Genomic DNA, 71,896 nt, shown 5'->3' with positions numbered 1-71,896 from the left:
TAAGTATATGTGTCTAGGGGGGATGTGCACATGGTTTCAGGTGTTTAAGGAAGCCAGTGGCATCAGATTCCCTGAAGCTGGAGTTACAGATGGTTGTGAGCCACCTGACATGGATGCTGGGAATCAACTCAGCTCCTCTGCAAGAGCAGCGCATGCTCTTAACCACTGAGCATGTCTCCAGCCCCTCATGCATGGTTTCTTTAGCAATAATGTTTTACCATTAAGTTCTGGTGGACACCCCATAGCGATAGCAATAGTCTGTTTTGCTTTTTGAGTGAAAGCGGTCTCTGGAATACCTCTAATCAACAACTCAAGGGGAAGCATCCCACATCTGGCACTGGGCTTTTAATCTGGCAACCACTGGTTCTAGGAGGAGCATAATCCCCTATGTAGGGTAACTCTAGCTGGAAAAAAAAGGTTTTTATATATGTTTAATCTTTTTGTCCCTCATTCTTCCTGCCGTTCTCTCCACATAAATGCCTCTGCATCATTTCCATTCTCTGCTTCATGCCACCTTTGTCCTGTAAGATCTCACTTTCTGTTCCCACCAACTGTCCCTTTCTAGATTCTGGATTCTACGGGTACTTCAGGGTCAACACAAAGATATAAATATCTTAAATGTTAGTCTTTTGGGGTAGTGGTTACCTCACTCAGTATAATGCTTTAGTTGTAACTTTAATTTGATTTCATTTTTCTTTACAGCTGAATGAAATTCCATTGTCTATAGGTATCACATTTTCATTATTCATGTCCAGTTGGTGGACATATGGGCTGTTTCCAAGTCCCAGTGTCTTAATCTGTGCTCTATTGCTGTGAAACGACACCATGACCATGGCAACTCTTACAAAACGAAAGCATTTAACTGGGCCTTGCTTACAGTTTCAGAGGTTTAGCCCATTATCTTCCTGGCAGGTAGACATGGTAGCTGAGGGTTGGATGTACATTTGGATCTGCAGGCAGCAGAAAGAGAGAACCACACTGTGTCTGGCTTGGCTTTTGAAATCTCAATGTCTACTTCAGTGGCACATTATTCAAACTAGGCCACACCTCCTTATCCTTTCAAGTAGTGCCATTCCCAAAGTATTTAAATACATAAACCTATGAGTGGTCATTCTTATTCAGACACCTCACCCAGCTACAGTAAATAGAGCAGCTATGAGGATGAATGAGCTTATGTCTCTGTAGTAGGCAATGGAACCCTTTGGGTATAGGTGGGTCATATTGTAGATATGTTTCTAGTTTTCTGAGGAACTCCCACAGATTTCCATGGTGGCTAAACAATTTTTTACTTTCACCTACAGTGCATTTATTGTCTTTTGCTTTCTTAATCTTAGCTAGTTTGGATGGGTAAAATGAAATCTCAAAGTAGTCTTAATTTGCCTTTCCCTTATGGCTTAGAATGGTGAACAGTTTTAAAGACATTTCTTAGCTATCTGTATTTCTTCCTCTGAGAATTCTGTTTAGTTCCACAACCAAGTTTTTAACTAGGCTGCTTGTATTTAAGGTGTTCCACTTTCCAGTTCCTTGTATATTTTGGAAACTGATCCCCTGTCAGATGTGTATCTAGCAATGCTTTCCCCCTCGTCCTGTAGGCTGCCTCTTCAGTCTGTAACAATTCCTATGCAGTTCAGGAGAGGTCTCTTTCACAAAGTCCCACTTGTTGCTTGTTGGTCGTATTTCCTGGGCACCGGGAGTTCTACTCAGAAAGTCTTCACCTGAGCCTGCATCCTAAAATATACGCCCTACTTTTTCTTCTGGAATTTCATGTCTATCATTCAGTTCTTAGATTCATTTGGAATTGATTTGTGTTCAGGGTGAGAGAAAACAATCAAGCTTAACTTTTCTATGTGTAGATATCCAGTTTTCTAGTGCCATATTTACGATAGATTGTTTTATGTTAACCTGACCAACAAGCTAAAGTAGTCTGAGGTGAGGGAATCTCAATTAAGAAAATTCCTTGGGGCTGGAGAGATGATTCAGTGGTTAACAGCATTGGCTGCTCTTCCAGAGAAGCAGGATTCAATTCCCAGAACCCATATGGCAGCTCACTGATGTTTACAACTCCAGTTCCAGGAAATCTGAAACCTTCACACTAGTGTATATAAAATTAAATTAAGTTAAATAAAAAAGTATACACAAAAGAAAGAAAATGCCTCAATAAGACAGGACTGTATGCAAACCTGTGGGGCATTTTTTTAAAATTAGTGATTGATGGAGGAGGGCCCAGCCCATTGCAGGTGGTGCCATCCCTGGGCTCTATAAGAAAGCAGGCTGAGCAAGCCATGAGGAGCAAGCCAGTAAGCAACACTCATCCATGATCTCTGCATCAGCTGCTGCCTCCAGGTTCCTGCCCAGTTTCAGTTCCTGCCCTGACTTCCTTCAAAGATGAACTGTGATATGGAAGTGTAAGCCAAGCAAATCTTCTCTCCCCAAGCTTCTTTGGTCATGGTGTTTCATGACAATATTAAAGATGCTATCTTTGCTTTAATGTGTATTTTTGTCATCCTAAGTATACAACTATTCCTTATCTAACTTAGCTTGTGTTGGGATGGTTCCTATGATGATATATCTTTACTTTATTAGTAGATAAACAATGTTTTAGATATATTTTTACTGTGCATCAGTTTAAATACTTTAATTCAGCTCTTTGTGTTTTAATGGCTCCAGAACATTTTGTTTTTTGATGAAAAAAAACTTCAAGTATCAAATGGCAGCAAGTATAGTAGCATAAACTCTCATTGCTGGCTTTAAGACTCATCTATAGTGCTGGGCAGTGGTGGCACATGCCTTTAATCCCAGCACCCAGGAGACAGAGGCAGGCAGATTTCTGTGAGTTCGAGGCAGGACTGGTCTATAGAGCAAGTTCCAGGATAGGCTTTAAAGCCACAGAGAAACCCTGTCTCAAAAAAATAAAAATCATCTATGGTCTGGGGGAGAAGATGGCTCAGTGCTTGAGAGTACTGGCTGCTCTTCCAGAGGACCCAGGTTCAATTTCCAGCACCTTCATGGCAGCTCACAGCTGTCTGTAACTTCAGCTCCAGGGGATCTGGCACCCTCATACAGACGTATATGCAGGCAAAACACCAGTGCACATGGGATCAAAATAAATAATTAAAAGACTCATCCATGATGGGCTGGAGAGATGGCTCAGCAGGTCAGGATGCTTGCCATCAAGTCATATGACCTGTTCTGTTCCCAGGACCACATGGGTGAATAGGGAGAGAACCAACTCCTGACTAACTCTCCTCTGGTTAGGCATAGCACCTGCCTCAGATACAATGTAAAAGAAGAGTCATCCACTATAGACAGCTGTATTTTTGCCTCCTATGTCTCCCTCCTCACATCTCTCTCCTCACCCCTTCTGCTCCCTCCTTGAGTATTATGAAGCTAAGCCACACATGCTTTTGCATCTAAGTTAGTGGTTCTCAACCTGTGAGTCTCAACACTTTGGAGTTGTATATCAGACATCCACATTATGATTCCTAATGACAGCTAATTTACAGTTGTGAGGTAGCAATGAAGTAATTTCATGGATGGGGTCACCACAGCATGAGGAGCTGTATTAAAGGTTTGTACCAGTAGGAAGGTTGGGAACTACTGAGTGATTTTTGTGTCAACCGGAAATCGTTATTAATCTGCTCATTGAACTATTTGTTGCCTTGCACTGAGCTACATTCAGGGAAAACAGGGCTTAAAAAATATGAACATGTCCCATACCCTCGAGTCTGTATCCAACTGGTGACTAGAGCTATTTCAGAGCGACCTAAGTCACATACCTTCTTTGGTATTTAGTTCTCAGTCGTTTAATTTAGTCCTGTCTTAGTTTCATCAAAGGTAAATAAAAGGGCATGGTAGTGATATTGCATATGATTGTTATGAAGAGTAATTGGGTAATGGAGAGATCTGAGCACCAACATGATTGATAACAGTTAAATAAAACCTGTTAATTACTGAAAAACAACTCTATTTATACAATACTTATAGGAAAAGGAAATCACAAAACTAATTTGAGTGTAATTGACATGGTTGTCAAATCATTCATTTTGAAAATTGACAAAGGGGAAGAGTTACATTTTATTTATTTTTTTAAAAATATTTTAAAAATTATTTTATGTGTTTTGCCTGCATGTGTGAGGGTATCAGACCCTCTGGAATCGGAGTTACAGACAGTTGTGAGAGAGCCTGGAATTGAGGTTATTGTAAAGGGTGTTGTTCGCCTATTTTCTTCTTAGCCCACTTTGTCATTTGTATATAGGAGGGCTACTGATTTTTTTTTTAGTTAATCTTTTATCTAGTCACTTTGCTGAATGTGTTTATCATCTGTAGGAGTTCCAGTGGAGTTTTTAGAGTAATTTTTACATATTACCATATTATTTACAAATATGTATCCAGAAAATTATCCATTTCTTTTAGCTTGTCCAATATTGTCAAGTACAGCCTGGCGGTGGTGGTGGTGCACGCCTTTAATCCCAGCACTCGGGAGGCAGAGGCAGGCGGATCTCTGTGAGTTCTAGGCCAGGCTGGACCACAGCCTCCAAAACAATACAGAGAAACCCTGTCTCGTAAATACCAAAAACAAATATTTTCAAGTACAATGTTTTAAAGTGTGTCCTTAGGGTTATCTGAATTTCCTCAGTATCTGTTGGAGATACTGTCCCTCTTTTCATTTCTGATTTTGTTAATTTGGATAATCTCTCTGTGTCTTTTAGTTAGCTTGAATAAGGGTTTGTCTGTCTTGTTGATTTTCTCAAAGAACCAACTCTTGATTTCATTGGTTCTTTGTGTTGTTCTCTTTGTGTCTCTTTTATTGATTTCCGCCCTCAGTGTGATTATTTCCCGCTCTCTGCTCCTCCTGGGTGTGCTTACTTCTTTTTGTTCTAGAGCTTTCAGGTGTGCTGTTAAGTTGCTGCTGATCTCTCAGTGCTGTGAACTTTCTCCTTAATACTGCTTTCATTGTGACCCCTAAATCTGAGTATCTTGTGTACTTTTTTCATTGAATTCTAGAAAGTCTTTAATTGCTTTCTGTTTGATCCTTTTTTCATTCAGGAGATAGTTTGCTCAGTTTCCATGAGTTTGTAGACTTTCTGTTGTTTCTGTTGTTGAAATCCAACTTTAATGCATAGTGTTCTGATAAGACCAAAAGGTATTATTTAAATTTTCTTGTATCTACTTGTGTTGTGTCTGAGTATGTGGTTGATTTTGGAGAAAGTTCTGTAAGATGCTGAGAAGGTGTATTCTTTTGTGTTTGGGTTAAATGCTCTGTGAATATGTTAGGTCCATTTGGTTTATGATACAAATTTGCTTTGGTATTTCTTTGTTTAGTTTTTGTCTGGATGATCTACACACTGGTGATGTGACAGAAGCCGCCCACTATCAGTATGTGAGGGTCACTATGCAGTTTAAGCTGTATTAGTGCTTCATTTGCAAAATTGTGTGCCCTTATGTCTGGGGCATAGATGTTAGGAATTGAAATGTCATCTTGGTGAATTTTTTCTTTGAGTGTGTAGTGTCCTTCCCCATCTCTTGATTAAATGGTTTGAAGTGTACTTCCTTAAACATTCAAATGACTACACCAGGTTGCTTCTTAGGTCCATTTTTCTTGGAATATCTTTTCCAACCCTTTACTCTGAGGTAATGTCTATCCTTGATGTTTAGGTATGTTTTTTTATGAAGCAAAAGGATGGATCCTGTTTTTACATCCATTTTGTTTGTCTCTGTCTTTTTATTGAGGAAATTGAATCCATTGATATTAAGAAATATCAATGACCACTGGTTGTTAATTTCTTGTTGTTGGTAGTGGTGTACACATATGTGCTTTCCTTCTTTTGGTTTTGCTGGTGTCTTCATGGGTGTAGCTGGGTTGGAGTTTTCCTTCTAGCACCTTCTGTAGGTTTGTAGATTGATATTATTTAAATTCGACTTTGCCATGGAATATCTTATTTTCTCCAGTTCTGGTGATTGAAAGTTTTGCTGAGTGTCATAGTCTGGGTTGGCATCTGTGGTCTCTTAGAGTCTGCACCACATCTGTGCAGACCCTTCTGGCTTTTAGAGTCTCCATTGAGAAGTCAGGTGTAATTCTAATATGTCTGCCTTTATGTTTTTCCTGTTTTTTTCCCTTGCAGCTTTTAATACTCTTTCCTTATTCTGTGTGTTTAATGTTTTATTATGTTGTGAGGGACTTTCTTTTTCTGGTCTAATCTATTTGGTATTCTGAATGCTACTTGTACTTTTATAGGTGTGTTTCTTTTTTTGTTGTTGCTTTTTTTTTTTGTCTTGTTTTGTTTTCGAGAAAGGGTTTCACTGTGTAACAGCCTTGACTGCCCTGGAACTCTGTAGGCCAGAATGGCTTCAAACTCACAGAGATCCGCCTGCCTCTGCCTCCTTGGTTCTGGGATTAAAGGCGTGCGCCTCTACCACCTGTTGGGATCGTTTTTAGATTAGGAAAATTCTCTTCCGTGATTTCGTTGAAAATATGTTTTGGGGGTTGGTGAGATGGCTTGGCTGCTCTTCTAGAGGATATGGGTTCAAATCCCAGCTAACATAGCAGCTAACAACCACATATCTGGTTGCCTTTGTTTGGCCTGCAGGCATGCATGCAGACAGAACACTGTATATAAAATAATAAATAAATAACTCTCTATAAAAATGTTTTGGGTCTTTGGGATTCTTCTGCTTCCTCTATCCCTATTATTCTTAGGTTTAGACTTTTCATAGTGTCCTAGATCCAGTTTTTTCTTTCTTTCTTTTTATTTTTTGTTTTTTGTTTTTTCGTGACAGGGTTTCTCTGTATTGTTTTGGAGGCTGTCTTGGAACTCGCTCTGTAGACCAGGCTGGCCTTGAACTCACAGAGATCTGCCTGCCTCTGCCTTTGCCTCCTGAGTGCTGGGATTAAAGGCGCAAGCCACCAACGCCCGGCATGTCCCAGATATGTTGTGTTAGAAATTTTTTAGATTTAACATTTTCTTTGACTGATGTATCCATTTCTTCTGCTGTAACTTCAATGCCTTGAGATTCTCTCTTCTCTTGTGTTCTGTGGGTGAATCTTGCCTTTGTAGTTACTGTTCAAATTCCTAAGTTTTACATTTCCAGAATTTACTCAGTTTGTGTATTCTTTATTGTTTCTATTTCCATTTTCTAGTCTTGAACAGTTTTATTCATTTCCTTCAACTGTTGGTTGTTTTTTCTTTGCTTTCTTTTGAGGGATTTATTCATTTTGTCTTTGATGACCTCTATCATCTTCATACAGATGGTTTAAGGTGTGTGTGTGTGTGTGTGTGTGTGTGTGTGTGTGTGTGTGTGTGTGTTGTATTGGAATATTGATTCAGGGCCTGCTGTGGTAGGACAGCAGGCCTCTAGTAGAGACATATTGCCCTGGCGGTTTTTGATCATGTTCTTACTTTGGCATCTAGGAATCTGGTTTTGTAGCGATGATAGGTCTAGGTGCTTATTTCTTGGTTTGTCTTTGCTGGGTGGGTATTTTGTTCCTTGTTTTCTGTGATGGCTATTTTTGGTTGTCAACTTGACTACATCTATGGTGGACTACAATCCAGAAATGGAGGTGAGAGACTTTTTGCTTTGTTTGAAGTGGGTGAATCCACTACTGGTCTGGACCTTTCAGTAGGAAGACATGCCTTTAATCCAGATCTCCAGGTGGGAAGACACACCTTTAATCCAGATGGGGGGGGAGGAGACATACCTTTAATCTGGATCTCCATGGGGAGACATGCCTTTAATCTGGGCCACACCTTCTGCTGAAGTTTATATAAGGACAATGGAAGCCGTAGCCTTTGTTTTTGGCCTGCTTGCTCTCAATTGCCAGCATATCCGTTCCTTCACTGGGGCTAGAGTCTACTTCTTCAGATTCCAGCATCTACAGAAGAGCAGCTGAGACACCCAGCCTTGTGGGACTGAGAAACTGCTAGATGCCTGGACTTTCCATTCACAGCTAGTCATTGTTGGATTAGCTGGACTGAAGCCTGTGAGTCATTCCAATACATTTCCAATTCCCTCTACACACACAAGTGCGCGCGTGCGCAAGCACACACACACACACACACACAGTCAGAGAGAGAGAGAGAGAGAGACAGAGAGACAGAGAGAGACAGAGAGAGATTCATTGTCTTAGTTCTGGTGGCTCTAGAGAACCCTGGCTAATACAGTCTGTTTCTTCTCTGGGTATTCAAAGAGTGTGTTGGGTTTGTGTTGCCTGCTTTACTGGCCTCAGCTGATGTGTTCATGGGGGAGTACCTGGAGGCTGGGCTTAGGGGAGGGAGGGGGTGGTCTGTGGAATCCACAGGAGGCATGGACAGGAGGGAATGTAGGATGCAACTGGTTTTTTGTTGCAGCACTAGTTGGGTCTGGGGTAACAGAGATTTCAGAAGGTCCACAGGCTGTGTACCTGGTCTTCTGGTAGGTGTGGTCTGTGGTTGAGTAGGGGGTGTCTGCCAAAGCTGGGAGTTGCAACCCAGGAAGAGGGAGGAAAGGGGCATAGATTAGAGGAGGGGAGGCTCCATCTGGTGTTCTGTTGCTGTGCTAGCTGATTGGGTCTGGGGAAACAGAGAGTGGAGAAGATCTGTGGGTAACCTACCTCGTCTTTTAGCAGGCATCACCTGATCTTTTGTTTTCTTTAAAACAGGGTTTTTCTGTGTAGCTCTGGCTGTCCTAGAAGTCACTCTGTAGATAAATTCAGATCTGCCTGACTCTGCCTCTTGGAGTTCTGGGATTAAAGGCATGCACCCACCACCATCCAATGAAAACTAAGAGAGGGTTTGGTTTTGTTTTGTTTTTTGCAGGGACTCATATTGTAATGTTTAGGTTAATATATCTGCAATGAAACACTAGGACCAAAAGCAATTTGGGGAGGAAAGGATCTTGCATTTCCCCTTCCACATCACAGTTCATCATCAAAGGGAGTCAGGGCAGAAGCCTAAGCAGGGCAGGAGCCTAAACAGGGCAGGAGCCTAAACAGGGCAGGAGCCTAAACAGGGCAGGAGCCTGGGGGCAGGAGCCTGGGGGCAGGAGCCTGGGGGCAGGAGCCTGGGGGCAGGAGCGGTTGCAGAGGCTGTGGAGGGGTGCTGCTTACTGGTTTGTTCCTCCGTCAAAACATCTTGCTTAGTGTTGATTCCTGGGTTGTTTTCAAGAAATATGACCTGTACAGACTGAAACAGTGTGTGTAGTGAGTGTGGGTGAATACAATGGAAATATTTTGCTTCATGCTCTTCTAACACTGGAATGTAGGCAGAGTCTGCCTTTAGATTAACTATACTACCAAGGATATACTTACAAGCCAGCTGAAGTGGTTAATGCCTATAACCTTAGAATTTGAAAAGCTAAAGCAGTGGGATCACTGCAGAATCTGATGGCAGCCTGAGCTAGTTTAAGGCTAGTCTGGGCTATAGAATGAGACCATGTCACAAAACAAAACACCACAAAAAAGTGTGGATGCTACACATTGATTGAGTTCTCTCACATTCTTAGATCTGAAGGAGACCACCAATGAGAAGTGGGAATTTCTTGCTCTAAATTCTACAATTAGGTTGTAGGCCAATGAGATGACCAATCTAGGAAAGGAATGCCTCACCTTTTTTTTTTTGGTTTTACGAGACAGGCTTTCTCTGTATTGTTTTGGAAGCTGTCGGTGCAGCCTGGCCTCAAACTCACAGAGATCCGCCTGCCTCTGCCTCCCGCCACCACCGCCCGGCTTGCCTCACCTTCTAATCCTTTCCAAACAATTCCATCTACTGGGGAGCAGGCATTGAAGTATATGAGCCCAGGGGTAGTGGGGGGGGGCATTTTCATTCAAACTGTAGCATCATCACACTCAGGGGGTTTTATTTAGCAAGGGTATTTACCTGCTAAACTGTCTCACTGGCCCCACATACGTATATACTCCACCTATTAAAGCAGGTAATATAGGGATGGAGAGATGCTCAGCAACTAAGAACACCCACTGTCTTGCAGAGGACCTGAGTTCAGTTCTCGGTATGTGCCTGCACCACTGCCTGCAACTGCAGCTCCGGGAAACCACTCACCCGGCCTGCAGGGGCGTGCATTTCGTGTGCACATACTCACACATAGCTACTTATATGCACTCAATTAGAGCCAAATACACCTTTTAAAAACATAGTATTATTTATAATTTTTAAAGGGGCTGGAGAGATGGCTCAGTGGTTAAGGGTACTGACTTCTCTTCCAGAGGACCCAGGCTCAAATCCCAGCATCCACATGGCTGCTCACAGCTGTCTGTGACTCCAAAATCATACCTGCAGGCAAAGCCAATGCACACAGAATAAAAGTAAATGAGTAAAGTAAGTAGTATTTTTCAGAACAGGTGGTCAGGACTTGAGGCTATACGCTGACACTGAAAAGGGGATTGAACCTTCCATCTCTTTTATTCAGATTACAGTTTGCTCAATGTCACTAACCCTGTGGTAAAGTTTCCTCCATCCTTGCCTTCTCTATCCGTTCCCCAAACTCAGTCCTTAGCCTTTATTGTTTTATTACCCTTAATTGATTCTGTTTTTAATTGAATGGTAATGCATACACAATAAAATCTAAAGCATACAGTCCAACAAGTTCTAATAAATGTATAAAACTGTACAACCATATCCATGATTTAATCCCACAACATTTTCATCATCTAAAACGAACCTCATTAGTGGCCATTTTCTGTTCCTCAGACTCACTTCCTCTCAGTAACTATGAATCTTCTTTCTCTTTCTCGAGTTGCAATAGGCATTTCATATAAATAGAGCAAATACAGGAGTGGTCTTTTGTGTCTGTTTTTTTTTTAACCTAGTATACTGCTTTCAATGGATATCTTTGTAGCTGTTTCAAGGCTGAAAACTATTCCATCATATAAAATCCATTTCCCAGCTGAGGAATGTTATCTCCTCTTTTAGCATTACGAATAATGGGACAATGGCCATTTGAATTCAAGTTTTTGAGTTGGTAGAATCAGTTGGGACCACAGTGGGACTTTGATGTCACACTGCCTTAGGTTTAAGGCCAAGACCTACCATTTGCTAGCTGCATATATTAAGCAATTTAACATCTGTGTCTCTGTCTCACCTATAAATTGTGGCTATTTGTACTTACCTGTTAATGGGTTTTAAAGTCTAAAAGAAACACTACACAATCAGTGTTTAGAATAGTGCATAGCACATAAATTAGGTCTGTGTAAATTTATTATTATTAATTTGAGCTCAGTAATGACAGTGGTCATTTTCTCTATGCCATTAAAATCCCTGGGTTCTTTTTTTTTTTTTTAAAGAAAAAATACAGCATATTTATAATTACTTCTGGTATCAGGGTGTGCTGATTTAGACAACTTTATTTTGGGACTGAAGAAGGAATGCTAAAGCTGTAAATTGCAGAGGCTTCCCTTTCCAATTTACTTATTTTAATGTAGTAAGTTATGTAACACACAGCCTGCTGTTGATTAGGCGAGCCGGAAGGTATGCTTGTAATTATCCCAGAAAAAGCATATACTGCATAGTGACTTAAGCCTCTTATTAACTGCAAGGACGAGAAATAACCGTTTTCCCTTGCAACCTGATAATTGGTTTAGGTGCGACCCAGGTCGATTTCGATTGGTTCACATAACGCACAAGACCTCGGCCTGAGCTATTAGTGGCCAATATGGCTGCACATCTGGCTCCCGCAAACCGCGCAGCGACGTGGCTGCGTTAGGCTGGGCAGAACTTGGGAGGACCTAGTTTTTCTTTCCGCAAGAGGGCGCTACGCGCTCCTCCTTGCCAATGTCTCATTTCCCATGAAGCCTACGAGCGACCAATCAACTGATAGTCTGAAGACCGCTTTCAAAGTCGGCGGGCCCTCTGTCCAATAGTAAAACAAATGCGGCCCCTAAAGTCAAGATTGATGGTGAGATCCCCCAATCACTTCAGGGATCACGGATAGTCCCGCCTCCCGTGTGGGGGATTGACGATTCCTCCGGCCAATCGGGGACGCCGGGTCGGCGGGTGGATGAACGCGACTGTCTGTAATGGCGGAGCGTGGCGGGGACGGAGGGGAAGGCGAGCGATTCAACCCGGGGGAGCTGAGGTAAAGGGCGCCGCCTTCCCTCACATCTCGGCGCGCCGGCGGCTCCGGGGCCCAGGCTGGCCGCGGAGGCCGGCGGGGACGGCGGGGAGGGCAGGAGTGTCGACGGTCCGGGGCGGACCGCGTGGGGCTGGCGGAAGGGGGAAGGGAAGGCGGCTTGAATGAGAGCCGGGCCGGGGCCGGGCTGCGGCCTCCTGCGCGCGGCGGGGCGCACCCGCGGCCTTGGCGGGCCCGCAGCCCTGGTCGGCGCGCCTCAGCCTCCGGCCGTGCTCCCGGCCTGCCTGGCGGGCCCGGCCGGCCGCTCGCTCCCCTCCGCCGCCCCGCCGCCCGGCCTCGTGTCGCCCGGCCTCCCCCGCCACCTCCCTCACCCTCCCTGGCTTCCCTCCGGCCCTCGCTCGCCATTCCGTTTCTTTCGTGGGGGGGTTCGCAGCCCTGACCGTTTGCCGGGCCGCGCAGGCTGCGGTGTGAAAGGCTCCGCGGCCCGGGTCCCTAGCCGGGGGTTCGGGCCGAGTCGCGGGCTCCCTGGGCAGGCCAGAGGCGGTGCCCGGCCGCTCCCTCCTCGTCCGCACAGTGCTCGAGGGGACCTCTCGGAGCGGCTGGGACGGGCAGAGGTTGGGGCGGCCACTCCGGGAAGTGGCTTGATGTGTCCCGGTCCCTCGCCTACTGCCTCTCTCTGGGCCTCCCCACTCAGTCTCCCCGCCGAGGCAGTGACCTCTCCGGGAACCTCCTCGTTCCCCGGTGCCTTTGCGGTCTGTGATTAAACTTTGGTCCGAGTGACCGGGAGATGCCGTCTCTTTGTGGGTGGCTTCTGAAGAGAAAGAGAGGTGACTTACGTTTTGTGTATGTACATACTTATTATTTTTATCCCGTAAGGGAAAATACCATTTCAGACACTCAGTTCCCATTCTGAATTGTGCCATTTTCAACGTTTAAAGAAGGAAAACAGCAGGGTTGATTTTTAAGACTCGTGTTTTCAAGAGTAAAGGATGAATTTTCCCAAGGAAATGGAGATAAGTCTTGCTTAGAAGAAAATAATGGCTTTCGGGTTCAGAATGTCACACACAAAAATTCCCCGTTTGGCAGGAGCAAGGTTTTGTCTTATTTCTGAGGTCAGTCTCGAGCCTTTTCGCCCCCGTACGTGTGTAATGAATGGTGCAATTTCAGGGTCTTCCAGTATTAGTGATAGAAAGTTTATTTTTGATTCTGGTCTCAGGCGGTCACTTTAGATAGTCTCGGGGTCTTAGTGGAGTGTTCTGGAGAGTGCCTTCAACGCCACAGAGAGTAGCCATGTAGACTTGTCACTGATAGTCTATACTCTAGACGTTATTGCAAAACAGACTCTAATAAGGCTTTAATTCGGTGGCCTGCTGCAAATGTTTGGTTCCTTAGCTTCGTAGCTTAGAAGTTGCTTGTGAAGCTATGTGTGGTGGCAAACACTTGTCAATCCTGCATTCAGGAAGCTGAGGCAGGACGGTGGTAGATTTCAGGCCAGCCTCCATTACATGTGACTCTGTCTCCTTGCTTTGCAGAACATATTGTAGAGGCTTTAGCATTGCTCTCGATTTACAATAAACTGGCTGCTTTGATGGCAGAAACTGGGTTTGTTTTTTGTGTGCATCCCATATATGTTTCATAATGTGTAATGTTTCATAAAGTCTGAGAAACACAATGCTTAGTATAAACCGATATTGAGATAGGGCCACGTTATTATTCTACAGTCTGACAATTACTGGCCTAGGTGTTGGCAATAAAGAAAACAGTCCTTTGTTCCCAAAGATCTTCCATTTTAGTTGCCTTTGGTCTAAATTTGAAAGGAAACTAACCCCATCAAATGAGGCTCAGCCTACAGATGTGAAGCCTTGTGGAGCTAGTTAGCTGGGTTGGGACTAAAACCTGCCTCCCACCCGATCGATCCATTGTTTCCATAATTTATTTACCTTCTGTATGTAAGTAGGTAGCATCTTTAGTTTCTTGCCCATTCAACTAAAGCATTTTCTCTGAGGCTTTTGCTTATCTGGGTAGATTACTCTTGGAAAAATGTATTTGTATTTCTAGGATGTTCTTTTGAAAAAAATTAAAGACAATTTTTCTTCATGCATGTAGACTTTTCTCAAAATATTGGAGTGGTAGGATCTCAGTTCACCTGCAGTCACTGTGAAATGCAGAGATCTTCTGGTTGAGGGCCCTGAAAGTAACTTTCAGACTGATTGCGTGTAGATTTCTTACCCTAGGGCCTTTTGTTGGCTCAGGGCTTGGTTTACTGCTCATAAATACTTAGGGCAAGGTACTTCAAACCTGGATTTCTTTGCTGGTAAAAACAGGAATGAATTATTTTAAACTAGCTGCCTTAACAAGCTGTTTTTCTGTTGTAGAAATGGCATTAAACTCATCTTGGGTTGCTGTAAGAATTAGGAAGTGTTCAGGGTTCATAATCATTATTAAACAATAAGGCATAGTATCAATATACTAAAAGCTGTACACTGATGGGTAAAGTAAGTGATTGAGTGCTTCATAGTGTTTGTTGTACTTGAAAACTCCCACCGGGTAAAAGCCCAGAAGAGGGGCTGTGAGATCCTAGAGGTGGGGAAGAGGTTGAGGTGACATTGGAACTGAATCTGAATCTGAGCAGTAGACAGTCATAAAGATGTGGGAAGAACTTGCCAAGCAGTGGGAACTCTGTGTAAACACAGGCTTCAGCATAGTGAAGTTGATATATTTGAAAATCAGAAATACGGGAGTCTGGAAATGTCCACGACAGCCAGATAATAGCGGCCTGATAATAGCTGGGTAATAACACCTGACATTAATAATATTAACGACAGCAATAACATTAATATTAATAATATTAGTAGCATGGGACACTGTTGTTAATGTAGTAACAGTACTTAGTAGCAAATACTTTACAAGCATTTCTGTTAGTTGCTGTTCCAGGTGCTTTATCTGTTTGTTTAGTCCTCCTCACTGCGGGTTTTGGCATCAGAAAATAGTAGCTGTAGGTTATTGCAGCAGGAAATTTTTAAAACAAAATCTGGAAAATTACCTAAGTGCATATGTATACATACGTGTGTGTGTGTGTGTGTGTGTGTGTGTGTGTGTGTGTGTAGGTAAAGGTCTATGAGGCCTTGGAAATAATTGAAAGTGATAATACAATTTAGTGTATATTGGTTATTACCTTAAGTCGTTTGATAGGGATCATGTTGTTGAACAGAACTGTGAAGTGGCTTTTATTTGAAGTCTACAATCATTTACATGGTAGGAAGTTCAGACTTGGAAATTATGTAACTGGCCTAATGAAGAACAGAGCAGATAGGTTTAATGGTATGCTTGACTAAGTCAGAAGGACATATGCATTCCAAAGAAAGAAGTACTATACATTTTTTGAAAAAAAAACATGGGAAAAGGATATCTTAACATTAAGGTACTTTTTTTTGTTGTTATTGTTTTGTTTTTTTATTTTTTGAGACGAGAGTGTCCTCACAGAGAGACCTGTAGTTTGTTTGTTTGTGACAAGGTTTCTCTATTAGGTCTGGCTGTCTGTCCTGAAACTGGCTCTGTAGATCAGCCTGGCCTTGAACTTAGAAAGATACTCCTGCCTCTGCCTCCCAAATGCGGGGATTAAAAGCATGCATTGCTATGCTGGGTCTGCCTCTCGGTGAGCTGCCATGTGGGTGCTGGGAATTGAACCCAAGTCCTCTCAGAGCAGCCAGTGCTCTTAACTGCTGAGCTATCTCTCCAACATAAGTATTTAATGGGCCCTACTATGTCTAGACCTGACAGTGTGGTGTGGATCCTGAATGGGCTTGCAGAACACTGTCCCCCCCCCCCACACACACAGGGTTTCTCTTGTTTTGGAGGCTGTCCTGGAACCCATCCGCCTGCCTCTGCCTCCCGAGTACTGGGATTAAAGGCGTGTACCACCAACACCCATCGAGGACACTGCTTTTTAATTCTTGCTTTACCACTGTGTGCCCTAATTCCTTACCTGTAAAATGGGATTAACAATGGTATTCACCTCATACTCTCACAAAATTGTTCCTAAATAACAGTATTCATTTTCAGAAAGAGCACAGTGTACTCTCTGGCACTTAATCAGTAGTTTTTAGGTTTTTTTTTAATCACTTGAGCAAAGGCAAACAATTTTATTTATTTTGAGGCAGTGTTTCCCTATGTTGTGTAGCCCTGGCTATCCTGGATCTTATCTGTAGACCAACTTGGCCTTCAACTCAGAGATCCCTCTGCCTCCTCCTCCCAAGCTGGGATTAAAAGTGGGTGCCACGTTGCCCAACTAATACTATTATTTATGACATTAGTTATTTACTCAGATGCCATGGAAATAATACACTAAGATATTGGCCAGGGCTTGTGGGGGAGGGCGCAGTGAAGAGAAGTGCACGATGTTTGAAATGTCTTAGGCTATTTCTACTCTTTTTTTAATTAAAAAATTGTTTTTACATAATACTTTTTGTGTGCCTTTGTGTATATATGAAAGTCAGGACAACTTGCAGGAATTATTTCTTCTATCATATGGATTCCAGGATCAAACTCCAGTCATCAGGCTTGGCAGCAAGCACCTTTACCTGCTGAGCCGTCTCTCCAACCCTTCATCCTCTTCAAAACGTTGACAGTGCTCACCCTTAATCCTAGCACTCAGGAGGCAGAGGCAGAGATGAATTTGAGTGAGTTCCAGGACAGCCAGGACTATGCCGAGAGACCATGTTTCAAATAAAACAAACAAAAACAAGTATTTCAAACTTTTGAAAATTACAGAAATGAAAACGGGACACTTAATTTTTAACCTCTTTTTTACTTGCGCAGGCGCGTGTGCTCACTTTAACTGTGAACTACTTTGGTTGAGATAGTTGGATCATTTCCCCCTAAATACATTTATGCCTGTTTTCTGTGACTACAGAAGTAGCCTAGGTAGCAACTTGTGTAGTTGATCATTCACTGATCGATCCTGGTATGTGAAGTCTAGTCCAGAGATGGTGTTGGCTTGTGTTTTTTTTTTTTCAGCTTTTTTTTTAAACTTTGTCTATATAGTACTGATATTTCTGAGCAACACCTGAAATGTTCTTTTTTAAAAGTGTGTGCGCGCGCGTGTGTGTGTATACCACCATGCAGATGTGAAGGTCAGAGGGTAACTTGGGTGACAGGTTCTCTCCTTCTACCTTATGGATCTGGGGGAGCAAACTTAGGTCACCAAGCTTGGCGGTGCCTTACCTGTTGTGTCTTTTCACTGCCCAGGAACATTATATATTCATCATTAGATTGAGTTGTATGCTCTTGGTTGGACTATGTGGGGTATCCCTCTTAGTCATATCCTTAGACAGCAATAATTATGTTATTCTGGTATTGCTTCATTTTCTGATTTGTGTGTGTTTTTTATTCTACCTGGTGGTTATATGTACTATTGTGAGAAGATATTTTGAAATCATCTAACTATTCTCCCTCATCTTCATTCACATCTTATTTTTACCATGTGATTGCAAAATAATGGCTTTCCAACTCTTGTTCCACTTGAGCCCTTTAAACATTGCTGTAATTCAGTGTTGAGTAGCTACTTTTATGATTTTGAGAACCTATTCACTGTTCTTCCACACAGGATGGCTCAGCAGCAGGCCTTGAGGTTCCGAGGCCCAGCTCCCCCACCCAATGCAGTGATGCGAGGCCCGCCACCTCTCATGAGACCTCCTCCTCCTTTCGGCATGATGAGAGGCCCTCCTCCTCCACCCAGGCCCCCCCTTCGGACGGCCTCCCTTTGATCCTAATATGCCACCAATGCCTCCCCCGGGGGGAATACCTCCACCCATGGGCCCACCACACCTCCAGGTAAAGAATGTAGAGGTTACCATTTCCTGGTTCGCATCAGTATCATTTTTATGTATAGGATTTATTTTTGTTGAAAGATTTTCCTTTGTTTTATGTGTATGAGTTTTGCCTGTATGTATGTATGTATGTGTACTGCACGTGTGCCACCTAAAGGCTTTATTTCATTTTTAAAAATGTTTTATGTTTAAAAGTGTGTGTGTGTGTGTGTGTGTGTGTGTGTGTGTGTGTGAGAGAGTGTGATACTCACACGGGGGCCAGAAGAGGCAGGACATCAGATCCCTTCTGATGCTGCAGTTAACAAGTAGTTGTGACCCACTGGACATGGATACTAGGAACTACACTTGAGTTCCCTGGAAGAGGTACAAACATTCTTAACTACTAGATCAGTTCCTGGTTTTTTTTTTTTTTTTTTTTTTTTTTTTAAGGGAAGTTCTCACTCCCTCAGGCTGGTCTTGAATTTACTGCGATCCTCCTGCTTTAGCTCTTAAATGCAAAGATTGTAGTTGTAAGATACCTCATCCAGCAAAAATTCAAGTTTTAAAAACTTTGAACTTATTGGAAATGACACCCAAGGAGACATGCATATGTTGCTGTTTTCCTTAAGTTATTAATATGGGAATCAGAACAGGGATTTAGGTGATGGTAGAAGACTGCTAACACACCGGGCCTTAGTGAGTGGTTTGTATTTATCCTTAATAACTTGGTGAATTGCTTTCTGTAACTCGTCTTCCACTAGAAGGTAGAGATGGGCTCATCAACTTCCAGTGCCAACACCAGACCAGATCAGAATAAATGAGTGGTTAATTGTTTTCTGTATTTGTGAAGCTCACTGACATTTAAAATGAATTTTATTACTACTGCATGAAAAATAGGATGGGAAAATACCTTTTTAGCTACACTTTTGCCTGAAGTAAAACATAATGAGGGGTTATTGCTGTATGATTTTTGTAAAACCATGTTTAGTGTTAGCTACTGTGGATGAGTTTAGGTCATTAACAAGCTTAGTATTTAACATAGGGGCTTGGAATTAGCTCAGGAATAGAACACTTGTCTAGCATAGAGAAGGCCTGGGTTTGACCCCTAATACCACAAAAACATCCCCAGAAAATTTGAAAAAAAAAAAAAAAGATGCAATGAAATATAAAGAACATAAACTTTACCGTAATAGTATAGCCTAGAATTAGTTCCTATCAGTATTTTGACATTTTGTTACTAATAATTTTTATTATATATTAACCATTTTGCTCATGCAGTGGCTGGGTATATTTGAACAGACAATTGTTTGCTTTTATAGTTCTTTGCTTTCATGTAGAGGTATAATTTAGTAATGACCTGAAGGAAATATGGTAGTTTTTAAGTGACCATTCTTGTTCTTGTGCATTCACAGAGACCACCATTCATGCCTCCACCCATGGGAGCTATGCCTCCTCCTCCGGGTATGATGTTCCCACCAGGAATGCCTCCTGGGACTGCTCCTGGTGCTCCAGCACTGCCTCCCACTGAGGAGATATGGGTAGAAAATAAAACTCCAGATGGGAAGGTAAGTTACACAACATATTCAATGTGTTATTTCCATGGTGGCAAAGTAGTGAAAATTTGATAGATGAGATTGTGGTGCCTCTGCACTAAGAATGAGCCTCAAGCAGGGGCTAGGGTATGACTCCAGAAGAGCTGGCTGATTAATTAGATTTTGCTGCAGTTACAAGATTGCATGCATGGAGGCTTGTTTTAAATGATGTGTCACAGATTCTCAAGACTATCTCTAGGCTTGGGAATCATTACAGGGACTACAGTGAAAGGATACAAAACTACAAGAGAAGGTGTGTGAGATAAAATATGAAGGAAAGTTAGACCTAAGCTTCCCAGAGTCCTCTTAGGGATTGAGACTGTGTATGCTTAATTTTCTTCAGAGTACAATGGTGACCACACATGGAAAGTTTTTCTAGCAGCAAGTTCACGTGAACCCGGAGGTTTTCTGTGGGTTTTCATTAGACATTGGTCATATGTATCATCAGTCTAGCATATAATAGAATTCAGACTCCCAGGAGGGAGACAGACTTTTAGCATGAGCTGCATCATTTGCGTACACAGTTTAGGCAAAGTGTACACATAATTCTTATTAGGAAGGGGGAGGCCAATTTTGTCACCAAGGCTTTCTTATAATTGTAGTCTCAGGTCTTTGCAAAATACTATATTAACTTTCCTTTTCTGTTGTATAGCATGGATTCAGAATATATGAATATTTTGTAACCTTTAAGGCTATTTTAAAATATTTTAAGACAAAATAGAGTAACATTTTTAACATCAGAATATGTGATGATCACTTTTTCTCTTCCTTTGTAGGTTTATTATTATAATGCCCGGACACGTGAATCTGCATGGACCAAGCCAGATGGAGTAAAGGTTATCCAGCAATCAGAACTCACACCTATGCTTGCAGCCCAAGCGCAGGTTCAGGCCCAGGCCCAGGCTCAAGCGCAGGCTCAGGCCCAGGCCCAGGCCCAGGCTCAGGCCCAGGCCCAGGCCCAGGCCCAGGCCCAGGCCCAGGCTCAGGCTCAAGCCCAGGCACAGGCCCAGGCACAAGCTCAAGCTCAAGCGCAGGCCCAGGCCCAGGCCCAGGCCCAAGTGCAAGCACAAGCAGTAGGCGCTCCGACCCCTACAACCAGCAGCCCAGCACCTGCAGTGTCTACTTCAACACCATCATCTACCCCATCTTCTACCACAGCTACCACAACAACTGCTACTTCAGTTGCACAGACAGTATCAAGTGAGTGCTGGCCTAGTGTGTGCTTGTATTTAGGGGTATGAAAATCAGATACTGTATTCTTAAAAAGGTAATTTCTGGCATTACCCTTGATGTTACTTAAAATATGTTTTGACATTAAAATTTTTGTGTTAGAGAGAATTAGGCATTTGTGTGAGTAGAAATTATTTGCCCAAGTGCAGTTCATGATGTTAAGCTATTTTGTTGAATCTTATTTTACAGAGTTTCCTAGTTGAGGCTTGAACAAAGGTTAACAAATGAGGACTGATGTATTTGAGAGGATTGGTAGGAAAGTTTTGAGGCAGGACAATTTACATTGGCCAACAGACTGAGTAAGAGCAAGACTGGGGGTGGACAGTTTTAGAAACCAGGCAAATGCTCTGGCATGCTCCTTAGATGGCAGGTCTGGGTGATGCTGAAGTCAGAAGACTTTGTTAGGAGTCTTTCTGTAACCTCTTTTAGAGATGATGGGTTCTGGAAATAAGTTATACATAAATGTAGTGGGGATTGGCTTAGAAACAGTAAGAAAGAAAGAATGTTCAAGTATATAGTTATGTCCCAAGACTTAGAATTAAAAAAGTAAAAATGAGAATGTGTACATATCAGATGTCAGGGCTGGAGAGGTTTTTTGCAGACTGAGCCCAGAACTATTGAAGTGATCTCGATATGGTCATTGTTGACGCATTGCATTGACTGGGTCTCTTCATGGGGTGCTTGGTATTATTGTATTATTGTCTGGGCAGTGGAGAAGAAAAAGGAACCACACTTTGTGCTTGGTAGCTTTAGAAACTTGGGAATCAGTAGTGTAAAAAATACTGAAATATGTAATCATAATGGATTCAAATTTGAATTTAGCTTATTGCTTGAAGAAGTAAGGTTTATGTATAAGTGTATGTGTCTCCCCCCCTGCCCAGCTCTCTCTGGTGATTGAACCCAGGGCCTTACACATACCAGGCAAGCACTCTACTGCTTAGCTGTGAATCCAGCCTGGAGACAGTTTTTAGAGACCATTCAGTATTTAGAAAAAATTAGGAGAAATATATGAAACAGAAAAACATAGTTGTTTTACAAGTGCAAGATGTAAACGGAAGGAAAGTTGTGATGATTAACTGCATTGTGATCTTTAGCTTGTGGTTTTTATATTTGAGTGTCCACGGCAGAACCTGCTGTGGTCTATGGAGCATGGTGGTGGTAATGGGAGCAGGGTGTTAAAGGCAAGGTAGCATTGTGGAGGTCCCTGCTGCTTTGTCTCTGGCTCTGGAAGGATGGTGCTTTGTTTGCTCTAAGGGACATGGTTATATAGGTATTTCATTTACCCTGTGTGCTCTGTTTCTGTGAGTGCCCCTGCCCTTGCTGCTGGGGCGTCCTGAAAGGACCTTTATTCTAAAGTAAGATAACCAAGCCATGCTCTCTTCACTGCTTTGAGTACCAGTTTTTATGTGGTGCGTCTGAGTACTCTAGTGCTGTGGTTCTAGCATCTATTTTCCACCTTGTGCACACGGTCGCTTGTCTGTTAGAGCTCCACGTGGGTGACATGTCAGACACAGCTTAGCAGCGATTTTAGCATGTGGGATGCATAGGAACTCACTCATTGTCTTGACATTACCCTCCCAGGTTCCCCTTTGACTCTGTGGTTGCCTTTGTCCTTTCCCTCAGAGTCATTACCTCTAAGCAAGTTCAGAATACCCTGCTGTGCAAAGTAGGAGTGAGCTGAGGGAATGAATACTTTTTGCCATCTCCTTAATTGGAATCTGTTTTACTTGATCTTTGATGTCCCTGTACACACATTTTCCTGGAGTTGGTGCTTTGGACCATCATTTTAGTAATATGAATACAAGTAATACTTTAACATTTATTTCTGTAAATACAATGTAGATCCGTAAGTATACAGAACTGAACATTTAAACCATTTATTTTACTTGAAGTTGAGCAAAGCTCATTTTTTTTTGCACTTTTATGGAAACTGATCATGAAGTCAACTTCTCAGGGAAATCGGGTCTACAGTTGCTGAATGGTATATCTGTGGGACTGGGCAAATGTTGCATGTACTTTGTATTTTTCACACTGTTATAAATTATATTAATATGATACTGTACCCTAAGGTTAGGTCTATGCTAGACCAACAATTCATTCCTGGGCCCCTGAAGATACTTGTTTGGCCCTGCTGTCTATTTAGCCAAGGTGAGTTCCTCATTAACAAGTATGAAATTACTCACATCTTCCCAGCTTAAGTGAGTTTTTCATTTTTAGAAGCTAGAAGATGGTAATGGACAGATTTTTTTTAAAGAAAATATTTATTTTGTATGCAGTATTCTTGTCTGCATGTCTGTAGACCAGAAGAGGTACCAATTCTCATTACAGATGGTTGCTGGGAATTGTCAGTGCTCTTACCCTCTGAGCCATCTCTCCAGTCCCCAATGGACAGATTTTTTGTTGTCACATGGACAATAAAATTGAATGGTTGTATTCAGCTCTGTGCTTTTATTTAGAATTGAAGTTGCTTAAAGATTGGGAGAGTGCCGGGTGGTGGTGGCACACGCCTTTAATGCCAGCACTTGGGAGGCAGAGGCAGGCTGATCTCTGTGAGTTCGAAGCCGGGCTGGACCGATAACCTCCAAAACAATACAGAGAAACCCTGTCTCGTAAAACCAAAAAAAAAAAAAAAAAAAAAAAAAAAAGATTGGGAGAGCACTGCTATTAATTTGGCAGGTTTATTCTTAGTCTAAAACAGGTAGAATTTGATACTTTCCCTTTTCTTTTTTTTGGTTTTTCGAGACAGGGTTTCTCTGTAGCTTTGGAGGCTGTCCTGGAACTCACTTTGTGGACCAGGCTGGCCTCGAACTCACAGAGATCTGCCTGCCTCTGCCTCCCGAGTGCTGGGATTAAAGGCGTGCACCACCAATGCCCGGCGCGATACTTTCCCTTTCTTAAAAAAAAAAAATCACTGAAGGGGGCTGGAGAGATGTCTTAGAGGTTAAGAGCACTTGACTGCTCTTCCAGAGGTCCTAAGTTCAATTCCTAGTAACCATATGGTGGCCATCTATAATGAGATTTGGTGTCCTCTTCTGGCATTTAGGCATACATGCCAGAACCCTGTATTGTGAATTATCACAGTGGTAAGTTATAAATAAATACTATGTTTTATTGAAAGAGACTTAAAGCCTTAATGTGAGGTATAGATTTCATTTTTTATTCTTTTCTATTTTAAATATGAATTCTAGAGATGAAGTGTTAGATAATTAAAAATGTGTCAGCAGGCCAGGTGTTGGTGGTGCACGCCTTTAATCCCAGCACTCGGGAGGCAGAGGCAGGCAGATCTCTGTGAGTTCCAGGCCAGCCTGGTCTACAGAGCGAGTTCCAGGACAACCACCAAAACAATACAGAGAAACCCTGTCTGGAAAAACAAAACAAACAAATGTGTTAGCAGAACCCAAATTACCTTGAATTCTACATTCACATGATTACACTATACAAAGTACTTAAGATAATTCTTTAAATTTTGAAGTAATTAAAGAAAAACCTGAGCTATTTTTCATTCCATTCACTCATACCCAGACATTGTATATTTTTCCCTCTGTCCTTCCTTGCTCAGACAGTTCCAGTATGTAACTGATTTCGCTTCCTCTCTCCTTCCTGTGTATCTATCTACCCAGTTGATTCCTACATGAACACTTGTTTACATCTATGAAACTATGCAGTGGTGTCTGTTTTCCTACTCCATTTTCTCTGCAGAAGAGCTGCCCTTTCCCTACCCAGCAAAGAACAAACTTGCTGACCCATACTCAAGGCTCGTTGGAGTGCCTCATGTCTTAGGGTTGCGTGCTCACCTAGATCTCTGAACACTTCCTGTTGCTCTCTCTCCCTTTGCCTTTGCTCCTGCTTCTCTCAGCACTTGCTCATTTCCTCTTTGGGCTCCTCTTTCTTTGATGAAAGCTTGACTTTTTGAGGTTTATTGTCTCATCTAAAATTTTCTGTACTCTCCCTTTATCTACTAACGAACTGGGTCTTGACTACATTCCTGTACATTTACCCCATTTTATTTTGTGCTTCAGTTTTGACTTTTTGTTTTTGTTTGAATTTCATTTAGCTGTTTTCAAGCTTCTTGAAGATAGATTTTGTGAAACATTTCTTGCAGTATATGAGATAATGGGCCTTTAAATACTGAATGATTGATTGAGTGATGGGTGAATACAGTAAAAAGGTTCATGAAGGAGTGATGCATATTGTTTTCTCTTTTATCAGCACCCACAACACAAGACCAGACCCCAAGTTCTGCTGTGTCAGTTGCCACGCCTACAGTTAGTGTTTCAACTCCTGCTCCTACAGCCACACCTGTGCAGACTGTACCCCAGCCGCACCCACAGACGCTACCTCCTGCTGTCCCTCATTCAGTCCCTCAGCCAGCAGCAGCAATACCTGCTTTTCCACCAGTGATGGTGCCTCCATTTCGTGTTCCCCTTCCTGGCATGCCAATCCCTCTTCCAGGTAAACAACAGATTACAGTTGGTGTTTTAGCTGTTTTCACATTGTCAGTTTGTTCTCATGTGTCTGTTGCATTTGAAATTTGCCTTGAATCTCACCTGTTTGAAATGTTTTTGAAAGATTCATGGCTAACTGCAATATTTTTTTCCTAAGTTTTGGTAAATGTCCTTTTTTGTTGTTGTTTACATATCTTAAAATTAGAGTCACATTTAAAACTACACTTATTTTGGATGAAATGATTTTTTTGTTTCTAAATATGTTCTAAATGTAATTTTTGAGTCTGAAGTTGATAAATTACAAACTCTAACAGCTAGCTCATTGAATAATGTACATAGTATATTTTATGTATTCAGCCTTAAGTCTTGCAATCATCTTAGGAGATAGGTACACAGACAGATTTAATTACTTGTCCAGTGTCACCAAGCTAAGTGGTAGGGTTAAGTGTTGATCTGGTACCCTCCAGATCCAAGTACCAAGCTCTTAAGAATTATGTTGTACTGGGAAGAAAATATGAGTCACTTAAGGTTGAACAGATTGTTGTAAGACAAATCAGAAGGATTCTTTGCAGCATTTGTCAAGTAATGTGTAACATGCATTTCTTAAAAAGTTGTTATGGCAGAGTTGTATGTTGTTATACAGGAAGACTTGTGGACAGATCTTTCATTAGGGATCATATAATAGTGGTGGGCATTATAACTTGAGTATATTTGCTGTTGATCCATATTTCATTCTTTATGTGTTACAGTAGAAAATATTGATACCGTAGACAAGTTTACAAGGGTATCAATATTTATAGTGAGGATGAAGAGAACCCTGGTTTCTGTCTCACATTTTTCCCGAGGCTACTGCCATTTTATTCTATAGGGTTTCTTGTAAAAAAAAAAAAAGGTGTGCTACAACTACATTTAAAAAGTAAACATTTACAAGTATCAAACGTTTAAGAATATCTTTTATACATTATTGATGTAGTACTAAATAAGTAAGTCCCCTGTATGTGACAGTGACAGAATGCTAGTCATTTATGAGAAAAACAGAAGTTGTTTAGTACTAAGGATTGCTTTTTTTCTTGAGTTAAATTTTAGACAAATGCTGCTGCTTAGTTTCAGCTGGGCTGGCACTCTCACTGTAGATCAGGCTGGCCGAGAACTCACAGAGATCTGCCTGCCTCTGTCTTCTGTGTGCTGGATTAAAGGTGTGCGGTAGCACCCAGCAGCTTCTTACTTTTGTAGGAATGCAACAAATAAGGAATAGTTTGACACTTGTCAAAATCTTTTTGTTTTTAAAAATGTACTGAGAGATAGTGTCTTTCTTTGGAGCCTATCCTAGCCTAGAGTTCACTTATCTACTCTTAAACCCTGAAATGGTGGTCTCCTTTATGGTCAAGGACAGTGGAAGGCCAGTTCTCGGTTTTGAGTGTGAAAGTGCTGAGCTGTTTATTTGTAGGAACAGACTGAGAGGTAGCATGATGATGCTATAAAAATATTTTGAAAGACCATTGTCTTCTGAAAGGATGTTTGCTTTGTTCTAATGTTCTTGGAGTAGAGAAAAGGCAGAGGGTGCATACTAGCAAAACTTTTCTGGAAAGCAGAAGTTTGTCACACTCTTCATTTTCATACTTCACTTTCTAAAAATTTAGAATAGGTAGTGGTGACTACAAAATCAAGATGATACTTGTGAAATTTTGCAATAAAAGACAATAAATGGCAGCTACTAGTGACATTTTATAGCTTAACTGGAGGGAAACGTGTGTGTGTGTGTGTGTGTGTGTGTGTGTGTGTACACGTATACATGTACTAGGAATTGAATTTAGGGATTTATGGATGCTAGGCAAATGCTGTACTTCTGAGCTGTACTCCAGCTGTCCAAGATAGCAAAATTCTTTGGAGGGTGTCTTATAGAAAGTAGTAGTAATATTTATTGATACTAAGGTATTTCTGATTTAATATTCATTTTTTTTCTCATTACCCTTTTCTTAAGTTCTACAAGTTGGTTTAGTGAAAATGACCAAAACACGTAGTTGATCTTCCCTGGATTTTTCTTTATGTACAATTAGATCCTATCTTTTTTAGGTAAACTCTGAGCTAAAGTGAAGTTGGAGGGTTATTTTTTGAGATAGGGTTTCTCTGTGTGTCCCTGGCTGCTCTGGAACTCACTTTGTTGACCAGGCTGTCCTTGAACTCACACAAAGATCCTCTGTTTCCTGAGTGCTGGGATTAAAGGTGTGTACCACTACCATTGCCTGGCCGAATTAGAAGGATTTATCTGTATATTATTCATTTTGCAGCTTCAAATTCTTTGAAATAGCTTTGTCTGGTTGTAATGAGGGTGATTAAGAGATAAACAAGATGAAGGAAAGTAGTGAAAGAATTAGTTGAAATAAAAAGATAAAAAGGTAGAATTTGAGGGTGTTAACAGATAAGGATTAGATGTATCTGTTTCTAAAACTGAAATCTTACCTGCAATTTTAAGAAATTTACTGTCACTGACATCAGAATTATCCAAAATGCTAAGTGGAATTTTCTAATTTCCAGTAGAGCATATTTTGAGGACAGCATAATTTGTAGGAAAATTGGACAAAAGCTTCCCCTTTTAAAAAAAGGTTAGTATTTCAGATATGTGGTTATTTTGTGAGTATTTATAATGTACTTGTAATATCTTCAGGGAAAGCCTTACATTTATCTGTTTAGCTTGAGAAGAAACATCCAATAGTCAGGTAGAAATTCCAGAGTTGGCCCCATTTAATTTTTTTTATCATTGGCAATTTTGTCTGAATATGAAAATAGTTGATTCATTTCAAGTTACATAGTGAAACATTTTTTTGGTGGATAGTTTAGAAGAATAGAATTGGAATAAAGTATATACATATGCTATATATCTTAGAATATATGTTTATGTATTCTAAGGGAAGTGATGGTTTAATAGGTTTGGTGATCCTGTAGATGGCAGTATTTATATTAACTTAAATATATAGCCTGTAACTTCTTTAATGAAGTGAATATTCCTTTGTTTTGTTTCAACATTAGGGAAATAAAGGTATACATACAGTTTTCTTCACTCAGCATGCTCTGATAATTCAAGATTTTATTTTGGTTTAAAGTTAGCAGAAAGTTCAGTGTTACTATTCTTTATGTGAAATGGTAAAAGAAATTAAGGACACTTCAAAATTTGGTGTGTGCGTGCGTGTGTATAGTTTAAATTACTTGAAAACACAAGAGTTTTAATTTTACTTTCTGGATTAGGACTTTTCCCATCCTTCAGTTTATTTTTAATACAGTATTTAAAATTTTTTAGATTTGCAGTACCAAAAACTAAGTTGAGTTTTTTCCAGGTACAAAAAAGTAAAAAATTATTTCCCCCTATGTTTTTCAGACTTTTACTTTTAAAACATTTTAAAGTTGACATTCAATTTTGAATTTCCTCAGTTTTCCAGCTTTTTTCATTTTTTTTTTTTTGCCATCATTCTAATGCATCATGATGAGGCTTCATTCTTCTCAAAACTGTATGTAGTATCTGTTCCTTCATACAAGTGCTACTTTAGCCAGCCTGTGTGGTAGAGGTGTCTGCAGTTACCAGCAGACAATGACTGAGAGCGTTAAAGGGACAAAGTGTAGTGTTGGCCTGCCTCTACGCCATCCCATGTGTGACACTAAGCAGATATTTTGACACTAGTTGAATGCAGCTCTCTCCATCTATGCTTTTGTGTTCACCTTCTCTGCAGTGGGATATTTGAAGCCATTTTATGCCTTATTTTCTTATCCTCCCTCCCCTCTGCCCTGTCTTTTCCTTTCATTTTTGTATAGCTGTGCCCTAATCTTCAGCCCCAGCCTGTAGTTTCAAATGAGCATCAGCATAGTAAAAATACCTTGTCAGCACAGTGTTGTGTGCATTGCCTGTTCCTGGCCTGTGAGCAACTAACTGCAGCTGGGTTTGGTGTCTGGTGGAGTAGGTCCCACATGAGAATTTATTATATATGTATAACAAAGGGGTTAAATTTGTTGAATTTAAACTTTGAGGCTCCTTCAAATATGAAAGCTGGTAGGTAATTGATGTTACAGCTTAGAAATAGAGTCATTGGATTTGGCACCACTTCCCACAAAATGTCGACTACTATTTTATTCCATTCTGGGTCTTTCTCATTGGAATTAGATTCTAAATTGTAGTGGTAAATTATTTCCCTGAATCCCAGTGGTAGCCGACATACAATGGCAGCTTTCCAACCAATGCTTGCTTATCCATTTTACAGGTGTAGCAATGATGCAAATAGTCAGCTGCCCGTATGTAAAGACAGTCGCTACCACCAAGACCGGTAATTTTAAAACCATCTTAGTTTGTTTTGTCTGTAAGTTGGCATGGTAGTGAATGTTGTTGTTTATCCTTTTATTTATTTTATTGCCCTAGTGAGTGGAGCTTAAAATTTTTTTCTTTTTAATGAGCAGTTTAAATACAGTTGTCATATTTGGCCAACACTTAATTTCCCAGTTGCCTGTAGTATTAGCTTCTGTGGTTCACAAAATCAAATGAGGTCAGATCACTTTATATATCTTAATTTATGTAATAAGTGTAAACAACTTCATTCTCATATTCATAACATTTAATTTTGTTTTGATGTGTGTTTTTAAGTTAAATATAAAATGTCATTTCCATGTGTAAAATGATGTGACTATGCTTGCATGCAAGTGATTATGTGCGTGTGATATTTGTATATAGCATTACCTTTGCATTTTAAAGTTACCAAAGTAAGACTCTAGAGCTTAGATTCTAGGATTTTGTTTTCCATTTGGATTCTTATTTCCTTATTTTTAACAATATTTTAAATAATACCAGCTTACTTAGCCTCCCAAAAAAACAAAAATTGTGGCTTGCCTTTAAAAATAGATAGATGTCTCTGCCTTTTTAAGGAAAAGGATGATCTAATAGTCTACATGATTTATCATTTGGAGTGGATAACAGTCATTTTACTTTAAAACTAAGAATTCTTACTCTGATCCTTCTAAGCATTTTAGAAGTAGGAAATTTATGTTGGGAATTACACTCGGTGAATTCTTATTTCTTTAGAATTTGAGAACATAAAGTACATTCTGTTCTTAGTATATCATGTTATTTAGGCATTGTCTTAGAGGGTGCCTAAACTTTTGACTGCTCTTAAGATCGTTCTTGGGCCCAATTTCCACATCCAACTGAATTTAGGCTTTATTGTCAAAAGACCAAACAAATAGTCAATAATATTTAAACACCTTTTATATGCCATTCTTGTTCTGAGTATTTATTAATATTTATTAGAAGAGTTTAGCTTGTGGCTTATTTTATACTATAAATTAATATTTGGATCTAACTTTTTATTATTCTTTTTTTAGGTGTGTTACCAGGAATGGCCCCTCCTATAGTACCCATGATACATCCCCAGGTTGCTATTGCAGCTTCACCTGCTACTTTAGCTGGAGCAACAGCAGTTTCTGAGTGGACTGAATATAAAACGGCAGATGGGAAGACATACTATTACAATAATAGAACACTAGAATCAACATGGGAAAAGCCCCAAGAGCTGAAGGAAAAAGGTATAGTTGTTTTGTGACTCAGGACGTAGTATGAGCTGTAATAAGTAGAATGTTATTTGGAATTATGCTTTGTAAGTTAAAAAGTAATTTTTAAATGTTGGGATATATATTACACATTGTTTTCAGTTATGATGCATTTATAATTATATTGTCCTTATGGAGATTGAAAACACTCATCAACAAAATTTAGGTCTTTGGCATCTAGTATGTGTCAGGTTTATAATGCTCTGTGTTGTGATCTGCTTCTCCTCAGCGTAGTTCTGTATTTTATGGGTGGTTGCTGCCCGTGATAGACATGACCTGAGAATATGTTCTCTTGGAGTCAACAAGTTAAAGAGTTTTCTAATTGTATTAGAGACAGTACCAAGAAGGGCATTTTGTGTTTATGGTTACATTTAGAAGTAGAGCATCTCAACTGCTTACTCTGTGCAAGTTCTTTTAAAAATTACAGAAAACTGTTGAGTGACATCGTCTTAGTTATTTAACAGAAAAATTAGATGAGAAGATTAAAGAGCCAATTAAGGAGGCGTCTGAAGAACCACTGCCAATGGAGACGGAGGAGGAAGATCCTAAGGAAGAACCTCTGAAGGAGATAAAGGAGGTAAAGGCCAAGGCGTGCTGAGTTGGGGGCCAACCTGAGTCGCTTGGTAGTGTCTACACGGAACAGCGTGTATTTGATGTGTATTAAAGTAGTTGTAAAATTGGCCTCTGAAGTTTTGAGATTCTAATACTTTTTCCTTTGAAAGTTTCATTAATTTTTAGTGTAATTTTTGTTTTTAAGATTTTATTTGAGAGAGAGAGAGAGAGAGAGAGAGAGAGAGAGAGAGAGAGAGAGAGAGAGAGAGAGAGAGAGAGAGAGAGAGAGAGAGTGAGTGTGTGTGTGTTTTCATTGCATATATATGTGGGTACCTTTGGAGGCCAGAAAGGGTACCAGATCCCTGGAGCTGTAGTAACAGGCAGTTATGAATTGCTTGATCGGGGAACTGAACTCAGTTCCTTGGGAAGAGCATTACACATTCTTAACAGCTGAGCTATCTCTCCAGCCCCTTTTTTATACTTAACTGAGGTCCATTGAAAGGAAAGGTCTTGAGCCAGAGGCTCAACCCAATTTCCAGCATCTTGACTTACAGACTGGCTCATCTTAAAGTCAGAAGTACAGCTTAACTGTTTGGGGAATGCTGAGTGTATTCATATCCATCTTTACTGTCTGTTTGGTGTGAAATGGTCCCTTTAAAGGAACACTGAGTTTTGGTTTGGGAAGCTTCTTTAATTCTCTAGGATGTCAATAGCCATGTTTTAGTACTACACAATTTTGTAGAAGAAACTATTTTAAAGGAAGAGGTATCCTAATTCTTTCTACTCTAGTTATTTCTGCTGTGAGTACATGGCTAGCATGTCTGTGATATGGGGCCAGGTGCTGTGGCTTGCTTTCACTGATGTGCAAGTTTGCTCTTCATGTAGGGCAGAGATGTAGCACTTCTTAGAAATTCCTACTCAGAATCTCCCCTTGCAGTTCTTACAATAGACTTGGGTGAGTTTGCATTTGAGGTATTTATTTGTAATGATAGTTTACTTTTCTTTTGTCTGTATTATTTATTATATATACTATTCCCTTAGGAGCCCAAAGAAGAAGAGATGACTGAAGAAGAAAAGGCTGCCCAGAAGGCAAAGCCAGTAGCTACTACTCCTATTCCTGGTACTCCATGGTATGTATTTAACTGATGCATTTTATTTATTTTTTTATTATACTTGATTAAATGGCTTCTGTAGGAAGAAAAAAATTGTAAAACTATAGGTTAGATATGTGTTTCTAATACTGTTCAATATTTTGATTCTTGTTTGTTGTAATTGGGGTGTGCAGACCTAAAATTTAATTGCTGCTGCAAGTGTTTTCTGTAATTACCAAACAAATGTCTTCTTCCCTTCTTGGTCCTGTCCTGATACTGCTTATAGTTGTGTATTTGGACCACTGTGAAATCTTGAACCTGCTTTTTATTATTTATGTATACATAGGTTCCTACCATGTGATTATTAAAGAATTCTGTAAAGTTATGCCTTTATCCAATTATGGAGTAATCTCCCTACTCTTTTCTCCTTGGGCTTGGTGTTTCTCTTTCTAATTCTGCCACATTATTGTCTCTTCTTTCTCCTATTCTCACTTATTTAACCCATAATTACTATACATACTAGAGTGACTTGTTTGTTCTTGAAGCTTTGTACTATCACAAGAGTCCTTCCCAACTTTGTCCGGGTCCCTCTTTTCTGTGCCCAATTAGCCATCCAAGTTATGTAGTGACTTTTTTTTAAAGGGGAGTATGGCTTGAGAATGGGGAGGGGCTTATGAGGACTTCCCAGTATGATGTCTTGAGCAGGACAGATCTATAAGGAAGGCGGTGGGTAATGGGTTTAAGCATTCTGGGCCTGTGGTCTCCCCACCACCATCAGTCTGCCCAGGCTACCATTTGCATCTCCCACATCAGCAGTCTAATGCATCCCTTACGTTGGAGGTTCTCAACATGGGAGTTGCAAACCCGTTTGGGGGTTGAATGACTCTTTCACGGGAGTTGCCTAAGACCATCAGAAAACATTACATTACTATTCATAACAGTAGCAAAATTACAGTTATGAAGTAGCAGTGAAAATGATTTTGTGGTTGGAGGACACTTACAACATGAGGAATTAAAGGTTCAAAGCATAAGGGAGGTTGAGAACCACTGCCTTAAGTGGATTGTCACCACAAGCCACCAACAACCATTTATCCTATTCCCAGTCAGTTTCAGCCCTTTGGGTCATTCGGTACATACATATCACCTTTCTGTCCTCTCTGTTGCTAAGGAACATTAAAGACCATCTTAATTCTATCAAGAATATTAGCTTAGAAAGTCTTATTCTGAAGCTTCATGAGCTGTCTGAGGGTTTTTTTTTGGGCACTTTGATCCTTCAAATGGCTTTTATTAATTAATTTATTTGTGTTGCACCAGTCAATTGTAGCATTTCTTTTAAATTTGGTATATCTTTCAGTTCTACCTGATCCCATACCTGTTTCTGGTTCCACGTGGTTGTCTGGTCCACTCTTCTGGTTCTGTTGGCTTAAACTGTAGGGGGCTCTAGTTTGCTGCCATAGTGCTGTTTGAAACTTTTATTTATCTATCAAACATATTTTACAGACAGGAACATCTGACACTCATAAATAGTCAGTGTTGCCTTCCGATGAGATCAGCGTTTCTCCAGCTGACTACTCAACCCAGAAAGATACCCTGCACCTGGGGGACTGAGGGGTGCAGAGAGAACCTGGTGGCAGGTCTGCATTGATACTTTAAATAGGCCCCCCAGCCATTTGTTCCAGGCTTTGAGACAACAGCCTGAGTGCTGCTGAAGCCACTACACCCAGCTGTGTTTTTCTGTATTTCTTTTTATTCTTTTTTGTTTTTTTGAGACTGTTTGTCTGTGTAACCCTGGTCATCCTGGAATTGTACTAGGAATTGCCTGTCCCTGTGCTAGAATTTACTATGGTTTTATACAAACAGCTTAGAATGTCATATTTTTATCTACTCTGTCAGTCATTTTATTGAAATGTTGAAACTTAACATTTAGTATCAGTTTTAATAGTGTTGAGTCTGGGATATAATTGTTTACTGTTTGTCTTTTCTAATGTTTTGTTCCTCTATTCTCTTAATTTCTTTTTTCTTTAGTATTCTAAATTTTAATTTATTGGCTTTTTGAGGATATCTCCTTTGTTATCAGTTGTTACTTCAGGAATTATAGTACTTCTATCTAACACCTCCACACTCTGTTTAAAGTGAATGTACTTTGTACGTAAAAGCCCTACTGCTGGGTACATAGGTCCCTCTAAATCTGTACACCCTGACTTGCGTCTTAGTTATCGTACACATAACTGTTGTGTGCATTAAAATGCCAACAGGCAGGTAGAATTTCAAAGAACTTAGGAAGAAAATGATTTTCTATATTGACCATTTCTGACATTTCCTACATTGCTAAAGAGGCAGGTTTTGTTGAGTTCTCAGCATGAAGAACACTTTTGTCAGACTGGTCTTTTGGCTTGGAACCTCTTAGCCTCTCTTCTGAAAACACTTGCCTCTTTTGTTTCTGCAGGATGTGAAGTTCTGGTTGGTAATTAATTCTTTTTCCAGAACCTTAAAGATCCCTTTTGTGTCTAGGCCAAGTTCTCTTGAGGTTATTTTTGTATGGGTCTTACTGAGTTGACACCTCATACAGCAAATTGAGATTTTTGTCTGTCCATTATATGAGCCTTTGGAAGTATTGTATGTGTATGGATGTTTTGCCTTCATATATGTCTGCACTGTGGATGTGTAGTACTTACTGAGAGAGGCCAGACGAGGGTAATGAATCCACTGAAAAAGGAGTTGCAATGTGAACTGCCATATGTTGCTGGTAATTGAACCAGGTACCTCTGGAGGAGCAGTTAATTGCTGAGCCATCTCTCCAACCCCAGTATCAGTTAATAAATTTCCTGTTTATCGTTTAAATGATTTCTATTTCTATTCTGAAAATTGCTATCATTTCATTAATTTCAGATGTTTTTCTTTATCTCATGAAGCCTAGCTGTTATTATTAAACTTATAAATCCTTTCATACACTTGTGTTTTGTTATTGCTTGAGTTTTCTAATTGTAAAAGCAGGATGAATGGCCTGTCATGGTTTATGCGGTTTTAGTGTAGTCTAATTAGACAATGTTTGTATTTGATATGTAATTTTGGTTTATTAAGAAATACTAAGAATTATTGGGTACTATGGTTTGCTTTTTAAGCTATAGGATTTTTATAGTGTTTTTGTTGCCTTTGAACTTCTAAATAGTTTACAGTTTAGTTTTGTTGTATTTGGTGTGCTGAATTCAGTTCCTAAGCATTTTAAACTCTGACCACAAATTGATTTGCGTTTCTGTAGCTATACTCAGCTCTCTTGTTCTGAAAGCCATATGAAAACCATTATTACTTAGGACCTTTCCTTTTCTTACTACTTGCCTGACCTTTTGCCTGCCGACTAGAGTTAATATTAAAAGGCATACCGTCAAAGTGCATATTGTAACACAGGCAAATGGTATTTTATCTTAATCTTTAGGTGTGTTGTTTGGACTGGTGATGAGCGGGTTTTCTTTTACAACCCCACCACTCGTCTTTCTATGTGGGACCGACCTGATGATTTGATTGGAAGGGCAGACGTTGACAAAATTATTCAAGAGCCCCCTCATAAAAAAGGATTGGAAGATATGAAGAAGCTAAGTAAGTGTTAAATTAGGGATTCATCCTCTGAATTTAACCCTTTTCTACTCTAAAGGTCATTTAGAATATTTAATTTTTAATAATAGACTGCTATTCTGGTTTGATACAATAAGAAATGTGAAAAATGTAAAGAATTTAGATAAGGTTCTATTTTGCAAAACAGTCAATTTTTTTTTTGTTGTTGTTGTTTTGTTTTCGTTTTTTTTCAAGACAGGGATTCTCTGTATTGTTTTGGAGGCTGTCCTGGAACTCCCTCGGTAGATCAGGCTGGCCTCGACCTCACAGAGAACCGCCTGTCTGTAAAACAGTTAACTTTGTTACTAAGGTTTTCAGTTAGTTTGAGATGTTGGGACTGTTGCTGTTGACTTAGTGTTTATTAATGCCACTGAGACACTACTTAGCCTTCACCTCTTTAAGTTACTAGTGATATTTTTGTAGTAATCAAACTATGCAGAATATTTTTATTAAAATTTTATAAAAATATAAAAAATTTATCTTGTGGGATTTGGTGGCATACACCTTTAATCCCAGAATGTGGGAGTCAGAGGTAGGTGGGTCTATGAGACCCAGGCCTGTCTGGTCCACAGCCAAGGCTACACACATACTAAGATCCTGTTATCCCCTCAAAAATCATTTAAACTAAATGATAGCTTCTTTTCCGAATATTGAAATTCTTATCTCTTATTAGAGTTTTTAAAATCTACTTCCTGTTCTGATAGTATTTCAGAATATTGGGTACAAACATTTATGTATAACATTTTGTCTCTCTATGTAACCCTGGCTGTTGTGGTTTTGTTCTGTAGACCAGGCTGGCTCTCCTACCTCTGCCTCCTAAGTTCTGGGATTAAAGACGTGCACCACCACTGCCTGGCTTGTTATATATTTCTTAATGGAAAATCGTCCTTATGTTTATTCAGAATGTTTTGTTTCTTCAGTTTGTTTTTATGGAACTCATATTCATAAATAACATAGAAACATAGTAAATCATTTAATACTTCTAATGTAACAAATCCATGATAAGGTCTTTAAAGTGGTCAAGAACATTACATGGACTATATATATATTTGGCATTTGTGCTCTGAAGTGCTTTGCAGATCAGTGTAACTGCCTATATGGTGTTCCAGTACTATTTTCTCTTCAGCTGTAGCAATATTAATTTAAAGACATGATGGTGATATTTACAATCATAGTAGTGAATGATGCCAAGAAAATATGCAATTTGCTTTTTGTGGGTTTTTTTCAGAATATTTTCTTTATGTTTGAATCAGCTTTATTGGGTAGTATGCATCTACAAAAGGTTCTATGAATTATAAATTGGGATTTTTATTTATTTGTAAAGTTCATTTTTAAGTTGAATCAACATTTTAAAGTTAAGGGCCAGGCAGGAAACATTAAAGTAAATGAATTCTTCACTGTGAAGAGAGGTAAATAAAAGTGTAGAATTTTCATAACTTGGCTTAGTGTTTGATAAAAAGGGTGCTTTTTTTTCTTGAAGCTTGTGAATGTGTGCATACAATTGTTGGTAACAGTGTTTGTAATTTCTTTGCTAGGACACCCGGCTCCAACAATGCTGTCCATCCAAAAGTGGCAGTTCTCAATGAGTGCAAGTGAGTGAAATGAGTGTAAATGGCAGCTTTTTCATGCATTAAAGTGCATGTTCTGATGGTCATTGGCAGAAGAACCAGTGGCTGAAAATTCAGTAGTTGCCTGCTTATGTTTATTCAGTCTTAACTAATTTTTATGTTGCAGTTAAAGAAGAACAAGACTTAATGGAAGAAATGAATGAAGATGAGCCTATCAAAGCAAAAAAACGGAAGTAAGTGATACATGGTTTATGCACATCCAGGTAAATTTACAGTATACAGTTGATGAGGTTATCAGTTTGTGATTGGAGAGTAATGTGTAGTGTTTGTATGACTAGAAAATAGATAAAATTGCCTTCTTGGGCCTGATATTTTTAATTAGCTTTTGTTTTGTAATGTAGAGATGGTGTCCTTTTGTTGTTAGAGTACTTGATTATACAAACAGATATTATGAAGCTAGCTGGCATTGTGGAATTCGTTGATTAATTTTCTACAGACTTTAATAGTTCCAGATGTTATTAAAAAATAAAATTTCTCTCTTATTTCAACCTACACAAACGCCATTCAAGGGATGTTATGAAAATGGACGTCCTCTCCTTAAATGTACTTAGCTTATGACTTGCAAGTTCCTAGAGCCTGGTCATGATTCCCTGTTGGGGAAGGTACTCATTAGTTAGAAAATACTGTGAGAGACCTTGGTAAAGCTTTGTAGTATTGGTGTGGCAAAATGTGATGTCACTTTTTGGGGTGGGAGTGAAAGTGGAGTGGAGGTTGTCTGTAAATGGGATTATTATTTTGCAGCAAGTAAGAAAGTTTGAGGTCGTTAGAGGTAATAGTCGATAATAGTCCTGGTTGATAAAAGACAGGTTGACTGTAGCCCTTTTGTGGTGAGATGAGTAGAATAAATCCTGTAAAAGAATGGTTCCTTTTAAATAAGTGTTTGTTTATTGGCAACAATGTTACATTAAGGTGTTATTCAAAAGAATTACCATAATCTGCAACTGAGGCAGCTATTCTCTTTTTGACAATTGACCTTTTTATTCCTTAATCAAATGTACTTTTACTAGTTGTAGTTACCTAATTTTATGTTCTTTTTAAAAACTGTAGAATAAGACATTTGTTGAGATTATTGTATAGTTATTCTGTTTATGTAACATAATTTCAGATATTTCTGTGATGTTAAACTTTTAGGTTGTTTTTTAATTGTTTGTTCTTATAGACATCTCTGTAAGGTTTTTAACTGCTTTTATCAGGAGAATGTCAAAGAAGTCCTTTATGTGGATTGCCCGAGCTTCTCTATTTAGGTACAAAGCTAAAAGCCTGTTTTTCCTGGCTTAGTTTTCCTTTTACTTATTTTATTGAGATAGATAGTGATAGTTTATATTGTGACATTTAGTGTAATTCTATAAAGGTTGTTTTTGTTATATTTCTTTGCTGTCTTTGAACTCTTTAACTATTTAAATAGTTCTTCAGTAAAGTAAGAAGGTACATTGTTTGGCAAATTGCTTTACCTGTTTATTTTGTACATGTCTTAGGTCACAGACTATCATGTTCCTGTAGGTCATGGATTGTTTTCTATTTCTTTTGAGGCATTCCTTAATTCCCCAAATGTCGTTATTAGTTAGTCTTTGTAGCTTTCGGTAGCATATTTGGACCTTCTGCAGCATGCTTTTGAATTTGCAGTAACTTGTGTGGGGAATATAAACAAATTTTATTAGTCTTATATACTTAGCAGATCATATTTAAGAAGGAAGATTTGTTCAATTACATTTGAGTACATTGGTTTAAGTTTTTGGATTAGTTATACAAATATTGGCCTTTTCATAGTGCATATGTTTTTGAGAGGTAAATTGATTTCATGTTTACAGTCTCCTTGTGTACACACAAGTAATAGACCTGACCTTAGCCCTGAATTGCATTTTTGTATAAACAAGAAGTTAAACCATTGGTGAACCATTCTATTTCCTACTGCTCCCTCCCACCTAACTACTCCTGTGCCCTTGTTGCTCTCTGCGACCTGCCCTTCAACTTAAATTTCAGCTTGACACCCTGAAAGTGAGTAATAAAAATGTCGGGTAGGTAAGGTGTTTATTTCAGACATACGCTTGGCCAAGTTAGATTATTTGAAATTAAGACTTTTTATCAAAAAAACTATCATTTTTAATAGATGTTAGAAGTATTTTATGAATTTATAATAAAATATTTGGGGGAATACTTTTTCTATACTGTATCAAGAACTAAAAATATATTCTGTTCTATTTAATTCTAACATAGTTTTGCAAGCAATGTCTGAAAAGCTTCTTTTTAGTTCACCTTATATATCAACTGGAGTGAGAGAGACAGTACATTAATTTTTTTAACCAGAATAGCCATTGTAACATTAGAAATGCATTGTCGTTTTCTTATTAGAATGAAAGTTATGTCATTTAATTTATTTGAGATCTCAGGATGATTTGTCAATATGCTGCTTAGTAGTGCCTTAAATTCCCAATTTTGAGAACTTAGTAAGATTTGTGTTAATATCACCTTATGACTTATTTTTTTATAGGAGAGATGATAATAAAGACATTGATTCAGAGAAAGAAGCTGCCATGGAAGCTGAAATTAAAGCTGCCCGAGAAAGGGCCATTGTCCCTCTGGAGGCTCGAATGAAGCAGTTCAAGGACATGCTGCTAGAAAGAGGGGTCAGAAAACAATCTTTGGGGGAGATATTTCTGTTTTATATAAGTAATATAAATATGTCTTGCTAAAAGGTCAAATCTAAGGTTAGTGCTCATTAAATAGGGGTGGGAAGGATAAGGGAACCTGTTAAATTACTGTACATATTTTGAAGTGGCCTTTTCCTTGGCTTATATCATGCTAAACTAAGTGGCATTCTACTGTCCTTAAGTAAAAATAGCATTTAACATTTGTGGGGTGATATAGTTTTGGTAACATTTATGAGTATTAGCATTACAGAATTGCAGACTACTTCGGATAGGTAAGGTATATATGATTCTTCTAGTATCTTCAGAGTGGCTTTTCGTGAAAGAACTCATACTTTATGATGTTGAAGCTTAAATGAGAAAGAAACTTTAGTTGTATTCACAAATGTGTTTGTATGAATAAGTAAACTATTCTATTTTAAATCACAATATTGCTTATAAGATTGCAGTTAAGTGTATGAATTCGAAATGCAAATCTTCAAGGCCTTTCTAATGTACTAAGTTTAAAATGTCACACAGTAGTGGTTATTTTAATGAGCAATAAAGTGTGTGTTATTTCTTTATAACAAAGAAATGGTCAGAGCCAATTAATGTAGAAATTTGCTGTAGCTAGCCTCCCACTGCTTATCATTTATTATTAGTGATGGAAACTTCACTATGGTTTTAATGTCCCCTTTATAAACAGATACCCTGTAGATTTCAAGCAAAATTATGACCTTTCTGGTATTAGAGTATCTTAATTATGAGGCAATGCTTTCTTTTTATTTTAAAGGTGTCTGCTTTTTCAACGTGGGAGAAGGAGTTGCATAAGATAGTGTTTGACCCTCGGTACTTGCTTCTCAATCCTAAAGAAAGAAAACAGGTAAAAGGAAATATAATAGTGGAAACTTATTTAAATGAAATTTAGTAAGTCTTCAGACTGACTGGCCTTGCAGTTTCTGCCGCTGCTCTCTTGTGCTGGAGCTACAGCATATACCAGTGCACTTGGCAACAATGTACTGTGTAAGCTGCCATTTGTTTGTTTCTTTCTTTCTTTTTTTTTGGTTTTTCGAGACAGGGTTTCTCTGTGGCTTTGGAGGCTGTCCTGGAACTCGCTCTGTAGACCAGGCTGGCCTCGAACTCACAGAGATCCGCCTGCCTCTGCCTCCCGAGTGCTGGGATTAAAGGCATGCGCCACCAATGCCCGGCTTGTTTCTTTCTTAACAGTACTTCAAACACACCTTTGCATTGTAGCCTTTGTCGGTATGGGTCAGTGTGGAGGATTTTCCACTTCAGAAACAAGATTTTTTTTTGCTACATTTTTTCATATGAGCATGTTATCCTTGTGCCTCATACTTAATGAAGTTATGTCTGTGGTGCAAATGATGCAGATTTAGAGTAGAAAATAGCAAAATGCAGTTTAAAAAAAAGAAAAACACAGCACTTGGGAGGCAGAGGCAGGCAGATCTCTCAGAGTTCGAGGTCAGCCTGGTCTACAAAGCAAGTTCCAGGACAGCAAGGGCTGTTACACAGAGAACCCTGTCTCAAAAAAAAAGAAAGAAAGAAAGAAAGAGAAAGAAATCAACAAAACAAAAAAAGCACCCATCTGTCATTTCTAACAGACAAGACCACTGTTCATTTCCTTTTTAGCCAGTGTGCCAACTTGCCTGTTTAAATAGTGGGAGGTGTAGCACTTGGTGTGTTTGTACTCATGCATGTTCCATGCCATCATTTAAGTATGTGTTAAAGTGCTTATCTCATAAGTATAGGGAAATGATGGTCTCTTCAAGGTTTCTGCTGAACTAGACTACTATGAAGTCACCTTGTTGCTAATTGTCATTCCCATGATGATTCAGGGAGTATCACCTCATGGTAGTTGCATACTTGTAATTTATATAAATATTAAATTACCTGAACTATCCAGACAGTGGCCTCTGTAAAATGGTGAGTATTTAAGTCACCTCTTCATAGTATACTTGCATTGGGAAGTTTCTTTTGGTAACAGTGTTATTCATTTTAAATATTTATAGTGTAATGGTTGGAATAATTCTCTGTAGTTATTTTGCATGCAGACCTACTTGTGAACGTTAATGAAGAGAGAATTATTTGTAGTGTCTGTGCTTTGATACTTATAATAGAACATGTAGCTTTCCAAGTTTATTTGCATCTGCGTTATAAGCTTTGTAGCTATTTTGTTTTGTTTTGAGGTATTTGCTTTAAACTGTTTTGTACTATTCACATGTGCTCACATTCTCACCTCATACAATAGTTCCATCAAAATCTGAGTTAGCCTTGGCCTTTTGTTTTGTTTTGATTTGTTTTTAGACAGTCTAAAACATGAATGGCCATGCTCTTGCTGTTCCTACTTTCTAAGTGCTGGGATTATAGCCATGGACTTGAATTTTTACTTTCCCTGTTTCTATTCAGTAAATCTGCCTCCACAACATTCTGTAACTCTAGCCTAGCCTCTTACTCATAATTTTCCCTAATAATGCCCTAATTTAAGCCACTTAGATCGACTCTTACCTTGTAGTCTCATTGTTTTTTTTCTTCAGTAGCCCACTTTCTTTTATGTTATTCTGTTTCTTTTATCGTCATGTTTTTCTACACAAAAGAGTAATTTAAGGTTTAAGGGAAATAGATTGGGTTGCTATTCTTAAAATTGTCTAGTACATCTGGGAAAACAGACTTTTGACATGGAATGTTTTACATGTGGTCATTCTTATATACTTCCTGAAGTTCTTCTCTTGTGTGTATTATAGCCAAACCAACAGTCCTTGAATAAGTCAGTATGATTGGTGCTTGTTAGGCCTTTTGCCTGGTCAGTCTGTATTAACATTCCTTCTTTGCCTTTGTGGAGTTTTGAATAACACTGACCTGAGTTTGGTCTGCAAACCCGCATGGTAGAAGAAGAGATCCAGTTCCCGCAGGTTGTTCTATGACCTCCATACATTTGCTGTGGTATACATGCTCATGCACATACTACACAGATAGACACACATATATACATACGAATAGATAAATGAAAATAAATTATCATGTGTTTCCCTCTCCTGCCGTATGTAAGTTCTGTAAGAGCAGCAGTTTTGTTCCTTGCTCTTTATGGTGTCTGGATCAGTGCCTATTATAAATACTCTAGAAGACTTAACATTTTGTGACACGTTTTTATGTTGCTAAGTGTTAAAATTTCTGTTTGAGTGAAACTATTTTAGAACTTAAGTTCTTCAACTTCAGAAGTGTCCCAAGTTGGCAGAGTTTGAGCTCCTTTCTAGAGTTGCACTGTTGAGAATACTGTTTCAGACAGTCTCTGTGTAGAGATTATGCCTTCTAAGAAAATTATCTTAAAACTATAGTGTAGTGACAGGAAAGAAAAATTCATATTTGGTATTCAAGTATAAGTATATATCTAAAGTCATCGCTTTTATTTGTGTGTGAATAAAGAATAAAGCAAATAGCTGCTTATTAAACATTTGCTCATCATAATTTCCTGTCCGAGTTTGTGCTTTGACTTAAACAATTTCAGTTTAATGTCTTAATCTAAAATTGCATCCTTCAGTTCTAAACACATGTTTTAGCTTATGGTTTGTCTTTAATCTTGTTTTGCATGAAAGGTATCCTACAGGGTTAGAAATGTTTATTTGTTTTGTTTTTCGAGACAGGGTTTCTCTATATTGTTTTGGAGGCTGTCCTAGAACTCGCTCTGTAGACCAGGCTGGCCCCTAACTCACAGAGATCCTCCTGCCTCTGCCTCTTGAGTGCTGGGATTAAAGGCGTGCGCCTCCAACGCCCAGCAGAAATGTTTATTATATGTTGTGACAAATTGTAAAATAGTGCTTTCACAGAACAGACTTTCTGTGCAGGATTTTAGGCTCTGGTGTAGATAATTACTAACATTTGGATGAGTTGTTATTTTAATGTATGTAATTCAGAATTTTAGAAGATTGACTGTTACGATCACTTTACCAGCATGATTATTTAGGATTGTGCATCTAGGCCATATTGATAGTCTCATGTTTTAGTAAACTTGTACATATTTTTGTAGGTGTGCTGTGCTTGCTAGAGTGCATGGGTGTGCAAGTGGAGATTAGCAGTCAATGTTGGGAGTCTTCCTCACTGTCTACCTTAGTTTTGGCAGTCTCTCATTGAACTTGGAGCTTACTGGTTTCTCGAGACTGCCTGGCCAGAAGATTTTATGGATCCTTTTGTGTCAGCCCCCTCCCTCCCACAAGTGCTGAGATACAGATGTGCACCATTGTTTGTGGCTTTTCTGTGGGTGCTGGGAGTCTGAAATCAGGTATTCATGCTTGTGCTTTATTGGTGTAGCCATCCCTTCAGTCCCATAAACTTATTTTATGAAGAAAAAGATACCCATAGAAAAGCAAAAATGATGTGTGAATATTTACAAGATGAACGTGTATGCATGTAAGTTACCAAGATCAAGAAATGTTACCAGCACCCCAGAAACTACCTTAAAGACCAAGTAGTATAGTATAGTCCTTTTCTAATATATTTTTGCTTTGTTTATAAAGGAACTTAGCTAGGAGTTACTTTTAAAACCCATTCACACTCATTGTAACTGTTACATTCATGAGTTGACATTAAAAGAAAATGATGGCTTAAAATAGAGGACATTGAACCAGTGTATTGGAAAGCATGAAAGGAATGAAGAGATTTGTACTCATAAGGAAACCCTTATTTTCTATGACGTGCATCTCAGTAAGTCATAACATTGGTCAGGACGATCTTAAAGGAGGAGATACACAATTCTTTCTAATACCTAAAAAAAAGTTCATAGAGGCTGTTGTGGTAATCCTGACACTCAAGATGAGAGATACAGAGGCTTAAGTTTATGTTCCTGCTTCAAGGACAGACGTTACCTGTAATATCATCTAATATTTGTGTGATTGGGAAGGTAGTAGGAGAAGGGAGGCTTTCCTATGACTTAAGGAGTGTTGTCTGTCTCTGGCAGGGTAAGGTAATCTAGAAGTTTCAGTACTGTGTTGTATGGTTGCTGCGTATAGACTGGCATGGAGAGAGGCATTTTAGGAAACATTTTCTGTTTATCTCATGTAGACATGCTGATGTGCAATTATAGACATTCTGATGCTGGAGTGAGACATTTTCCCACAGCTTTCTGAATTCACCTGCTTTATGGTTGTCATCTTCAGTAATGACAACTCTCACCATTGTCTATCTGGAAGGTCTCCTTCCTCCTGGTAGAATTGGGGGGATGTCAGCTATTGGCTCCATCAGGAGGTTTTTGTTTGGTTTTGGTTGGGGTAGTACTGTGGATGAAGCCCAAGGCGTTGTATGTGCTGAGCAAGTGTTCTGCTATTGAGTTCATCCATGGTGCTTACATTTAAAATAGGATCTTCCCATGTAGTCTGGGCTGCTTTCAGAATTGTGGTCCCTCTACCTCCATAGTCCCCAGTCAGATACTGGTTTTGTTACACTTATTTTTGCTGCTTTCATCCCTTTTTTAGCTTACAAAGAACAGGGGCCAGGGTGTGGATCACTTGCTGAGTTTTACATGTTTGAGGAAGCCTTGTTGGGACCTTGCTTTGGCATTGTATAGCTGGCTAAGTATTATTTCTTAAGGATTTTGCTTTGCTTTTGATATTCAGATATTTTTAAAGCTGTAGTGTTACCTATTATTTTGTTGGTTTCCCCTAGGCCCTATAAGTAAGTAGATTCTCTCTTAATCCTTTGTGATCTGATGTTCCAGTGAGAGATGTTTGAGTAGATTATTACATTGTGCAATATGGAAATTGCTGTCTTTCAGTTCTGGGAAATTCTCTTCCATTAGTGTTATTGTTGCTATTGTTATTATCTGAGATTTCCATACATGTACGCGATGTATTATGATCATCTCAACTCCCAGCTCCTCCCAGACCCTCCCCTGCTACGACTCCCTATCGCGGTGTCCTCTTCTCATAGCCCACTGAGGCCAGTCCAGTGCAATCCTTTGTGTGGGTATAGGTCAGGCACTGGATCACAGGCAACCCAATGGTCTTTCTACTCAGCAGTCTTTAATTGCTAAGGTCTTCATGTTTATGGAACTCCTGTAGTTCTTCTTCTCTTCCCTGCTGGACTTTGCACCGGGTTGGTCTTAACACAGGTCTTTTTCAGGCAGCCATAGCCTCCTCAACATCTGCTTTAACAGTAGTCCACTCCCTCTTCCATAGTGTTCCATGTGCCGTGTGGGGAGGAGTGAGATACAGATGTCTCCTTTAGGACTGAGTACTCTAGAGGTACTCTTTCTCTAGACTTTGACCTGCTGTGAGTCTCTATTAATAACCACCTGCTGCAAAAAGAAGAGGGCTGAAAGCTTGAGTAAATTGTGGGTATAGAGATAAAGTGTTCAGAAGGAAATTTGACATTGCATGTTTAGCAAAATGAAAGTACTAGGTTCTCTGTTTGGTACATGAGCTTCCCATCCACAAGTTCTCCAAGTTTGTTTTGTTTTGGAGCAGAGAATTTACTTTTCTGGGCTCTGGGTTCTGGGTTCATCCCCAATCTGTCCATTGCACCCTTTTCCTTCCCCTTTCTTTTGTGGTATTGGGTATTGAAGCCCTGGCCTTCCGTGCGTCAGGCAGCTGCTCTGTCACTGAACTAAATCCCCAGCCCTCATCCTTAAATTCCTGGTCTTTTCCTGTAATTTTTTAATGTATTTTTTCCTCACCATTGTCAGCCAACTTTTTAAGTTCAAATTTTACTTGTTCCCTTACCAGTTTCTAAGGTTTCTTTTTATAGTTAGTTTCATAAATTGCTTTTTTTCCCCTTTCCTTTTGAACTTTGTTTCTTGACAGACTCCTAAACCTAACTCTTGCCTCATAGTGAAGAGTGAAGCACCAAAGCAGCTTGACCTCTGGGTGGGCCCCCATGATGTGAGACTTCTACAGAGATGCACTGGTTATGGTTAATATTGCCAGTTTGGAGCTGGAGAGATGGCTCAGTGATTAAGAGCACTGGCTGCTCTTCCAGAGGTCCTGAGTTCAATTCCCAGCAACCACATGGTGGTCACAACCATCTGTAATGAGATCTGGTGCCCTCTTCTGACATGGAGGCAAAATGTATGCATAATAAGTAAATAAATAAATCTTTTTAAAACATATTGTCAATTTGACAGAATCTAGAATCACCCAGGAAGACAAGTCTCTGGGCATGCCTGTGAGGGATTATTTAGATTGGGTTAATTGAGGTGGACTCAACCCCAGCCCCATAATTCAGAGAGAGCTGTGCCTCACTGACACTTTGTCTGGCATGCTTCATTCAGAAATCATGTTGCCTCAAGATAGACACCTGTTTAACCCTTTAGAACAGGGATCAGCTGACTCTTAAGGGTCGAATAATATGTGGGGTTTTATGATCCAGCTGCAACTCTGAACTTGTTAGTGTTGAAGCATCATGGACAATATGTAAAAGCAATGAGTGTGACTGTTCAAACAAAGCTTTATAGACCCAGACATTTACATTTCAGTTAAGTCATCTTGGTTGTACATTACTAAGTAGGGGAAAATGGTGTAGAATAGATTTAGGTAGTGATAAAGAATGAAATCAGGGACTCTGCTGCTGCCTTTTCTAGAATGAGTTCCAGAGGACTATGGTTTAGCTTGTATGTCTCTGTTTGAAATACATACTATATATACCATTGGGAGAAAATTCCAAAACATAGGACTTTTTAAAAAAAATATAGGACTTTTCTTTGTTTCTCTTTTGTCTTGAAATGCTAAATGGAGAGTTATAGACTTGTGTACTATTTTGGTGAAGCTTTAAAGTGAGACTTGCTGAAGGTAAATCTACTGTAATTAATCTATACTTAGTATATGATTCCTATTACAGTTTGGGTGGAGACTTTGTAATTTTCTCCTAGAAAGACTGTGTTATCAATTGGTATATTTTTTGTGATAGGTGTTTGATCAGTATGTCAAGACCAGAGCAGAGGAAGAACGCAGGGAAAAGAAAAACAAAATAATGCAAGCCAAGGAAGATTTCAAAAAAATGATGGAAGAAGCAAAGTTTAACCCAAGGTATGTGTTTTACTACAGTCACATAGTAGTGTTGTGCATTTTCTCCCTGAAGTCATATGTGTATGTGCAACAGAATAATTTAGGTAATTAAGTTTTGTGGATAAGGACAGTAACACAGGTGGTGGTGACAAGAGTTTTATTCAATCCACTATTGCTCAGAATAGTATAGATAGGAGGAATGTCTCGTAGCTTCATTGTGACTTCATTGCTGTTTTAACATAGAAGGTAGTGTATTTTAGTTTTGTATTGACATGATTTTTAAAGGAATAAATAAACCTTATTTTTCCTTTAAATATGAGATTGTTTTATTATAGGGGTAAATCTCTTTGTATAAGTTTTATAAAGAATGCTTTCTATTCATGGAAAAACTGCCTTTTTACCTTTTTTGAAGTTTGAGGGTAGTTTTATTGGAGGTTGTTTTGTTTCAAACATCCCAGGCTAGGCAAGCTTTAAATCTCAGCAGCTGCCTGGAGGAGGAGAATGGAGAAGAGGATGAAAAGACCCATGCCATTTGAGCAAGCAGGTTCAGAGGTCAGACAGGTTAGATGGGAATGCATTTAGACTAAGGAAGCCCAAGTACCAGTAAAAACACATTTCAGTTCTGGCCAGCATTTTTTTTTAAAGGAACAGAACAAAGAAACGGTCGCACCTTTCTGTTAGGACCAAGAAATGTGGGCAGCCCCAAATGAACCTCATGAATTGTAGGAACTGTCTCTTTATCTCTTCAAAACACCTAGGATCATTAGCCTGGAGCCCTTGTCTTTGTAGTTGATCTTCTGGGCATTGGTGGATACTTTTAGAATTATAAGTGGGTATTTTTAATCAAATTTGGGGAATCTTGGCTAGTGATTTTGTACCCTCATGTACTTGCTGCTCTTTTGCCTGCTCTAGTGTTAGTGTTCTGTTCCTGGTTCCCACCCCTAATCATTTCTCTGATTTGATTAGGTAATTGTTACTGAACTGACTTTTACACAAATGACTTTTCTAGTTAGTATGTCATTATAATGTTAAACACACTCAGTTAATCTTAATGATTTTAATTTTTTGTAAATATTTTTCTGGATGTGCATGGATTTAATCCCAGAACTTTGGAGGCAGAAGCAGGTCAATCTGTGTGAGTGTGAAGTCAGTCTGTTGAAATTTCTTATTTGTTCATTAAGATCATTTTCAGGTGTTTGAATTTATTTTTATTTAATTGTCTAGTGTAGTTATAATAGCTTGAAAACATTATTTCTTAGAATAATATCCGGATATCTAAGGTTTGTTTTCCCTGAAGTTACATGCATAATTCTTTGTATGTATTGTGATATTTTTTAATATTTAGCATTCTGGATATTTAGAAACTCTAGAGTCATATCTTCCATTTACTAAACAGACAGTGAAATTACTGGCTTGTTCCCTGGAGGCTTGACCTTATGATTTACTAGGGAAGATTTCTGCAAATGGAATTATCTCCCTTGTAAATCTTTTATGAACTTGCATGATAGTATTTGCAGCATATTTGAATCTCTTATCTGTACCTTTTTTTTTTTTTTTTTTTTTTTTTTTGGTTTTTCGAGACAGGGTTTCTCTGTAGCTTTGGAGGCTGTCCTGGAACTCACTTTGTAGACCAGGCTGGCCTCGAACTCACAGAGATCCGCCTGCCTCTGCCTCCCGAGTGCTGGGATTAAAGGCGTGCGCCACCAACGCCCGGCTTATCTGTACTTTTTAAAAAAAAATTATGTGTGTATGTGTCTGTGTGAGTGTATAAGTGCACTGACCAGCAGAGGCCATACCCTGAAAGTGGAATTACAGGTAGTTATGAGCTATCTGAAGTAGCTGTTAGAAACCACACTCAGGCCCTCTGCAAGACTGGTATGTGCTCTAACTGCTGAGTCCTCTCTTGAGCTCTGCTTTCTTACTTTTTTTTTTTTTTTCTTTTTCTGAGGCAAGATCTCTGTGTAACAGCCCTGGCTCTCCTAGAACTTGCTGTGTAGACCAGGCTGATTTCCAACTCAGAGATCCACCTGCTGCCTCCCACATGCTGGAATTAAAGGCGTGTGCTGCCACACCCAGCTGCTTTTTCCGCTCTTAGCTGTGATGACATAGTATAGAAAATGATTGTGTCATGCTTTTCAGTAGGTAGGTTGTGTTTGAGGCCCCATTGGGAATTAGCCCTTAGTGGGTTTTCTGGGGAATCCGGTCTCTAGGACTTCTTCCTCTGCTCTATTAGTGCCCAAACTCTTGTAGCCACCGTGTGATAGGCTTGTGACCTAGCTCTGCACCTTGGAAAGTACCTCATGAATTCTCTCCTTTCAGGTACCTCATTATTAATTTACCTGTTTTCATCTGCTTTAAATCAGTTGCCCAGTGTATTTTGCTCAGTCGAGGAAGAGTTGGTCAGAGAAACTCCATCCCATTATGTTTGAAGAAAGTCTTGGCTATACCCTCAGTAGGTATAGGATGCAGACATTCTCCATCCTGTTGTGCCTTTATTAAAAAGTAATATATTACATCTCCTAATCTTGGCTGGTGGCGTACAACCACTAAACCATATTTTCAGTCAGTACCGCTATCCTTTCTTTCCCATGTGTCAGTGTTCAGATTTGGGACCTACACCTATGTCGCACACATTCTTTTTTTTTTTTTTTTTTTTTTTTTCCCTCTGTATTGTTTTGGAGGCTGTCATCCAGCCCGGCCTCAAACTCACAGAGATCCGCCTGCCTCTGCCTCCCGAGTGCTGGGATTAAAGGCGTGCGCCACCGCCGCCCGGCTTGTCACACACATTCTTGCTAGGAAAATGTGTGCTCCTCTTATGCTTGTTTTAGAGACAAATAGCTAAAGTTAGCATGCTGGCCATTTTCTTACAGAGCTACTTTTAGTGAATTTGCTGCCAAACATGCTAAAGATTCAAGATTCAAAGCAATTGAAAAGATGAAAGATAGAGAAGCATTGTTTAATGAATTTGTGGCAGCTGCAAGGAAGAAAGAAAAAGAAGATTCGAAGACCAGAGGTGAGAAGGTAAGATGGTTTAGTTCTAGCGACCTGTTTGATGGGGTGAGGGCTAATGAACGCGCTGTTTCCTAACCTTGTTAGGCATCAGCAATTGGATCTGTGTATTTTCCTTTAATTTGCACAGTTGTTGATATAATATATATATATTATACATGTTTTCATAATCCTTATTATAGAAATCCCAGTAACCTCTTTAGAATTGCCTTAAATTCTATTGGATAAGGTATCTGGAAACCTGGGTTTTAGAACTACATGCTCCGTGGTATCTAAAGTATGAAGATTTCAAAAGTCTTTATAGATGCTAACATTTGAATTTCAAAGAACTTCTTAATCTTTGTATTCTATAAAAATATCATTTTAGTAAGTTTCTAATCTTTCAGTAAATGTACCTTACATATAAATTATTGCTTATCAGAATTAAAGGTCAGCTGTTAAAGATTAATGCATCTGAAATGTCATTTGATAGCAATGTCAGAAATAGAGAGCTCACCACTGTGGAGGCTGAACAGTGGGGAGATGGCTCCAGTGGTGTGTGAGCTATCAAAACACTCCTCAGTGTCTACTGTGCTTTGTGATGGGAAACAGCCTCTGGAGCATCATCATTCCTGACATCCAAAATTGCTGCTTGTTGTGGAGCACTAAATGTTAAATTCTATGAAGAGACCTTGCTAAGGATTTCTTCCTAAGTCTTTCAATTAAAATAGAGTGTTAGATGAAACAGCTTTTGACAGCAATAGGAGAGCTCTGATTGTCTGATATGTTAGACTTTGAAGTAAAATTTTATAGAATTATTTTACAGATGACTTAATGATTATGCTTCTTAAATGTGCAGAAAATCATATAAACAATTATACAAATATGTCATCTATTAGAATCACATAAATGAATTTCTATTCTGGACTTATTTTTTAATATGTAATGTATTTTTATTCTTATTTTTATGTTCATTGGTGTTTTGTCTACATGTATATCTGTGTGAGGGTGTCAGAAGTCTGGGAACTGGAGTCACAGGTGTGAGTGAGCTGCCTTGTGGGTACTAAGAATTGAACCAGGTCCTCTGGAAGAGCAGCCAGTGCTCTTAACTGTGGAGCCCTCTCTCCAGCCACTACATTTGACTTTTAGGATAACATATTTGATTAATAAAAACCAGGTGATAATTTTATAATGTATGATTGCACTTAATATAATTGGCTTCTTTATAACTTAAATTTCTAAACATGTTTGGAACAACTTAGAAATTTTATTTTATAATAAATGCATAGACTTCGCAGTTTTATTCTGTGTAGCTGTCAGTCAGTTTAGTTTTAACACCTGCCCATCACTGGTGCACATGATATTAGGGGAGTTCCTAGTTGTGCTGTTGTTGCTTTTAATATTCTGCAGTTCTGGTACTTATATATATTATTTTTAGTGCCCCCCCTACTCCAGAATGTGGTGTCCCCAGAAGAACATTGAATAAACAGGATATCAAAAAAATTCAAGTAAAGACTTCTATAAAGTTTTTATCCTCTAAATCATAAAGACAGATTGAGCTAATTTAAAGAATACAAAACATTACTAGACCTCAGAGAATTTATAAGGGTTAAGTGTAATAGATTTTATGTTCACATTTTGTGAAATGTTTGGTTAATGAAAATTTTATCACTTTTTCTCTGTATTGTTTCTGTTAACCTTGCAATCAGCAAGAATAAGGGTTTGTTTCACTGTAGCTTTTCATTTTGTAAAGAAACATGCCCTTAGAGTATGTATTTTGTCTGCAAAAGCCAGTACCCAAGCTTTTGTTTACTGTAAAGAGCTAACTCCATTGGAAATTTTTTTTTCTTTTTTAAGTTTTGTGCTGTGCAGTGTATTTTTGCTGTGGTAAGAATAGAAAACAGAAGGGCTGTAAGTTAAGCTGATGGTAAATTTCATTTTTTGCCATTTATTTATTGACTACTTTTCATGCTTAGCAGCTGTAGCAAGCTTGTCATGGTAATTCCCACAATGAAAAGATTTAAAGAGTTTATTTATAGTACTTGTTCATGTATGACATTAAGAACTGTAACTATATAGTTTACATCTAATGTTTGAAGACTTAAGTTAATATAAATTCCCATGGCTTAGAACAAGTCTTTTTTGACACAAAGTACATGTGTTATTTTAGTCTAAATTTTGCCTTCTAATTACCAAGCACACCTAGGAATTTGGTATTTATCAGATACAAAGTTGACAAGGTGGATTGAAAAGTTGGGCTATTACTGAACTTTAATACTTGAAAAGTTGGGCTTACGGGCATTTCTTACTAATTCAAACTAAGTTAAAGCCCAAGTTTAATAACAGAAATCTGTGACTGATTGTTTTCTCTGGCTTTCAGAAATGTTTCTAATACAGTCGTTCTTTGTCTTAGAACTTTACAAATGATTTTCAAAAAGAACATAACCTCCCATAATCTTCTGTTAGGAGAAAGTAGTTCTGAGAGAGAATAATAATAGGAATAGGCAGAAAGTACCATTCATTCATTCTTGTACAACAGGTTAGATTCTAATGCCATTTCTAATTCCTCATTCTTTAGTCAGGAAGGAAGGTAGACTATTCAATCCTAGTGGGTAAAATGGAGGCTTGACCAGTGTTCTACTGCCTCTGCTTCTGTTGTATGTAGCAGTACATAGTAATTCAAATGGTGAACATGTAAAACCCAGTTGAGATCCATAAAAACAAATGCCTCTCACATTCACTCCCCCATTAAACAAACCTCTCTTAGAGTTGAGGTCTAGGTTTAGTATTCTTCAGGGCTTTTGACACTTAATTTGATCATAGTACTTGACAAATGTGTATGCTCTAAACTTTATTGCAAAATGAATGGAGGCATGTGTACTTCTTAAAAAATACAGACACTGGAATGTTTTTTAAATGTATAAAAATTATATAATCTTATGAAGGTAAGTATAAACATCATCTTTTTAAGAATGAAAATTATTCATCTAGTTTTTAAAATGAGTCATTCTTACCATCTTCATATTAAAGTATTTTCTGTCACCTCAAGCCTGGAGCTTGCTGAAACTATGTGCAGCTCACTCAGTTCAGGGGGAAGTTCTGCGGCAGCCGTCAACTCAAAGGCAAACAAGCAACCTAAGTGCTACTGTCTGTGTAGTGTAAAACGTGATGGGAGTTTGGCAGATTTTAAATTGTATGCTTCTTGAGTTTTATCTTTTTTAATAATGTGGGAATTGCTTTTTCACTAAGATTCTTTGCCCTCCAAGTAAGTGACTTTAAAAAATTACTATAACCATGATTAAGGCAAGAAGTAGATTGTTAATTACTTAGGCATGGAGAATTTCTCACAGTGTATTATCCTACCTTCACTTGTTTTAAAATGTAGATTAAATCGGATTTCTTTGAGCTGTTATCCAATCATCACTTGGACAGTCAGTCTCGATGGAGCAAAGTAAAAGACAAAGTAGAAAGTGACCCCCGGTACAAAGCGGTAGACAGTTCTTCAATGAGAGAAGACCTTTTCAAGCAGTACATAGAGAAAATAGCTAAGGTAAACCATCATATTCACTGGTATTTTGCCCTTAATATTACATTGTCTAACCTTGTTTAAAGGTGTATGTTACTTTGATGTTGGTGTGGAATATTTCTTATAATTGATGGGGAAGATGAAATTATGAATCTTTTAGTTGATTGGAAAACATGTTTAGTAATGTTCTAGGGAAAAGTTACATTTGAACAATTTTGTTGGCAAGGTATTTTATGGTAAAAAACCCCTGTCTTCCCCCAGACAATTTCTCTGTGTAGCCATATAGTATCCTGGGACTAGCTCTGTATATCAGGCTGGCCTTGAACTCAGATCCTCCTGCCTTGTCTCCTGCCTGCTGGTATTAGAGTCGTGTGCTGTCACTGCGGAATTTATGAAGAAATCTTAATGAGGTTGGTAAAGAGGATAATGTAATTTCATTTTTGCAGAATTTAGACTCAGAAAAGGAAAAGGAGCTGGAAAGGCAAGCCCGCATTGAGGCAAGCCTTCGAGAACGGGAAAGAGAAGTTCAAAAAGCACGTTCTGAGCAAACGAAAGAAATTGACCGAGAGAGAGAACAGCACAAACGAGAGGAAGCAATCCAGAATTTCAAGGCTCTTCTTTCTGACATGGTACTGTATATTGGATGTTGGAAGTTACTTCATTATAACATAATTTGTTATATGCAGGGCATTTAAAAATTGAATTCTTGTTATTATAATACTATTGGCATAGGAAAACAAATTTCAAAGTTAGATGTTTTTTAAAATGAAAATTCGTAACTTCAGAGTTTAATTTTGAAGATAGTTTTTGGTGAAAGCCATCTAAAACTATTACATACCTGCAATTGAAATAAAGTATGCTAGGCATAATTGAACTTTTTTCTTGATGGCTTAGGGCAGTGGTTCTCAATGTTGTGGTGACCCCCAACCATAACATTTTCATTATTACTTGATAACTGATTTTGCTATTGTTATGAATTGTAATGCAAACATCTGATATAGGAACCCCAAAGGGGTGGAGACCCATAGGTTGAGAACCACTAGTTTAGGATCTTTGTGATCAGGCATATTATAGATGCTGTGAGATGCAGTATTAGAGAGTACTGACCCAAGAGGTGACTCTACGACTTTCTCAGAAGTCCTGCCTTAGCCCTGGGCTTGTTGAGGTGTGTGGGGAAACCCTGAATACTGGGGCTGCTCTGCTGTGTCATCCCTTGCAGCCATTGTCTTTCCACACTGACTGCTATACTAGCTGGGCTCTCCTGCCCCTGTGTCACCTCGCTTCTTCCTGCTTCTGTGCTGCTTTCCTGTGTGCTCCACACCCTGGACATTTTCAGTACTTTGAGATCTCATTCCTTCCTGCCTTCCCCGTGTCTTTTGCTTTAGTTGCAGTTGCAGTGGTTTTATGAAGAGCAAACCTCTTTGTGTCTCCTGGTTACTTGATGAGGTGAAGGCTCTCCATACTCCCAGTAAATGCCTGCCAGTCAAATCGTCTCTTTTGTTGTTTTTTATTTTGTTTTAAAATTCAGTTCCTTTGTTTGTTTGCTCTGAGACAGGGTTTTCCTTTGTTGCCAGACTGGTCTCAGACACTGACCCTCTTGCCTTGACAGGCTTGTACCACCATACTCTAGTTCCGCTTCTTGGATAAAGTAGACCATCCTGGTCTGCTCCTTATCTATCACTCTTGCTCTCCTCAGGCCTTGGTGTGCAGCTTTCTTTTACGTAAGGAAGCTCTCTTCTCTTCTGTCTGCGGCAGCCTGTCACCTCCCCACCACAATGATGTACTTTCTCATTCTTGCTGGGTGCTGGTGGCACATGCCTTTACCCCCAGCACTTGGGAGGCAAAGACAGGAGGAAACCTGCCTGGAAAAACCAATAAATTAGCCAGACAAAACACACACTGACCCCTCCTCGAGCTGCGTCCCGCCCGTAGCACCTTGCGTTTAGCATACACTACTGTGACACTGAATACAGGTGCCATCTTACTTAGTTGTCGTTTCAGTGCCAAACACAAAATTTAGATGCTAAGACATTTGTACATTTTTCTACTTTTCGTCCCTTTCTGTCTTTTTATTCTCCGTTTCCTGTCATTGTCTGTAGTACTGTGCCATTGATGGTGTTGGTGAACCAACTAATTTATGATGCTATTACTTTGTCTTTTTTTCAAAGTTAGTAGTATCATAATTACATTTTGAAATCAGTATGTGGTGCTTCTGTTTTTGTTCTTTTTGCTCAAGATTGTCTTGGCTCTTGAGATCTTGTGACTCCAAAGGAATTTAAGAACTGTTTCTCTAATCAGTGGGCACAGAATATCATCCGGATTGTTTGATTTGTACTTTATTCAGGTTTTCTTTTTTGTCAGTTTTTAATAGTTTTTAGCATACAAGTAATTTACTCCTTGCTTAAATTTATATAAACTGCTATTTTGGGGGAGAGTGTTAGTGCTATTGCATGCGGTATTTTCTTACACTTTACATTTTGGTTGCTTATGAAATCTTACTAACATTTGTATGGTGGTTTTTGTATTCTTTTAACTTTACTAAATTTATTTCTTTTTTGTTTTTGTTTTTGTTTTGTTGTTGTTGTTATTGTTTTTACGAGACAGGGTTTCTCTGTATTATTTTGGAGGCTGTCAGTCCAGCCTAGCCTCGAACTCACAGACATCCGCCTGCCTCTGCCTTCCGAGTGCTGGGATTAAAGGCTTGCGCCACCAACACCTGGCTTAAATTTATCATTTCTAATAGTGTTTTAGTGGAATCTTCTGGTTTTTCTATATGAAGTATCATGTCATCAGCAACTAGAGTCATTTTGAACTCTTGCTTCCTGTTTAGATGTCTTTTTTCCTCTTGCTTTCTTTAAAGTACTATTTTGATAAGGCAGGCTGAGAGAGGATTTCCTAATACCTCATGTCTTAGAAGAAAAATGTTCAACTTCTTGGAGATGGTTAGCTATAACTCATCATGGATGGTCTTCACTGCATTGGATTACACCCCCCTGTATCCAGTAAAAGTACATGTGTGCCCTTGGGGCATGCAGTATGTGTGGACCTTGGAGGACAGCTTTCAGGAGTGTGTTCTCTCCTTCTATCATGTGTTCCTGGGATTAGACTCTAGCTATTGAACTTGGCAGTCAGCACCTTTACCTATTGAAACATCTTGCTGGCTCCTATTCAGAGTTTTTGTTATGAAAGGGTATTTGATTTTGCTTGGAGGCTATCCTGAAACTCTCTGTAGACCAGGCTGGCCTTGAACTCACAGAGATCTGCCTGCCTCTGTCTCCCGAGTGCTGTGTTTTTCTATATCTATTGAAATAATCATATACTTTTTACCCTTACTGTTTTATGTATGTGCATTGTCATGCCCACTAATTTCCATATATTATGACCTTTTGCTGTGGGTTACAAATGTTTCTTTTAATAGATGGGTTAATAAGTCCAGATTTGAGGTCAGGGTTTGTTGTACTGCTTTTTGAAGAGGGGTTATTTAGTGATAAAAGAAAACAATTAACATTTCTTTTACTTGACACAACATTTAAAGACATAAAGTACTGCTTAAACTTTTTAGTGGTCCCGACTGGACGATGATGTGCTCCTCATCTTTACCCCCACCCAGCCCATGCCAGCCTGAGTATTTTGTCATGTAATTGATCGCCAGGAGTTAAGAGTTCTGTTCTAAAGTAGGTTTTAGGAGACTTCTTAGCTAAAATGGTACTTCTATAACCTTCTTGCTTAAATGATTAGAAATGTACATTGTTTAGTTTTTGGTTAACTTGATGGTAATCTGAACAAATTTACTTACTGAATGTTGTATTTAACATGGTCTTTTAAGACAAGATTCATTTATGAGGTAGTCTAGTTGAAAGGATGGATCAATTGTTTTTCAGGTGATGTTTTTTAGTTTTGAATGTGACTACCTTTATAAAGCCCAGATGAAGCTAATCATTCCTGACTACAGTGTTGAGCTTCTTATTGTACAAATATGCGAAGTCCACTTGGTGGAGTGTGCACCAAATACACATTGTTCACACACACATTGTTCTTTGTTTTTAGGTACGTTCTTCAGATGTGTCATGGTCTGATACTAGGAGGACCCTCCGGAAAGATCACCGCTGGGAATCTGGGTCCTTATTGGAAAGAGAGGAGAAAGAGAAGCTTTTTAATGAACACATTGAAGCACTTACCAAAAAGAAAAGGGAGCACTTTAGGCAACTTCTGGATGAAACTTCTGCGGTGAGAATCCCTGTCTTTCATTTCTGGAATCTTCATTTATAGTTTGACGTAAAATACTGGCACAATTTTTAGTGTCTTGATCAGACCCACATTTGACATTCTCTTCTGATTCCCCTTTTAAACGCGTCACAATGTTCTCTCACTTGTCAGGAATTAGTTCCTTTTGCAGCTCCCAGAGGTACAGTTGCTTCTCTGGTGACTGAAATGCCCTTAGCTGTGCTTCAGCAGGGGCGCTCCTTCTTCCCTCCATCTGCAGTGTGCTGCTGCAGCCCTCGCCTGGAAGTGTACGGCTTCTTAGCCAGGGTTTGTTCTGTTTATCTGCTCTTTTTGGTGATGGTTTCTTCAGAAGTTACGATGTTTGCCCGTGTAAATACAGGGTTTGCAGGTGATTGTCTTAGCCCACCTTGAAAGTATGGCCATGAAAATAACTCTTGTGGCAAGCCAGCAAAAAGAAATTGCATAAAAGCTGCTCCCTGTCCCTAACTAGTCCAGTTACGCTTGGGCATTACAAGAGATTGCAGGTCAGTGTGTAATATTATGTACGATATGTGCTGCAGTTTGACTCCCTGAATAAAAGAAAATTGTATTTATGTTTTGCTTCACTTATTTTTTTTCCAAAGATCACCTTAACATCCACATGGAAAGAAGTAAAAAAAATAATTAAGGAAGATCCTCGGTGTATTAAGTTCTCCTCCAGTGACAGGGTAAGTGGATTTGGAATATCTCCTTATGACGCTTGGGTTTGCATGGAAGTCACTATAACTTAGGTTGGCATCCTAATAAACCTCCTACCTTAGCCCACAGAGTGCTGAGGCTACAGGTGTGCACTATACACTTTGAAGTTCATAAATATTGATAGGTGCAGCATAATCATGTCATTAGTGCCTTAACCAAACATCAAACTGAGTTTTACCAAACAGTTTTTCGAGATACGGTTTTTCTATAAATTTCCCAGCTGTCCTGGAATTGCTTTGTAGTCCAGGCTGGCTTTGAACTCAGAAATCCACCTGCCTCTGCCTTCCTATTGCTGGGATTAAAGGCATGTGCCACCATGTCTGGCTTTTAAGTACATATTTAAAAAAAAACGTGCTCCATATATTAACAAGAAAGCAGTAATCTAAAGTTAGAATTTTAATTAGTAGGTGGAGTTTAAGGATCTTACCAGTTGAATGAAACTGTAGTCAGTTTTTGCTAGGTAGACGTGGGGCTGACAATTGTTAAGCTTTCAAAGCACCTCCCTCTTGAGTTAACTGGCAAACAGTGTGAGATACTAAGTTCTTGTAGAGGAGACTGTACAGCAGCACAATGTCCAATGCATGAGATTTTAAAAGTGGAGCCCAGCTCTTGCACACTGGCTTCCGTGTAGGAAACAAGCGCACATAGGAAATAATACAGAACAGCTTACTGTAACACACCAATTTGTCTCTTTTGCTTTACTTGCTGTTTTGTTACTAATTGGTGTCTCTGGGTCTGACATTGAAAAGCCCAGAGACTAAATTTCTTTCTCAAACTTAGAACTCTAATAAGTTGCGTTTTTGATGTGGACCACAAAATATGTAGGACTGATAGCTAGGAGACCCACTGTCAGCTCCTAACTTACCTTACTTACGAGGAATTGATAGCAAGGTCTGTATGGGTGACAGAACCTTCCTTGCAGTTTCCTCACCAGAAAGCAGTATGTGTTTATGTTCTGAGTGTCCCCTTGCTTTGTATACACTCTATAGGAAATCAGTGCTTGATCCTTAGTCCCTGTTTCTCTTGTGCTTGCCTGCTGAGGACACCGTGAAGACAAATTTCATTTTAGTTGAATGTGCTTCCACACTCTTGTGGTTTTTCTCTTCCTTGTGTTTCCTCCTTTAAAATGTACAGGCTATCTATATGCTACAGTAAGTTCTATAGGAAGAAAAACATATCCTTGCCTTTTCTTTTTCTGTTCTGAATTTTATTAAAGGTCTCACAGATTACTGCTTTAATAAGGAAGCTGTTTGTTTTAGAATTTGTGGGTTTTCCCTTTAACCTTATTTTCCCCCATCCCTGCAGAAAAAACAAAGAGAGTTTGAAGAGTACATCAGAGACAAATACATCACTGCCAAAGCTGACTTCAGGACGCTTTTGAAAGAGACCAAATTCATAACATACAGGTACGTGCAGTCAGGTGTCCCACTGGCAGCTGTTGTCCACTAGCCTGTACTCTAATGGCCAGAGCATACTTTTCACTCACACACACGGTGACAGTGTTAACTGTAGGAGTCAGAAGATGCCAGCTCTCCTCAAGGGCAGATACAGGCTGGACCACAGTACCTTTTTCTTTTTGTTGTTGTTGTTGTTGTTTTTGTTTTTAAAGAAAGGGCCCAGATGTCAATTCTTATTTTGTGTTATCTACATCCAGTTTTTAAAATATACTTTTATTTTTACTTCACTGCTTTTTTTTTTTTTTTGAAAACCCTCAAGTCTTTAAGCATTGTATTCACGAAGAAACTTTAAATGAATCCTTCACCGTGAATTATCTTTGCCTCCTCTGAGGACTGTTGAGTATGGTTAGACCGTCAATGCCTGAAATCATCTTGTTAAGGCAGATAAATCCTTTTTCCCCCCCTTGGGAAAGCAGTTTGCTGGATACAGTTTTTTTGTTTTTGTTTTTGTTTTTTTTGTAATTACAAATCAGAGCCCTTAAAAAAAAGTTTTGGTGTAGCACACCCAGAAGTCCATCACCACTACTAACTTTGATCAGGAAAACAGTCTGGCGTTGCCTACAGTCTGTGTGCAGGGAACCAGTTACGTTTCATGCTCCAGCATTTCTTCCTTTAAAGACAACCTTATGAAGGGTGTGCACGGGAGGATAGATAGCGCTGAGGGTGTGGTTTGTAGGTGTTTTGTCATTTGGATTTTTTTGGTCAGGATCCTTAATGTTTTGCATCAGCTTGGGCTTTTAAACTAGATGTGAAGTAAGACTTCTTTCTACATTTTTATAGTTAATTTAGTGAAAGATGTGAAAGTGAAAGCTTGTGAAAGATGCTGGGATTGGCAGCCCCGCAGACTGAAGTCCTCTGTTCATCCACAGAACAGGTACAGCACGGGCAAGATTTACCTACCCACCCTCAGCCCTGATCTGGAGGGACCACCAGTAGGGGCGGGAGGGTAATTCAGCTTCTGAGGCCCTTTCACTTGTTGGAGTCTTTGCTGAGCGATTTACAAAGGTGACTGCTGCAGTGAATTTTTCTTTAAAAAAAAAAAGTGGAAACACAATTAGGATCTAGATGGACATTTCCAGCTCATTCTGAAAGGCCAGTGAACAGCAGTCAGTAATTCCTATTCTTTTTTCTTATTTCAGATCCAAAAAGCTAATCCAAGAATCTGATCAGCACCTGAAAGATGTAGAAAAGATTTTGCAGAATGACAAACGGTATCTAGTACTGGACTGTGTACCAGAGGAGAGGAGGAAACTGATCGTGGCCTACGTTGATGACCTGGATCGCCGGGGTCCACCTCCACCTCCCACAGCATCAGAGCCCACTAGACGATCAACAAAATAATTCTAAATACCCTTCCACGGGCTCTTTAATTGAAAACGCTTGCATGAGCCAAATTTTCAGGTTTTTACATATATGTGCATTAGTCAACCTATTGCAAAATCATCTGATGAGCAGAAGGAGAAGCAATTGTGAGCAGTCCCTGAACAGACACTTTGAAATATTTAATGCTTTTCTTTGTGTGGCATGACTGACATTACATACTCAAATATAGGCTGTCTAGTAAATTTAAAATCTTGAAGCTAAAAATCACCCTGTTCTGAAGTCAGTGACTTGGTGGTGTTCTTACTAGCAGTGTTACTCAGCAAGACAAGAGTGCGTGTGATTGGAGCTTGCAAATACCAGACTCCAAGAAAACTGAAGTTGGGGTTTGTTTTGATTTTTTTTTTTTAAAGCGGGTAAAAGAGAAAACACTGAATTGAATTCTTCTGGAGACTATGACTATTATGATGGACACACTTTGACCTTTGTCTCTAAAGAACAGTTTAGTTGTATTTGTTTACTTCCGTGCTTTGATTCTCCCCTCTGAGTTAGAGGCCAAGTCTTGTTTAGCCCAGGAGAAGATTTATTTAGTAATTTCTTCTCAGGTTATGAACACATTCATAACTAACATGTTGGCCAGAATAGAATCCTGGTTAAACATACTTTATTCTCCGCTGAATGATCTTTACCGAAATTCTGAATTAGACAACAAAATTACCTTTCTGGGTGTTCCCTGTAAACTACTCCTGTTTGAATGTTGAATTTTTGTTTCTAAAGTTTAATTTTAAGATGTTTGAAGGTTCAGTTTATGTATTTGAACTACAATAAACCAACCCTTTTATATATGTGGATTGTAAATGATTATTGTTACACAATATATTTTATAAAAACTCTTAAACTTTTTTTTTAAAGCAGCATGTGAAATTTGAGACAACTGAATCTTGGATAGTATATAGTTTTTAAAGGCTTGACTACTGTATTTCCAATATAAAGACAAGAAATTTTTAGAAAGCCTACTCTTCCTTTTTCCTTTGTGTGCCTGTGTGTTTAGTCTTTTAATGCTACCTGTTGCTTAATAGCAAGAATATTGTAATTTTTGTTTTCTCGTTTCTGTCTTATTAACATATCAAAGGTTTGTGCCTTTTGGGTTTCCTTTCAACCTGTCATGTATGCACCATGAATTTACCTTTGATGTTAAGTTTTCATGGCTTCCCCTTCTCTCTGTCTCTCTCGTTCTCTCTCTCTCTTGCTCTCTCTTTTAAGTCCTATATTGTTCTCATATGTTGCCAGTACCAGAGTGCTACATAAATGTGTGAGAAGATATGTTAATTATCTTCCCTATTGTCTCCTACCTGCCATGAAGGCAACAAAATCTAGAAAGGAATACCGGCTGACCTGTTGTTTGTGTTATGTATAACATTCGTAACCATACTTATTTATTATTTGGCTTAAATCTATCCAAGTGTCATAGAAATTGTGACTGGTTGAAGATTATTGATGAGCTGGCTAACTAAGGTCTAAAGCTGTGAAAATGATAAACAGATAAATAGAATTTGTATCCCCCCTTTTGACATTTATGTTTATAAATTAAATTTACTAAGTGTTTGTAAGTTTTGTAAGGAATGAAAATGAAATGTTTGCTAAAAGGAAAACTACTACAGAAGTCTGCCTTCTCTGAGGCCTTCATTCTGAGTTCCATGTGGTAGTATCTACATCTTCTCACAGTAGAAAAGAGTAAAGACACAGCTTGTGTCCTGTTTCCTACTTTGGGCATAAATTCTTTTGTGGACTATCTTAAAAGGAGCGAGTCCATTTTCCCTTGCAGAGTTGTTTTTTTTTTTAAGAGATCAGGACTCTCATGTTCTTGATGAACGATTCATTATAATTATATGTTCCATATCTGCAGCGTAAGGTGTTACTTGTCTGCATTTACCCAGACACCTGACACATTGTCATCCTCAGGCCACCTCATAAAGCCCTCTTGTTCTGAGTGATGGTTTGAAATGCTAATTCAAGACACGGACAGCTTTAAGTTAACACCTGTCAGAAGTAAAGCATTGCTTTTATTTCTTTACAAGATTTCATACACTTGGAGCTTACATTCTACATATGTGTCTATAAAACAAAAGCTTAACTTCCTGCTTCTCAGATTCAGTGGCAACTCTTCATGTAAGGGATTCACAAAGCGTTTATTCTGGATTCTTGGGCTAAACTAGTATTTATTTGAATATGGGAGCTTCAAATACAATTTATACTGAAACAAGTGTAAAAGAAGGCAGCTTCATCTTGCTGTGTTGAAAACCACAACCTTTTATGACAGTTGCTTGTACTGTGCATAATATTCTCCAGACTTCTCCGTTGCGTATTTTAGAGGCATTTTTATTCTCAGAGGTACCCAGCAGTGGAAAAAGCCCAAAGTTCCATTGACAAAACAAATATATGCTGCTTCTTATATTTTAAGGGGGAGAATGCGTGATGATGTTTTACTGGCTGTGCTGCATTCTTCTATACTCAGTCTGACACGAGGGACTCAGTGTTTCTTATATCGCCCTTTGCTTTGCATTGTCCTTGTGACCATTCTGTTTCCTAAAGTCTGTGTTAACTGTGTGCTGGGCTTTGTCTGTCTCTCGTGTGTGCTGGTCCACACTTTGTTACACTTGATTGTCTTATATCTTAGAAGCCCTGCAATATTTTGAAATTTGAGGGTATTCAAGTTTGATGACACACGGAAAGCCCCGTCGTTCTCCTTTGTGCTTGCCTTTAATCAATAGTTAAAGTATCATTAGCTTTGGATTACAGTCTACCTTAGAGAACAGAGAGAATCAAGGAAAATACATTTCAGCTTGTGGAAGAATATTCTGTTTTGGAAGAGAAGGGACATTAGCTTGAAAATTCTCTGTATTATTATACAGAATATCTTGTTAGGCTACTGATATTCTCAGACTTTGAATCCAAAACTCATTCAGGTATATTTTTAAAGATTGAAATAGCTTTTATACTGTAAGGCAAATTTACTTAAACTTGGGTCCCAGATAGCCATGGTTTGAAATTAGCCCAGAATAGAAGAAGTATTCATTATTTTGTAAGTTTTGCTCAGGAAAATTCTATGGACTTTTCATCAAGTATATTAACATATACTAAGCAAATGATAACAAGTAAAATTTACAATTTTTGAAAGCCAGAGTAGATGTAGATTTTGAACTATACTTAGGTGAAATATAATTTGCTGACTTGGGGCTCGCAGTTTCAGGAAGAATATAGAGTTATGTGGGCTCAGTCTGATAAACTTCTCTAGCCAGTGCAGTACAGGCCTATATTTAGGGGATACCTTGGGGGAAATGCTACTGTGAGCCCAATAATCACTTTGACATAGCTTTCTTTACATAACACTTCTAGTGAGTTCTTTAGACAGAATTCTGAAGCATAATCACACATGCCAATCTACTTACCAGGTTGTATGTATAGTTTGGAAATGCAGAAAGACATCTTTGTCATTTATAATGGTAATTTTAAGTCAGCAATATGGCTAAGTAACAGTACAAATAAATACAATAATCACAGTTTGTTTTTATTTGAAACTTAAGTCCATCAATTGTAGCCCTTCGTCTCTTGGTCTTCATGTTCCCAGGGTGTAGGGTCATTGTCCTGTGTTGAAGGGACAGCGTCCCTCTCATGCCAAAACTGCTCAACATCAGGGAGGATGGGAATCACTGTCTTGTCACTTTTCTCTTGGCTGGAGTTGGTTAAATCAGGTCTGTCTGTCTCTTGAATGGATGTTTGGGACTCTGGAGACGGAGCCTGGTCAGGAAGGACCTCTGTGTTTCGAGCTGGTACCTCCTGACCCTCTGAGGCAGCTGCGGGCTTTCTGGTTATCCATTTCCATATGCCTTTCAAGCCTGCCTTGAACTCTTCAGACATCATGAGAAAAATGAGAGGGTTTGCTGTAGAAATGGAGAACATCAGGACCTGAGACAGGGCTATAAACCCCTGTGGTGGCAGTGGACCTCCAGCCTTCAAATGCCATACCCACAGCCAGGCTACCCACTCGGGGAGCCACAGAAGAGCGGAGGTGACCGCACTGCTCAGCAGCATCACTGTGAGTTGCTTTGAACGCACCTGGTTTCTCAGTTTTTGTGTTTTTGTACCTCGTTTTTTACATTGGCCATAAGCTCTCCGGAAATAATAGCTGGCTAGCAGTAGAGGAAGGCAAAACACCAGGAGAGGGTAGAGCTTACCAAACATTGACATGAATCCTTCAGCCGCAGCGGGCACATCCAGCAGGCACATTTGCACACCTCCGTGATGTCTGGTGGTGCTGAAGAACCATTCTGGCAGAGGAAGCAGACTGGCTACAAGCCAGATGGCCGCTAGCACTGACCAGATGGTGCAGCTGTGGATGCTCACTTGCTTGGCTGGGTCACTTGCGTCCGTGAAGCACACTTTGGCAACTACAGCAATTGTTAAACTCTTGGCTGTCATGCATGTGTGGATGAACCAGTCAGAGGATTTGCAGATAAACCAGCCTAGATCCCAAACACCTTTGGAGTATGCTGTAGCTCGGACAGGTGCAGAAAAGAGCAGGAGAGACATGTCAGCCAGGCTGAGGTTCAGAATCAGGGAGTGAATCGTGGATGGCTTTCTTTTCCAAACACCATGAAGGAGGATGCTGATCACACATAGGTTCCCCAAGGAGCCCACCAGACACACAGCCACCAAGAGAGTCGGGATGATGGTCCTCCAGGACTTGGAGTCAGATGGCAGGTACCCTCCTGCAAAGTGGAGGTAGGCAAGTGACACGTTCATGATGCTGGGATCCGAGTCAGCAAAGGCGGCCGCCCGCATTGCCTTTCCCACGGAGCTCCTCCCTGCAGGGTTAGCTTCTGCTTTAGGTTGGTCTTGCTCTTAGCTCTTTTGCATAAGAAAAGCAGTCTCTGTCGTCCACACTGGCCACACCTCTGGACCCTCCCATCACTTGTTTGCTGACTGGAAGGTTGACTGCTGAGCCTTTGTGCTGCACACAGTATAACTGACTGCATGCAATAACATGCAGCAGGAGTGTGTTGATACAACTAATTAGCAAGTCTAATACTAAACGCCAGCTTCATAGTGATAACACATTCCCATAAATAATAAATGGGGAGGACATGCAAGTAAGTAGGGATGTTCCCCGAGGTGAGGGTGGGAAGGGAAGGGACATTTCGAGAAGATATTTTCACTCAGTTATTTCTAAAATCTTGGCTGGATTTCTAAGTACAGTCTGTGGTCTGTAATTCAATAGACACTACTGCTAATCCAGGTCCTTTGAATTTTCACATGCATTGGGATCTGATAGCTTGATGTTGGTCTAGACAGGCCCAAGAGTGTCCTCTCCTACCAAGCTTCCAAGGGGGTGTTGTTGCTGCTGCTGCTGCTGGGGGACCACACTTTAAGCAAGCTGTCTCCCTCTTCTCTTTGCTTTGTAGGTAGGAGCATTCCTCTCCCCAATCCTCACGACCATAGCAGCTCCATGAGCAACTGGCTTGGCTGATGGCAAGCACAGCTGGGCAGTGAAAAAGTTGGAAAAGTATTTTTAAACCCGATTGTGGATGACCCAAGTTTATTGTGAATTATCTAGAGGTGCTTTTGGGACTCTGAATTGCTTTTCATATTAAGACTTCAACAAGTGGTGGTGGTGATGAGTGAAGCCACGCAGTGAATTAAGCTTTTCAGAATTTGTATGTGGAAGACATTTAATGACCAGGCTGTGAGTGGCCTCTGGGTCCTAGTACTAACTGCAGTTTTTCCTAGAGGGGGAAAAGGAGGGCCCCCCCAAAACCCTGGAAGCCACAACACATATAAAATGAAAAAACAATAAGGCTTAAAAAAAAACCAAAGCCAAACCAGCTTGGTGCTCAACAGTGCATCCTCTGAGAAGGCTGGCTGTGGGGCTGGGCTTGGGTTTGTGCTTCCCTTCCCGCATATGAGAGGTAGAGCTGATGGAAAGAAACCCTAACCCTAACCCTAACCCTAACCCTAACCTAGGAAGGAAGAGGCCCTGTGAGCTGCGCATAGACACAAAGGACCTTCTTTTGGCGATGACAATGTCCCAAAATTGTGTTGTGGGGTTTTCTCAGCATTAAATACCAATTTCCCTCTGGTGGTATGTATACTCAGAGTGTGCTAATTTAGTTAGTGTGAATAACACCTTGGCTTTTGTTTTTCTCTCCTTTCACTTGGATGTGGGCTCTACTGATTGAACTCAGGTTGCCAGGCTTACACAGCGAGCACTTTACTCGTTGAGAGCAGCACCACAACTTTAAAAATCTTTTTATTTGTATTTTAAGTTAAATTTCAAAACTTATTTTCTTTATTTCTCTTGGCGTGGTGGTGAGCGTACCATGGAGCATGTGTGGAGGTCAGGGCAACCTTGTGGAGTTGGTTCTCTACGTCCATCTTTATGTGCGTTCTGAGGATCAGATTGAGGTTGCAGAGGCTGGGGTTGCGGGTTCTTTAAGTACTGAGCCACCCCCTGGTCACCAGATCTTGTCTCAAAAACCAACCAAAAAATGACAAAATACCATTGATAATAATTGTTGCCACATTTTCCAGATAGTCTCGGTGAGTTATAGTTTGCATATTACAGAATTCAGTCATCAAATTGCATAATTCCAGGTTTAATAATGTTACATTTTCCCATCCTTCCTGGCCAGAGTGGCCAGTCTGTATGACGATCTCCTCAGCAAACTGGAGCTGTTTCCATGGTTACTAAACCCAGTGGGGTCCCTGGCATCTTGACACATGTTTGCAGCATCCCTAGACATAACTAGCCTCAAGTGTTGAGTATTCACTACCTTAATTTCCTGGTGGCAGGAGAAGGAGGATATGCTGTCCTCTTTGAGATGACTGTGTGTCCCATTTGTGACCTATACAAACCATCTGCTGTGCCAGCCATGCATATTAATTAGTGAAGTTTCTCTATGCCTCAAAATAGCCCTGAATCCTACCCTTAAGGAGGAAGATGTGACACTTCTCCCATCTCTACCTGAGGTCATCTCATGAATAACTTTTTTTCAGAACCATTTTTACTGATTGGCATTCATTTGCATAGGTAACATTATTTTTCAGCATCGACAATAATGAAACGTATCAGAAAAATCAAAGAAGGAATAAAATATTCTGATGGAGAAGGAAAGCTATAGAAAGTCCTGCTAAGTGTTTCCACCTGGGTACAAAATGTTTGTCACCCTTTCTGCCGAGTACACTGAAACAAAGCAAGTTTTGGTGTACCGCTCATTTCAGTATAGGTGAGTATGGAAGCAGGCAGAAAAGTAACAGCTCACACCAACGTTCTCCTGCTCTGTGCACTACTTTATCTCCTTGTGATTGAGAAATAGAAGTATCTCTAATTTGTGTCTTCCAAACTTTTTTATTTATTTATTTTTGGAGTCAGGGTTTCTCTGTCTAACAGCCTCAGCTGTCTTGAAACGTGCTCTGTAGACCAGACTGGCCTGGAACCCCCCTGCCTCTGCCTCCCTAGAGCTGGGATTAAAGGTGTGCACCACCATGCCAGGCTCCTAACTTTTTAATTAGATAGAGGAGGTGGTAATAAGCATTTTACAGATGCCTCAGAGCTGGTGACGTGCTTATAGTCACAAAACTGATTATTTGCTGAAATGAGACAATTCTTTCTCCCCTAGATGAGGTTTACAGATAAGGGGTGGGCGTTGGGGTCTAGACCACGTGAAACACGTGTTGAGGTGGCCTCATGGCCCTTGTTTTTGAAGTCCCACTCATCTGCTGTTGCGGCCCTGAGCTCCCTCTCTGAAACTCAAATGGGCTGTATGAGTCCTAGAATCTTGAAGAGCAGCCGGGGTTGGTGGCACAAGCCTAGAATCCCAGCATGTAGAAGGCCAAGGCTAGCCTGAGTTAGATGAGACCTGTCTCAAAAACTTGTTTTTTAAAGATAAAGTACAAAGGAAAGCAGTTTTAGATGCCTAGAGGCAGAAGAGTACCTGGGTCTGTTGGGAGGCTCTGTGGCAAAGGAGAGATGTGACGCCTCCCAGATCTCCATCTGCATATTTCCAAATTCACTCCACCCCTGTACACGGTTTTGAAGGGATTCCAGTCTGTACTGTCAGCAGCAGCAGCAGGGATAAGAGACCCAGCTCCCCCACAAGCCTGAGGAGTTCTCTGAATCAGGCCCCTTGGCTCAGCTAAAACCAGAGCCGTAGCTTCCATGCAAAAGAGAACTTCAGGACAAGCCAGTATGAAGTAGAGCTGACGGTCATTAGCAGACATTCTGAAAAAGCTTGGAAGCACAAGGCGTAAGCGGACGAGCACACCTTGGGAGAGCATGCTGTGGGTGTCTCAGACTGGCGCCTCACTGTCTTTAATCATAGAGACTGTTTGGAGATCTTGAGGTTATCTTCATTGGGTTGCTAAGGAAACTATATGAGGTCACATGTTGCTCCTCAAAGGCCACCGGAGATGAATATAATTGGTGAGGTAAAACTAGATCAGAGGAAAGCAGGGAAGCTGGACAGTGCTGCTTACGGGCTTCTCAGAAAATGAGTGGGAGAGGAAGGAGGCGCGTGCTGGCTAGTTTTGTGACAATGTGGCATAGGCTGGCATTGTTTTGCTAGAGGGAACCTCAATGGAGAAAATGCCCCCACTAGACTGGCTGCAGGCAAGCCTATGGTGCATTTTCTTAATTGATGATCGATATGGATGGGCGGGTGGTGCCACCCCTGGTTGGGTGGTCCTGGATGGCATAAGAAAGCAGGTTGAACATGCCGTGGAAGCAAGTCAGTCCGCATATTTCTCCATGGCCTCTGCTTTAGCTCCTGTCTCCAGGTTCCTGCCTTTGTTCCTGCCCTGACTTCCTTCAGTGTTGAAGTGTGACTCATGAGTGTGTGTTGAATTAAACTTTTCCTTCCAAAGTGGCTTTCGGTCATTTTTTAAAATTTACTCATTTGTATTTTATGTACACTGGTGTTTTGCCCACTGTGGCAGTTTGAGTATAACTGGCCCCCATAATCTCATAGGGAGTGGTACTATTAGGCGGGTGACTTTGCTGCAGTGGGTGTGACCTTGTTGGTGGAAGTGTGTCACTGTAGGGGTGGGCTTTGAGGTTTCCTGTTGTCTGCCAGATGTAGTACTCTGAGCCCCAGCACCGCCTCTGCCTGCACGCAGCCGTGCTCCTCATCTTGATGATAATGAACTGAACCTCTGTAACTGGAAGTAAGCCACTCCAATTAAACATTTTCTTTATAAGAGTTGCTGTGGTCATGGTGTTTAAAACTTGGTAAGCTTGGAAGATAAGAATTTGGGAGCAAAGCAGACACTGTGAAGGCCTGGCTTGTGATGTCCCAGAGGGAAGTCTGGGAGTCACTTGTAGACTCTATCATTTTCAGTTGAGAATCTGTGGTTCTGCTTAG

General features: G+C 39.7%; 2 protein-coding genes and 1 non-coding gene across 3 annotated transcripts; 1 reads left to right on the top strand and 2 right to left on the bottom strand.

Annotated features, from left to right (window-relative positions):
- The first annotated feature begins 11,968 nt into the window (after positions 1-11,968).
- Positions 11,969-63,325, top strand: Tcerg1 (transcription elongation regulator 1). Its single transcript, XM_021226636.2, is given in 24 exon segments — positions 11,969-12,063; positions 17,663-17,795; positions 17,797-17,889; positions 19,277-19,429; positions 20,233-20,656; positions 24,896-25,138; positions 29,379-29,441; positions 30,490-30,690; positions 31,179-31,291; positions 32,308-32,396; positions 35,791-35,951; positions 37,502-37,558; positions 37,701-37,767; positions 38,788-38,838; positions 40,083-40,218; positions 41,012-41,101; positions 48,130-48,248; positions 51,098-51,248; positions 54,601-54,765; positions 55,188-55,370; positions 58,789-58,968; positions 59,589-59,672; positions 61,009-61,109; positions 62,300-63,325. Coding segments are annotated over 24 exon segments (3,318 nt in total). The 5' UTR covers positions 11,969-12,004; the 3' UTR covers positions 62,502-63,325.
- LOC121139050 lies at positions 33,139-33,206 on the bottom strand. Its single transcript, XR_005875905.1, has one exon. It is a non-coding gene; the product is annotated as a small nucleolar RNA SNORD104 (small nucleolar RNA).
- A 1,190-nt stretch (positions 63,326-64,515) lies between the features above and the next one.
- On the bottom strand, positions 64,516-67,343 carry Gpr151 (G protein-coupled receptor 151). Its single transcript, XM_005069055.4, has one exon. The coding sequence runs from the start codon at positions 67,320-67,322 to the stop codon at positions 66,069-66,071; it is 1,254 nt and encodes a 417-aa protein (XP_005069112.1). The 5' UTR covers positions 67,323-67,343; the 3' UTR covers positions 64,516-66,068.
- Between the last annotated feature and the right edge of the window lie 4,553 nt (positions 67,344-71,896).

The sequence above is a fragment of the Mesocricetus auratus genome, unplaced genomic scaffold (assembly GCF_017639785.1).
Source record: "Mesocricetus auratus isolate SY011 unplaced genomic scaffold, BCM_Maur_2.0 Super-Scaffold_6730, whole genome shotgun sequence".
Classification (NCBI taxonomy): domain Eukaryota; kingdom Metazoa; phylum Chordata; class Mammalia; order Rodentia; family Cricetidae; genus Mesocricetus; species Mesocricetus auratus.
This window is presented reverse-complemented; position numbering and strand designations above follow the sequence as displayed.

Coding starts and splice junctions, on each gene's coding strand:
- Gpr151 (XM_005069055.4), bottom strand. CDS start 67,322: ATGCGGGCGGCCGCCTTTGCTGACTCGGATCCCAGCATCATGAACGTG.